This window comes from Spinacia oleracea, chromosome 3, assembly GCF_020520425.1.
Source record: "Spinacia oleracea cultivar Varoflay chromosome 3, BTI_SOV_V1, whole genome shotgun sequence".
Classification (NCBI taxonomy): Eukaryota; Viridiplantae; Streptophyta; class Magnoliopsida; order Caryophyllales; family Amaranthaceae; genus Spinacia; species Spinacia oleracea.
The window spans coordinates 34,792,292-34,864,380 of NC_079489.1; the positions used below are offsets into that span (position 1 = coordinate 34,792,292).

General features: G+C 35.9%; 5 protein-coding genes and 1 long non-coding RNA gene across 7 annotated transcripts; 3 read left to right on the plus strand and 3 right to left on the minus strand.

The window, feature by feature from the left end:
• Positions 1 to 21,797: 21,797 nt before the first annotated feature.
• Positions 21,798 to 24,821, plus strand: LOC110786313 (40S ribosomal protein S2-4-like). The gene is made up of 3 exons (XM_021990857.2): positions 21,798 to 21,821; positions 22,700 to 23,479; positions 24,499 to 24,821. Exons 1-3 carry the CDS (start codon positions 21,798 to 21,800, stop codon positions 24,658 to 24,660), a joined length of 966 nt encoding a protein of 321 aa, XP_021846549.2. The 3' UTR covers positions 24,661 to 24,821.
• A 1,712-nt stretch (positions 24,822 to 26,533) lies between these two features.
• LOC110793149 (mitogen-activated protein kinase 7-like) lies at positions 26,534 to 31,755 on the minus strand. 2 transcript variants are annotated; one of them, XM_056840113.1, is made up of 3 exons: positions 31,389 to 31,755; positions 27,705 to 28,115; positions 26,534 to 27,458 (listed from the first exon to the last, which is right to left on the minus strand). In XM_056840113.1, the coding sequence occupies exons 2-3, from the start codon at positions 28,107 to 28,109 to the stop codon at positions 26,796 to 26,798; spliced, it is 1,068 nt and encodes a 355-aa protein (XP_056696091.1). In that variant the 5' UTR covers positions 28,110 to 28,115; positions 31,389 to 31,755; the 3' UTR covers positions 26,534 to 26,795. The 2 variants fall into 2 exon arrangements, with proteins under 2 accessions (XP_056696091.1, XP_056696092.1); XM_056840114.1 differs by having other exon boundaries at positions 27,705 to 28,120.
• Positions 31,756 to 32,684: 929 nt separating this feature from the next.
• On the plus strand, positions 32,685 to 33,961 carry LOC110786287 (uncharacterized). Its single transcript, XM_056837980.1, has 2 exons — positions 32,685 to 32,774; positions 33,296 to 33,961. The coding sequence occupies exon 2, from the start codon at positions 33,315 to 33,317 to the stop codon at positions 33,699 to 33,701; it is 387 nt and encodes a 128-aa protein (XP_056693958.1). The 5' UTR covers positions 32,685 to 32,774; positions 33,296 to 33,314; the 3' UTR covers positions 33,702 to 33,961.
• A 2,034-nt stretch (positions 33,962 to 35,995) lies between these two features.
• Positions 35,996 to 36,850, plus strand: LOC110786296 (uncharacterized). The gene has a single exon (XM_021990842.1). It carries the CDS (start codon positions 35,996 to 35,998, stop codon positions 36,848 to 36,850), a length of 855 nt encoding a protein of 284 aa, XP_021846534.1.
• A 4,363-nt stretch (positions 36,851 to 41,213) lies between these two features.
• LOC110786312 (cellulose synthase A catalytic subunit 3 [UDP-forming]) lies at positions 41,214 to 48,384 on the minus strand. The gene is made up of 14 exons (XM_021990856.2): positions 47,990 to 48,384; positions 47,073 to 47,268; positions 46,767 to 46,987; positions 46,597 to 46,666; positions 46,281 to 46,473; positions 45,344 to 45,610; positions 44,894 to 45,239; positions 44,672 to 44,809; positions 43,971 to 44,096; positions 43,674 to 43,886; positions 43,322 to 43,571; positions 42,824 to 43,026; positions 42,200 to 42,550; positions 41,214 to 42,049 (listed from the first exon to the last, which is right to left on the minus strand). Exons 1-14 carry the CDS (start codon positions 48,011 to 48,013, stop codon positions 41,465 to 41,467), a joined length of 3,183 nt encoding a protein of 1,060 aa, XP_021846548.2. The 5' UTR covers positions 48,014 to 48,384; the 3' UTR covers positions 41,214 to 41,464.
• A 12,813-nt stretch (positions 48,385 to 61,197) lies between these two features.
• LOC110786311 (uncharacterized) lies at positions 61,198 to 62,008 on the minus strand. The gene is made up of 2 exons (XR_002532857.2): positions 61,711 to 62,008; positions 61,198 to 61,529 (listed from the first exon to the last, which is right to left on the minus strand). It is a non-coding gene; the product is annotated as an uncharacterized lncRNA (long non-coding RNA).
• Positions 62,009 to 72,089: the final 10,081 nt, after the last annotated feature.

Sequence of the window (72,089 nt, forward strand, 5' to 3'; positions counted from 1 at the left end):
TAGGATTTGTGGATCCAAATAAATGCTTGAAAAGGAAAGCTAGCTTATAAAATCTAAGTACAGATTTAAGCAAGCAATTGGGAATTAGAAATGTATTTTAGTGAAACTAATAAGTATTTTAGTGAAACTAATAAGTATTTTAGTTTCATAAAATGTACGTGATTCTTATAGATATATAAGAAGTTTAGTGGGAGTACGTAAAACTTAATTGGTCCTATGTGTATCACACACATATCTCTCTATTGTGAAATAACATTCAAATGCTAATGACTTAGATTTGAAATTATTCATCAATGATGGACCATGGCGAAACTTAGTACATATTGGGTTTTAAGATCTATTTTACAAAGATCTTATAATATTGTTTTGGATTAAGTAATGGCATTTACTAAATCAAACACGAAATACTCCATTGGAGATATTCGACCCATATGAATAAATCTAAGTAAAGAATGTTTGAACTATGTATAAGCATTTACTAAGTTAAACATCAAAGGATCTAAGTGAGATTCTTAACCTATATTATATGTCAAAGAATTTAGCTGGATTCAGTATCTACTAAAATTGAATGAGCTAAAGTTACATGAATAGAATTCAATTGGGAATTATTCTGCAAAAGAATTTATCATGTATGATATAATATGAGGATCGCCAAAAACGTATCGTATGACTTTAGGCATGACGAACATATACCAATCTCTATTGATCTAAGTGAAGATCAACTAGATTGAGATCAAGAATACTTATGGTACTTGAAAAGGTACATAGGAATAGTTCTTGATTCAAGGAAATAAAGATATGCTAAATATTGATGCTACACGCATAAACACTGGCAAAGGATCAAGCAAGATTCCCTTGGAGTTAACCATTGATAAGGACGAGCTATAGAGCATCGTGTTTTGAAATGGCAACATGGGTTGGAAACCATGAGTTGTTGCGTGGGAAATTAAAATATTAATTTCTATGTTCCAAAGATACAGCTGGAAAGTCTTCCACATATCCGTGAACTGCTTGGATAAGTAAATCCAAACCAAAGCATCACTAGCAACCTATACAGTTGAAGTAGAAGTACTTATTGCCTAAGAAGCAATAAAACTGAGTTGTTTACATTAAAAGTTCTTCACTGAACTTGGCTGGATCACATGTCTGCTGACTTGATGGTTCTTCATTGCAAAATGCGTAGAACCACTATTTAAGTAAGAAAGACTAGATCACATAATAAACAAACTCAAAAGATCTTATCATCCTATCTCGAAAAACATTCGATGAAAGGGATATTAAGATTAGCAAAGCATGATAACTAAACCTATGCAACAAGTGAGAAGCAACACTCACATTGTAGCACTGGAAATCAAGCATAGCTTTGAATTCCATGAAATGTTTTAAAAATGGGTTAGAGGCCCATGGTTGTAAAACATTGGGGTTGAACATTTATCATATATGAAATGTATTTTCATATTCCATTTAATCTTGGTTTAGTATTAAATGATGAGTCCCTTCAATTTGACGATATATTCAAGATAGACTGTCAGGACCAGTCCTGTGACTAAGAAATGTCTATCAAGTGAACTTGAATGTCAAAGGTTGAAAATGGTCCCTTAGTCGGAGTTTTCTATAAAATTGGACGCATAGAAAACGTTAGACGATTAGAATGCAAGATGACTAGTAGTTCTGTTTCTTGAACTATGTGGACATGGCAATGTCATAATCATTTGCATAGATACTTACTTTGGGAAGACTAGTATCGGACAAGACCTATGAAACTTTACTGTAAGAGATGAAAATCTGTCATAAGTAAATTTCATTAAAATTATTAGACACTAAATCCTCAATACCTGAGTGATTTGAGATTACTTGTTTGAGAACTGGTTGCTTTGACGTTGACCAACCGTCGCACCGTAAAAGGAGGCTATAAAGGCAACGCTCAGGTAATCACCTATCAAACGAAGTCTAATCTCAAGATCGCAAGATTGGGATTGTCCTCCCATAAATCGGGATGAGATGCTTAAAAGTTGTACAAGGCCACTCGGAGAGCTAGAAACTGTGAAATGCATGGCCGTGCTCGGCTGAATCATAGGCTATGATTATCTGTCTATTTGATCAGTTGAACTCTGAACCGAGGAACACCTCTAGACATAATAAGGATGACAACTCTTACCTTATGTTCAAGAGCAAACATCGAGCGACAAAGGAATTAGGAAATGCACACTTGTCCCTAAGGACAAGTGGGAGAATGAAGGAAATAATGCCCTTGGTCCAAGTATGCATTCTATGTTAAGTCTAATAAGTGCGGTTCAGTATTAATTAACAAGTTAATAATTCAGTGAGATCAAGTGAGCTGAATGCCTAGCTAGAGGCCGCTTCAGTTCAAGTGGAATTAATGATATTAATCCACAGCTTACTCTTGACTGAACCCGTAGGGTCACACAAATAGTACGTAAACGGATCAAGTATTTAATGGCATTAAATACTCTATCTATGGATATTCGGAATCGACGGATCTTGGTTTCAGTGGGAGCTGAGATCGTCACAGGCAAGAAATGAATACTCCGGAAACGATGATATTGCCGGAAACGAAAATATGGATCGTATCGGAAATATAAATATTATCCAAGTCGTAGATGTTGCCGGAAACGGAAACATGGTACGTATCGGAAAATATTATCGGAAATGGAAATATTGCCGGAATCGAAAATATTGCCGGAAACGGAAATATTGTCAGAATCGGAAATATTATCGGAATCGGAAAATAATTCTGGAAACGGAAATATTAAATATTTGTTCGAAACGGAAATTAATTCCGGAATCGGAAATATTAAATATTGTTCGTATCGGAAATGAATTCCGGAACCGGGAATTTAATCGGAAGCGTATCGTACGAATAAGCATCGGACGAGGCCTGTCGGACGAGGGCCCAGCAGGAAGCCAAGCCATCGCCCAGCAAGCCAAGCGCGCCACACGAACAGCCAAGGCCACGCCAGGCCCAGCGCAAGGCCAGGCCCAGCAGGCCATGGCAGCGTGCGCAGCGCGCGCAGCAATGGGCTGCGAGCATTGCTGCAGCTCGCGTGGGCTTGTAGCTCGCGTGGGCCGAGCGGCCGTGTGGGCTGTGCGCGGGCATGGCCTACACGCTTGCGGGTCATGCTCGTGTAGAGTTTGTGTTCACATACGAAACCTAAAGAGTATGCTTTACTAATTTTAAACATAAAAATGTATTTCTAGTCTAACCGGAAACATACAAATTTAATTAAAATTTAAAGCTCATATAAATTTATAATTGAATCCACAAAGTTTAATTTAATTTCAGTCGTATTTAAATTAATTCATGATTTTAATTTTAGTAAAATAATTAGAATAAATAAAATTTATTATAATTACAATATTCAAAATTAAAATCCAAAAAAATAATTTAAATTATTAATTTTAAAATTAATTAAAATTACGTAAACTGAAAATTTCAAATTAAAATTTCAAAACGATCTAATCGCAACGCAACAATCCCACGCAACGCACACCCATGGGCCACACGCACACAGCCATCGCTGGCCATGTGCGCGCAGCCCATGCGCTGCCTCGCATCGCTGCTGCTCACCATCGCAAGGCATCACGCGAGCTGGTGCTCGCTGCGCGCGCCAGCGCTCGACGCACGAGCATGCTGCCGCAGCCCATCGCTGGGCGCAGCGCTCGTCGCACGTCGCAACACGCACCCACACGCCATCGCTGGGCGCAGCGCTCGTCGCACGCACAACAAGCACTCGCACGCCATCACTGGGCGCAACGCTCGTCGCACGCACAATAGCGCTCGCACGCCATCGCTGGGCGCAGCGCTCGTCGCACGCAAGCGCTCGCACGCCATCGCTGGGCGCAGCGCTCGTCGTACGCACAACAGCGCTCGCTGCGCGCGAGCGATCGATGCTTGGCGCAGCACTCGTGGCACGCGAGCTTACGCTCGCTGCGCGCGAGGCTCCGCACGCTTGCGCGAGGCAGTGCGCGCTGTGGCGCAGCTCGCTTGCTGCCCACACGCGACTGCTCGTGCCTTGCTCTCGCCCTCGCCCATTCGCCCATTGCACACAGCCCACGACACAAGGCAGGGCTGCTGCCTTGTGCTCGTGCACCATGGCCTTGCTCATTGCATTCGTACCGCATGGGCGACGAGCTCCCTTGCTCGTCGTCACATGCCCGCACTATACAACACCCCTTAAGGGTAACACGTAGCATCCATTGCTTTGTGCGTGCAAGTTATATGAGCGAATCGCATAAAAAATTTAAAATTTATATTCAAAATTAATGACAAATTAATAAATAATATTAATTTCATAATTTTAGGGCGAAAAGTCGAAAATTTATTATTCAATTGATTTCCGATTAACATGGATTCAAGTCTAGGTCATAAAAATTTAAAATTTAACATAAATTTACAATTTTTATGGTGGTTTTTAATCATAGGTATCTAATTAAATTATAATTAATTATGAAAATCAAATTAATTCTAACTTATTCTAATTTTCAACAAATTAATCATAATTACAAATTAGATTGCATAATTAACAAGGCTAGGCATTCAAACTTGTTAAACATATACAGTAGGTCAATCAAAAATTCAAGATTTATCAACAAGAATCGCAAATATTTAATTTAACATCTTAAATTTACGAAATTTTGCATTCGAAAAACTAAAACCTCCGAAAAGTCATAGTTAGGCTTCGAATTTGAAAATTCTGGGTTCGGCCAAAAAAAACTACTTTTGTCAAAATTTTAGAATGCCTTTTACATGCGGAATTGACACAAAAATCACTCGATTTGGATGAGTAACGAAGAAACTGCCGAAAAACTGCGTACGTATAATTAAATAAACGCAATTTGCAATTAATTAACAATTACGAAAATTAATCACCCCTTTTAATTCTTGCAAATTTGTAATATTTAACCATGTTCATGCAATTTAGATTATGAAAATAATAAGAGGCTCGTGATACCACTGTTAGGTTATGATACATATGACAATTCATAAATCATGCGGAAAAACCATAAAGCCAGGAAAACATATTATTTACACATAATCATTTAGCATAGTTTAGATGCATACTCTTTGTTGCGTGCCTTCCCTAGCTGCGCCCGAACCGAACAAGAACAAGTCTTTAGGACTCCAAGTGTCGTCCCTCCGTAGATAGTCCACAGCACGTCCGGATCCGCCTTAAGATTGACCAACTAGAATCGCCCTTAAGGTACTACTTATTTTCGGCTAAATGGGCAAGAGATATGGCTGATTTTTCTGCTTAAAAATCCTAGCTTTGAATACTTGAAAAGTTATATATAAATAATGACCCTAGGCCCTTATTTATAGAGGTATGGAAAAGGAATTGGAATCCTATTAGGATACTAATTTATTTAATTAGAATCCTGCTAGGACTCTATTTAAATAAACTTTATCTAATAGGTTTAGGATTTAATCTTTTATCGAATCCCGATAGCTTTAGGATCCGCACACGAGCATCGCACGAGCACCGTACACCCGCGCAGGCCTTGCGGCCCACGCTGAGCGCACAACGCACGGCCCATGCTACTGTCCGCGCGCGCCCATGGCTTTGGCTGGGCCTGGCTTGCGCTGGGCCTGGTCGAGGCTTTGGCGTGTGTTGGTGATGCGTGTGGCTTGCTGGGCGATGGCCTGGCTTCGTGCTGGGCCTTCGTCTAGCGAGCCTCGTCCGATGCTAATTCGTACGATACGCTTTCGATTAAATTCCCGATTCCGGAATTTATTTCCGATACGAACAACATTTAATATTTCCGATTCCGGAATTAATTTCCGTTTCGAACAAATGTTTAATATTTCCGTTTCCGGAATTATTTTCCGATTCCGATAATATTTCCGATTCTGGCAATATTTCCGTTTCCGGCAATATTTCCGATTTCGGCAATATTTCCATTTCCGATAATATTTTCCGATACGTACCATGTTTCCGTTTCCGGCAACATCTACGTCTTGGATAATATTTATATTTCCGATACGATCCATATTTCCGTTTCCGGCAATATCATCGTTTTTGGAGTATTCATTTCTTGCCTGTGACGATCTCAGCTCCCACTGAAACCAAGATCCGTCGATTCCGAATATCCATAGATGGAGTATTTAATGCCATTAAATACTTGATCCGTTTACGTACTATTTGTGTGACCCTACGGGTTCAGTCAAGAGTAAGCTGTGGATTAATATCATTAATTCCCCTTGAACTGAAGCGGCCTCTAGTTAGGCATTCAGCTCACTTGATCTCACTGAATTATTAACTTGTTAATTAATACTGAACCGCATTTATTAGACTTAACATTGAATGCATACTTGGACCAAGGGCATTATTTCCTTCAGTCTCCCACTTGTCCTTAGGGACAAGTGTGCATTTCCTAATTCCTTTGTCGCTCGATGCTTGCTCTTGAACATAAGGTAAGAGTTGTCATCCTTATTATGTCCAGAGGTGTTTCTCGGTTTCAGAGTTCAACTGATCAAATAAACAGATAATCATTGCCTATGATTCATCCGAGCACGGCCATGCATTTCACAGTTTCTAGCTCTCCGAGTGGCCTTGTACAACTTTTAAGCATCTCATCCCGATTTATGGGAGGACAATCCCAATCTTGCGATCTTGAGATTAGACTTCGTTTGATAGGTGATTACCTGAGCGTTGCCTTTATAGCCTCCTTTTACGGTGCGACGGTTGGTCAACGTCAAAGCAACCAGTTCTCAAACAAGTAATCTCAAATCACTCAGGTATTGAGGATTTAGTGTCTAATAAGTTTAATGAAATTTACTTATGACAGATTTTCATCTCTTACAGTAAAGTTTCATAGGTCTTGTCCGATACTAGTCTTCCCAAAGTAAGTATCTATGCAAATGATTATGACATTGCCATGTCCACATAGTTCAAGAAACATAACTACTAGTCATCTTGCATTCTAGTCGTCTAACGTTTTCTATGCGTCCAATTTTATAGAAAACTCCGACTAGGGACCATTTTCAACCTTTGACATTCAAGTTCACTTGATAGACATTTCTTAGTCACAGGACTGGTCCTGACAGTCTATCTTGAATATATCGTCAAATTGAAGGGACTCATCATTTAATACTAAACCAAGATTAAATGGAATATGAAAAATATATTTCATATATGATAAATGTTCAACCCCAACGTTTTACAACCATGGGCCTCTGACCCATCTTTAAAACATTTCATGGAATTCAAAGTTATGCTTGATTTCCAGTGCTACAATGTGAGTGTTGCTTCTCACTTGTTGCATAGGTTTAGTTATCATGCTTTGCCAATCTTAATATCCTTTTCATCGAATGTTCTTCGAGATATGATGATAAGATCTTTTGAGTGTGTTTATTTTGTGATCTATTCCTTCTAGCTACAAGAGTAGTTCTACGCATCTTGCAATGAAGAACCATCAAGTCAGAAGACATATGATCTACCCAAGTTCAGTGAAGAACTCTTTAACATAAACAAACAACCCTGTTTTATTGCTTCTTAGGCAATAAGTACTTTTACTTCAACTGTTTAGGTTGCTAGTGATGCTTTGTTTGGATTTACTTATCCAAGCAGTTCACAGATATGTGGAAGACTTTCCAGTTGTATCTTAGAACATAGAAATTAATATTTAATTTCCCACGCAACAACTCATGGTCTCCAATCCATGTTGCCATTTCAAAACACGATGCTCTATAGCTCGTCCTTGTCAATGGTTAACTCCAAAGGGTCTTTTCTTGATCCTTTGCCAGTGTTTATGCGTGTAGCATCAATATTTAGCATATCTTTATTTCCTTGAATCAAGAACTATTCCTATGTACCTTTTCAAGTACCATAAGTGTTCTTGATCTCAATCTAGTTGATCTTCACTTAGATCAATAGAGATTGGTATATGTTCGTCATGCCTAAAGTCATACGATACGTTTTTGGCGATCCTCATATTATATTATATACATGATAAATTCTTTTGCAGAATAATTCCCAATTGAATTCTATTCATGTAACTTTAGCTCATTCAGTTACAGTAGATACTGAATCCAACTAAATTCTTTGACATATAATATAGGTGAAGAATCTCATTAGATTCTTTGATGTTTAACTTAGTAAATGCTTATACATAGTTCAAACATTCATTACTTAGATTTATTCATATGGATCGAATATCTCCAATGGAGTCTTTCGTGTTTGATTTAGTAAATGCCATTACTAAACAATATCATAAGATCTTTGTAAATAGATCTTAATACCCAGTATGTACTAAGTTTCGCCTTGGTCCATCATTGATGAATAATTTCAAACCTAAGTCATTAGCATTTGAATGTTATTTCACAATAGAGAGATATGTGTGATACACATAGGACCAAATAAGTTTTACGTACTCCCACTAAACTTCTTATATATCTATAAGAATCATGTATATTTTATGAAACTAAAATGATTATTAGCTTCACTAAAATACAGTTCCAATTCCCAATTGCTTGCTTAAATCTGTACTTAGATTTCATAAGTTAGCATTCCTTTTCAAGCATTTATTTGGATCCACAAATCCTATGACATGCCATGTACATAGTTTTCTTCCAACATTTGATTGAGGAATACGTTTTGTCATCCAATTGCCATATGTACCAATATGCAATCATTGCTTGATTTATAGACTTGTGTATTACGATTATGCATGAGGTTTCAACACAATCCATGCCATGAATTTGCTTGTAACCTTTAGCAACTAATCTAGCTTTGTGTGTGAACACAATTTCATGTTTGATGGTTTTATCCTTAAAACAAACTTGCAACCAATAGGTGTGAAACTATTCTTGCAAATCAACAAAATTTCAATTTTGTCATCAAAACATTGAGTATGTTTTATGGCCTTTAACCAATTAAACATATAGTCTATATATGGCCTCTAACCATTTTAGGGAATCTATATTTCGTCATAGCTTTCTTACAAGTCACAAACTCATTAATCTATATGATAATAGTTTGACTGCAAGTTGTAGGTTTCTTCACTATCTAATAGAAGAATCTCATAGTTCCAGTGACTTGAACTCTATGCCTACTTGGGTATAGAACATCAAACAATAGAATATCAACAGGCACTTTGAGAGTCCTTTGAATATTCTATTCTCTTTGAAGCACTTGTAAAGTCTTCTAAGAGATGTCTATTCTTTAAAGCCACTTCTAAAGTCCTTAAAGAATAAGTTTGGTTTTTCTGAAGCACTTCGAAAAGCCTCCGGAATGTCCGTTTATGTTTGTTGTTCGCCTCGAAGACTTTCGAGGTCTATTTTCTCCCACTTGTCATTTTGGAAACGAATCTCCAAAAGGACATTATTTCGAGCAAACAAACATTATGTTCTCAAAAATTCGTGGTAGAAACAATACCCTTGTGTCTCATTTGAATAAATAACAATGAAACATATATCTAGACTTGGGCCTTAGTTTGTTGAATAACAAACACTAAGCTCCCACTGAGTTTAGCAACTCTTTAGATATATATTATTGAAAAGATATTCTGAAATTACTTTTCAATAGCTTTGACGAATTTGGTTTAGTTTGGTGGTAGTTGAGCATTTTGTTTTAGAAATTATAGGAAAAGTCTTTATGATTCATCATTAATCGAATCAAGTACTAATTGACTTCGATTATTCCAACTAAGATATGCCATATCTTATGGACCTAGATTGTGAAATTACAACACACAATCATTGATGATCATATTTGGTCTCAAGTAATCATCAACATGATCTAACCTAGATCTTTATGATTTCTTGCCAAGTGGGATTTATACTTCTGAATCTTTGAACTAGCCAAACAGATTCAAACTTATATCACATTGAGTAAATAAACCTATATTCACTCAAATCTGTGTGAAATAATAAAGTCATAAAATCTTTCTTTAGCTTTGAACTCTATTGTCTAGGCGTTCTAACAATAGTTCATATCTTTTGTTACTTTCAACAAGTAAGACTAGTTGTCTTAAATTGATTTAGAAATCAATTAACTTTCAAAAGTCCATTAAAATAGAGCTTATGAATGTTAACTTGTTGATATGGTCTAAGAAACAATGCCAAAGATTAGTGGAACTCAAATCAAGGGGTTGATTTGAACCTAGTAAAGTTCTTATTTGTTAAAGAGTTGTTTGTTTTAATCAAGCATATTGACTCAACCCGTAATTGACCATTTCATTCAAATAAACAAACAAACATTGTTTTTGTTTTTCTTGAATGTGAGTCTTTCTGTGTTTGAAAACAGAAATTTAGGTATGCTGATTATGGAACAAAATAGCCATTAAGTTCCAGCCTTTGAAAGGACTTAAAACAAACTATATGACCCTACAACTAATGTAGCATTGCCATGCTTCATTTCCCACTTGTAGGCCATTAGTGTAGCCTAGCTTCCATTATTTGAGTTATTACCGAAGTAAGAACCTCAAGCGGTATATGATACCAAGGAAGTTTGATTCCTAGGTCACTTCTCTTTAAACATAAACTTATAGGTAGAAACGGAATTGTAAATTCCTGTCATCTGTTCCTTTGTTTTCCTATTTCTTGTACCCTTTCTTATAGTCTTAAGAATTGAATTCTTTTGTATTGACTTTTATACTTTGTTAGACATGTCCAATGTCACCAACAAGGTTCTTTACCATTTTAATTTATGTTGAATATTTTGTTTCAACTAGATGATCTTACCAGAAGCTTCTAAAGTTCTCTAAGCATCGATCTATTCGAATGTCTAGGGACTAGACTCATTCGAGAATTAAATGGAAAAAAGATTTTAGGTTGTTAACCATTGGTAAAGCTGAGCGTTTAAACTCAATGCTTTATGATCTTAAAACTACATTGTATTTTGAATTCACAAGCACCAATTGGTTTGCCATTCGATTTTGATATTCGAAAACAACCATAAAAGTCGCGAAAAGAAACGTACATTTTAAATTGCTCATTTTCTCTCATTTCCGTGAATCGTTCTTGGATTCACTACCAATCGAGGAAATTTACTGTTACCTTTCTAAAAGGATTTACTGCAGTGCAAGATATTTAATTATAAACAATAATTAAAACATACATTGAAGCATGCAAAGTCTAAACATTTATCATGAGTAATAACTTGAAAAGCAATCATGCAATTTAAACAAGTTATTAGCATTTTATTCGAATTTATTGTTCCGGCAGGTGTGAATAAAATGATTCCAAGACCCTAAAACCATTGAAGAATTAAGCACAGTTTGTCGACTCAATTCTAAAACATTTTAGGTAAGCAAAAGCCTTTTGCTAATAGTCTAGAAACTACTCTTGGTTGATAGGTACGTCTAAGAACTTATTAGGTAAACCTATCGATTTTGCCACGACATAAAAGGACTCCTTACTTATATCGTTGAGTTTCACCAAAACTAACATGTACTCACAATTATTTGTGTACCTTGCCCCTTTAGGACCAATAAGTAACACCTCGCTGAGCGAAAACTATTACTAGATTGATGTAAAGGATATCCAAGCAAGTGTATATTTTGGCATGGCACCTTATAACTCAATTTTTAAGTTTGGAACTTAAGGCTCTTACTATGTTGGTTAGATTTTAAGTGAACTAAAATCCTTAATCATGCAACATAATCAAGCTTTGATCTCATGCATTTTAAGACATATTTAAAAGCAATAAATAACTTAAAACATGCATAAGATATAATTGTGATCTAGTATGGCCCAACTTCATCTTGAAACTTTAACTTCAAAGTCCGTCTTGAAAATCTCCGTGGGAGGCACCATTTTCTTCAAATAGAATAAGCTATAATTAAAACTAATTACAACTATTTGATGGTACGCAGACCATATTTGAATTGAAAAAGAACTTTGGTCCTTTAGACCAATTACATTCAAATTAATGGTACGCAGACCATATTTTCTATCTTATTTGGGCCATACTAGTCACTTCATAACCTGCAAAACAGTACATATACAATATATACCATTCATCCATTCATTAACATGAATGGCCCACATAGCTGGTTAGTAAAACACATTATGCATCACATAAACATTTGCATCAATTAATCAAGGGCACCAATAATCTACAAATTATTCAGTCCTTATTAATTCTAATCAAGTTGTTTTAACCTTAAGGTTTTGTAGACCTAATCAAGAGTTTATGACTAAAAGGGGCTCCCACTTAAACCAATAAATTCATATGCTTTACTAATTTTAAACATAAAAATGTATTTCTAGTCAAACCGGAAACATACAAATTTAATTAAAATTTAAAGCTCATATAAATTTATAATTGAATCCACAAAGTTTAATTTAATTTCAGTCGTATTTAAATTAATTCATGATTTTAATTTTAGTAAAATAATTAGAATAAATAAAATTTATTATAATTACAATATTCAAAATTAAAATCCAAAAAAATAATTTAAATTATTAATTTTAAAATTAATTAAAATTACGTAAACTGAAAATTTCAAATTAAAATTTCAAAACGATCTAATCGCAACGCAACAATCCCACGCAACGCACACCCATGGGCCACACGCACACAGCCATCGCTGGCCATGTGCGCGCAGCCCATGCGCTGCCTCGCATCGCTGCTGCTCACCATCGCAAGGCATCACGCGAGCTGGTGCTCGCTGCGCGCGCCAGCGCTCGACGCACGAGCATGCTGCCGCAGCCCATCGCTGGGCGCAGCGCTCGTCGCACGTCGCAACACGCACCCGCACGGCATCGCTGGGCGCAGCGCTCGTCGCACGCACAACAAGCACTCGCACGCCATCGCTGGGCGCAGCGCTCGTCGCACGCACAATAGCGCTCGCACGCCATCGCTGGGCGCAGCGCTCGTCGCACGCACAATAGCGCTCGCACGCCATCGCTGGGCGCAGCGCTCGTCGTACGCACAACAGCGCTCGCTGCGCGCGAGCGATCGATGCTTGGCGCAGCACTCGTGGCACGCGAGCTTACGCTCGCTGCGCGCGAGGCTCCGCACGCTTGCGCGAGGCAGTGCGCGCTGTGGCGCAGCTCGCTTGCTGCCCACACGCGACTGCTCGTGCCTTGCTCTCGCCCTCGCCCATTCGCCCATTGCACACAGCCCACGACACAAGGCAGGGCTGCTGCCTTGTGCTCGTGCACCATGGCCTTGCTCATTGCATTCGTACCGCATGGGCGACGAGCTCCCTTGCTCGTCGTCACATGCCCGCACTATACAACACCCCTTAAGGGTAACACGTAGCGTCCATTGCTTTGTGCGTGCAAGTTATATGAGCGAATCGCATAAAAAATTTAAAATTTATATTCAAAATTAATGACAAATTAATAAATAATATTAATTTCATAATTTTAGGGCGAAAAGTCGAAAATTTATTATTCAATTGATTTCCGATTAACATGGATTCAAGTCTAGGTCATAAAAATTTAAAATTTAACATAAATTTACAATTTTTATGGTGGTTTTTAATCATAGGTATCTAATTAAATTATAATTAATTATGAAAATCAAATTAATTCTAAATTATTCTAATTTTCAACAAATTAATCATAATTACAAATTAGATTGCATAATTAACAAGGCTAGGCATTCAAACTTGTTAAACATATACAGTAGGTCAATCAAAAATTCAAGATTTATCAACAAGAATCGCAAATATTTAATTTAACATCTTAAATTTACGAAATTTTGCATTCGAAAAACTAAAACCTCCGAAAAGTCATAGTTAGGCTTCGAATTTGAAAATTCTGGGTTCGGCCAAAAAAAACTACTTTTGTCAAAATTTTAGAATGCCTTTTACATGCGGAATTGACACAAAAATCACTCGATTTGGATGAGTAACGAAGAAACTGCCGAAAAACTGCGTACGTATAATTAAATAAACGCAATTTGCAATTAATTAACAATTACGAAAATTAATCACCCCTTTTAATTCTTGCAAATTTGTAATATTTAACCATGTTCATGCAATTTAGATTATGAAAATAATAAGAGGCTCGTGATACCACTGTTAGGTTATGATACATATGACAATTCATAAATCATGCGGAAAAACCATAAAGCCAGGAAAACATATTATTTACACATAATCATTTAGCATAGTTTAGATGCATACTCTTTGTTGCGTGCCTTCCCTAGCTGCGCCCGAACCGAACAAGAACAAGTCTTTAGGACTCCAAGTGTCGTCCCTCCGTAGATAGTCCACAGCACGTCCGGATCCGCCTTAAGATTGACCAACTAGAATCGCCCTTAAGGTACTACTTATTTTCGGCTAAATGGGCAAGAGATATGGCTGATTTTTCTGCTTAAAAATCCTAGCTTTGAATACTTGAAAAGTTATATATAAATAATGACCCTAGGCCCTTATTTATAGAGGTATGGAAAAGGAATTGGAATCCTATTAGGATACTAATTTATTTAATTAGAATCCTGCTAGGACTCTATTTAAATAAACTTTATCTAATAGGTTTAGGATTTAATCTTTTATCGAATCCCGATAGCTTTAGGATTCACACACGAGCATCGCACGAGCACCTTACACCCGCGCAGGCCTTGCGGCCCACGCTGAGCGCACAGCGCTCGGCCCATGCTACTGTCCGCGCGCGCCCATGGCTTTGGCTGGGCCTGGCTTGCGCTGGGCCTGGTCGAGGCTTTGGCGTGTGTTGGTGATGCGTGTGGCTTGCTGGGCGATGGCCTGGCTTCGTGCTGGGCCTTCGTCTAGCGAGCCTCGTCCGATGCTAATTCGTACGATACGCTTTCGATTAAATTCCCGATTCCGGAATTTATTTCCGATACGAACAACATTCAATATTTCCGATTCCGGAATTAATTTCCGTTTCGAACAAATGTTTAATATTTCCGTTTCCGGAATTATTTTCCGATTCCGATAATATTTCCGATTCTGGCAATATTTCCGTTTCCGGCAATATTTCCGATTTCGGCAATATTTCCATTTCCGATAATATTTTCCGATACGTACCATGTTTCCGTTTCCGGCAACATCTACGTCTTGGATAATATTTATATTTCCGATACGATCCATATTTCCGTTTCCGGCAATATCATCGTTTCCGGAGTATTCATTTCTTGCCTGTGACGATCTCAGCTCCCACTGAAACCAAGATCCGTCGATTCCGAATATCCATAGATGGAGTATTTAATGCCATTAAATACTTGATCCGTTTACGTACTATTTGTGTGACCCTACGGGTTCAGTCAAGAGTAAGCTGTGGATTAATATCATTAATTCCACTTGAACTGAAGCGGCCTCTAGTTAGGCATTCAGCTCACTTGATCTCACTGAATTATTAACTTGTTAATTAATACTGAACCACATTTATTAGACTTAACATTGAATGCATACTTGGACCAAGGGCATTATTTCCTTCAGAACAACCAAACAATACTCCTTTTAACATCATATATTAGGACTTGTGATCGAACATTCAAGACTTAACTGAAATTACTCCCATTGTTCCTTCTCAACATATTCTTGAATCCACGACATACCTGTTAACATACTGGTTGTGCACTAGGCACGAATAATCCTTAATTCAATTCACCTTGACTCATAAGGTTGATGTCTAATATCATAGTACGTGAACAAATCAAGTATTTAGGTGAATATATTATTCATTAAATACTATATTTATGAACATTCCGAAACGACGGATCTCGGTTCCAGTGGGAGCTGAAATCGTCAAAAGGCAAAATATAGAATACTCCGGAAATTATGATATTGCTGGAAACGGAAATATGGATCATAACGAAAATATAAATATTATCCAAGTCGTAGATGTTGCGGGAAACAGAAACATGGTTCGTATCGGAAAATATTATCGGAAATAGAAATGTTGCCGGAATCGGAAATATTGCCGGAAACGGAAATATTACCGGAATCGAAAATATTGTCAGAAAAGGAAATTATTTCCGGAATCAGAAATATTAACGGAAACGTAAATACTTGTTCGAATCGGAAATGAATTCCGGAATCAGAAATGAATTCCGGAATCGGAAAACAAATCGGAAGCGCGACGTACGAACGATCGACGAACGAGCTTGCGAGAAGCAAGGCCCAGCGCCAAGCAAGCCCGCGCGTGGAGCATCGAGCATGAGCAGCAAGCATGGGCCGAGCAGCAGCGCCCAACGAGATGGGCCGCGTGCTGCTTGCTGCCAATGCCCAGCGCGCATGGGCCGAGCAAAGCAACAGCGCCTATTCGTGGGCTGTGTGTTGCACGACCAAGCACTCGTGGGCTGCGGGGATGCATGCTACACGGCCAAAGCCTTGGCCGGTTAGGATTTCTTGCTTGTCAAGTAATCGTGTTTTCCTAATTCTACTGAAATTAGATGTTTTAGTTAAATCTGAAATACTTAGTATTTGATTAAACGTAAAATTCTAATATTATTAATTAATTAGAATCCTTATGGATTTAGTTAATCTATTCCTAGTAGAACTCTAACTCCTCTATTTCCACCTTATAAATATGTGGTTTTTTATCACAATTTATAATGCAATTCAATAGTATTCGAATACACTAAGTTCAAGAGAGAATTTAATATTTGCCTAACATTGTTGTGAGTTTCCCGAGTGCATATAAAACCTTAGAGAATATTCTAGTTGGTTGAATCTAAGGCGGATCCGAACGTGGTGTGGACTATCTACGGAGGGGCAACATTTGGAGTCCTATACTTGTTCTTGTTCGGTTCGGGAGCAGCTAGGGAAGGCACGCATCACATTGTATGTATCCTAATTATGCTAATTGACTACGTGGCAATTAATTTGGATTCCTGGCTTTATGATTTTTCCGCATGAATTATATTGTTTATATTTTTCATAACCTAACAGTTCGTAGGTTGTGTGGACGCCATTTGGTGACACCCCCGCCGCTCAGTGTCCGAGGACTGTATGGGGCCAATATGTTATTGTGATATCGGTGAGATGTATAACCCTGATCGAGTTACCCGGCAGTTGGGGTATGAGCATCGTATTCCGCAGGATGTCATGTTATACGGCAAAGCGTATAAGCCACCAAACTTTAGGTATTATGAGGTGAATTTACATGAATTGTCGTATTTAGACAAGTGGTAGTTTGATTTCGACGTCTTTGACGCCTGTTCTGGAAGGTGTACCTTACGCTTTTGCAGAGCATTACATGGGGTGGTTCCTCTAACGGTTTCATCCATACATTACTCCTTGTTTTGGTGAAGTTCAGTGATCGCTCCTATACATGATCGAGTCTCATACCGAATATGTAAGTAAACATCTTTTATATAATTGGCTATGTGTAATAATTTTACTGCGCATGTCGTTAACATTTTACTTTAATTCATATTGTATTGTAGTGTGTTGGCCGATATGAACAAGTATTCCACGCATTATCACAAGAGAAGAATGATCTGGATCACCCGACTGCGGTATCCGCTACACGGTTAATGCAGGAGTGGAAGGTTATTTGTGATACCAAGTGATTGTCTAGAGTTGTTATATACCTTACATTTCTCAATTTAACCCGGAACTATTTATGGACTTCGTTATGTTATTTTATGGACTTTTCATGTAATTTAATTTTATGGACTTCTTATTTGATTTAATTTTAATGAACATTATATGGAGTTATTAATTTCTTTGTTTTATGAACTTAATATATGTTAGAATTAAATTAGTAAATGCTTATAAATAACACTAAAACAAATAACTAGTAATAATAATATTAATACATTAGTAAATTTGCGTTCATCTTAATCAAATTACTTAAATCAATTACAAATCATCACACTATGATCTGCCCATCCTAAAATTAAACTCATTGGAATATCGAGTCCAAGCTTCAATCCTAGTCTGATATCTTGATTCCCATTCAAGAACGCCATAATCTGACAATCCTCTCCAAATATGTGGTATTGATGGTAATGGAAAATCAGGCGTCATATCCAAAAGAATATAGTGATACCTATTTACAAACGCCAACACAATCTCCTTTTCCGGTCTATTTGCTTCATATCGGTTTTCCAACAGAAAAATGGTCATGTTATGGATTAAACTGGATACACCGCTAATATTGAAGATGACAACAAGCGCATTGAAGTATGTGGCGAGCGGCCATAAGTCTGGATCAGTAACCATCCAATGTTCCTGTCCACGCCTTCCACCTCTCCAATCTATTTGATACAAGAATTAGCTATAGTTTCTGGAAGATAAACTCGAGTGTATTGTTCAAGCTTTTTAATCTCTCAAACAATCGTTGATCGAATCTTGCCACAACGTTCTTGATCACCCAAAAACAACTCTGTTGCACATCGGAATCCATAGTTACCATCAGATGTAACATCATTGTATCCTCTAATATATTGCAACAAGAAGTCCGGTGATGATTCTTTGGAACGAGGCGGAATTAAATCAATGCTCATCTAACTTCTTGTAGCATAACAAAAATAATCAGTTCCATAGGTAAGAAAAATATAGCTTACATTAAAAAATAATATAAGAAATAAAATAACCTATACCTAATGAAGATCTTGATTATGGATTGCCCGATGACGAAGCACCTTGATCACAACTCATGCGAGGGCCTATATTACGCACATGTTCGACTAAACTCATATTCCTTGTAATTGAGTTTCTTTATCTCCGTGGTCTCCCTCTCCTATTTAAGTTGGGTTCTGGTTCCTCATGACTCGCATGCTCTGGACGTAACTCACCGTGAATGATCCTTGAAATATCTCGAATAACAACATTATCTCGAGCTAATACGCCTTCGACAAGGGATCAAAACTTCTCAGTAACTTGTGCGAACTCCTCCACAAACTCTAGAATGTCCGCCCCATCTCCTATCTCCAAGGTCCTCCAAAATCGATGGACAAGGTCAATGTATATCCCAACTCCACCTTGGGGCGCCGTAAATATGTTGCAAGCACATGGGAGTCCATGAGTCGTCACCATACCATATCCGCACCTCTCAAACACTTCGGTACTTAATTGTCGCATCCTCGTATGTTCATCCAGAATAAACTCCAAAGCATGATGGGACACACGACCAATAAGGTGTTGGTATAAATGATGCTTGAAATGAACACCATGTCGTCTTCCCCAACCCTCTAAACCATTTTTAATCTATGTAGCTTGGTTATTGATCGATGCATGCATTTTTCTAAAAACAGTATCCAAAGACCCTTGCGAAAATCCAAGCCAACTATTAACGACGGAGTGTTGACTCTCGCCCCTACAAGTCATTATGTTTCCAAAGTGAAGACCTCATTCGTCCAAGCAAGAACAAACTTTTTCCTATGGTAAGTAAACAGTGTTTTATGCACAAATCAATAACGCCCAACGGTAGCTCGTTGATGTTTCGTCTTTCATAAATGCGTAGGCGATCAGGAAATTCTGATTTGTCGGTGTCACACCAACAATCTCCAAGAAAGGATATCCATATTTGTTTGTATTGTACGTTGAATCCAAGCCAATAACAAGTGGATATGTGCATAACACCTCCACCATTGCAGGGTGAGCTAAGAAGGCACGGGTAATGACTTGGTCATTACATGAGACCCAGTTTACTTAGTCGTGCTCTCTCATTAGATGTAACATCTTCTCATCCACGTTTCTTCCTTCTAAACCTTCTCTCTAATCCTATCTTTGAAGTTGTAAATGTGCCTCATGTTGGGATGTTCATCTATTTTTTTTATTTTTTTTAATTTTTTGACGGGATCATCTAGATACTTATTCTTAATGGCCACCATAATGTTTTTTGGCTTAGCTTGTGCATCCTTCATCTCACGAATAACTTCTTTGCACCCTAACTAACACCGCTAACACCACTGTGACCGTCGGGGTACACAATCAATTCGTGGTTATGTGTGTCACGATCATTAAGAAACTCAATAACCCAATTATTTTCTTCTACTCGTTGTTGTTCACACTTAATCATAAACCGACAACCAGATGTCTTGCTCTTTGTGTTTGGCCGTTTTGCGGTCTCTGGATCCCTAGAACTGTTTTCTCTTCTTCCACTACGGCCGCATTTCAAGTACCGGTACATTTGACCATCTTTTCGCGTCTTTTTGTTCGAGCTACCTATCAAGTTAAATCCTAATCCGATAGCCACTTGCCTAGCCCAATTAGTTGCGTTTTCAAAATCATATAATATTTCATTTGTCACAAATCGCTATAGTCAACACCGTCACCACCATAATCCGGAAGTGGAACCTCCGAGTAAGGAACCTATTATAAAACACAACATTCATATTCAATATTTTGCTTAAGTTAACTTGACGCGAACTAATATAACTAACAATATTAACAATATTATTTAATTAATTAATTCTTGCACTAATACATTCAAACTAAATAAAGTACATTAAATTTATAATTTATATATCATATTCATAATTGACTTAATATGTTTGAATAAAGAAAGAAACATGTAAATTTTATAATTACAACATATTTAATAAGTTATATTTTTAGCCGTCGATAAGAACGAATATAATCTTAAACATTATTTTTCTTATTCGTGTTTAAAAGTAATTTGAACATGTCATTTACCAACATTTAATAAAAAAATATATGCTTACAAATAAAATTAATAAATTTTAAATAAATATATTATTTTATAAAACTAGGAAACTTTTCAATAAATTCACATATTTTTCACTTTTATTTTTAAACAAAAATTATGAATAAATATTTATTACAATTCTAATTTTTTTTCTGCTATTCTAATATTTTTTCACATTTCTAAAATTTTTATATGCTGAAATAATATACGAATAAAATTTAAATATAAATATTTTTGTTTGTTTTAGTACCAGTTCAGGGTCAGTGCACTGCACGGCTACTACTAAAATAATTTATTATTTAAGTAGTAACTAAATAAAATACTTGTGATATTAGGAAAACATAAAAGTAAAAATATATATGAAAAAGTATAAATTCAAAGTTGTTTACAAAAATATTCAAATAAACTCAGTTACCATGTATATATTATTAACAGTAGACTAACATTGGAAGTTCATTTATCAATATCATTTAAATTTGTTATCAGATTAAAAAGTTATAATAACACAAAAGTAAAATCATATCATAAAGGAAAAAATAATAAGGAGTTTTTTTGATTTAGCTTCCTCAATAATATATTATGCAATACACATTTATGGTAATTGAATTAATTTTTATCTTAGTTTCTTAAAAAACTTAATGTAATTAATTTATTTTAAAGTAAAAAATAAAAAAATACTTTGGCGGGATAAAATTGCACCAGGAAGTGACACGTGTCATTCAGGGTGTCTATTTAGTATAATGTAATAGTTTAGACTCGGAAATGAGATTTCAAAAGGGATATTTTTTTAAAATAAGCCCTGACGCCCAGAATTGACGGCACCCAGACATGGCGTGCCGCCCAAAAATGGCAGCCGCCACCATGGCTCAACCCCCCCCCCCCCCCCCCACTCCACAATATTGTGGCTGAGCCATGGTGGAGGTCGCCAATTCTGGGTGGCACACCATGGCTAGATGCAGCAAATTCTGGGCGGCATCAAGCTTCGGATTCTACATAAAAATAAAACAAAAAATTTCACCTCCGACGATGAGGCGTGCAACATGGCCGACGACCACGACGTTGAAGGAACGTCGTCGTCCATGATGTTTGGTTAGTGTACAGTGGAGCAGCAACAGGGGTAGTGCGTGTACGTGGGCATAACCGAAGATGTGGTGTTGGTGAAGAACCGAGGTTGAAGATGGTGGTGCAAAGAAGATGAAGAACAAAGCTTGAAGATGGTGGCGCAAAGAACTTTGAAGATGAAGAACAAAGTTGGAAGATGGTTGAACAGAGGTTGAAGATGGTGGGTTGTTAAGGGTGAATTTTGGTGAATAAGCTACCGAAAAACTCGCAGGTAAAGATGGCTGTGGGCCGGGCCGGCCCGAAGCCCGACACGAAAAAAGCCCGGCCCGACACGAGCACGTAAAAAGCCCGGCCCGACACGAAGTCATGGGCCGTGGGCCTTAATTTTTTGGAAAAAGCACGACAAGGCACGACACGACTTGACCCGGCACGACAAAGCACGCTAAATTTAGTAAAATTAGCGACGGGCCGGCCCGGCACGACACGAAAGCCCGTGGGAATGGGCCGGGCATGGGCCCTTTTTTAACTTTTTGGCCCGACACGACACGAAGCAACATGGACCTGATGTGGGCCCGACCCGGTTAGGCCCACGACCCGTGGGCTCGACCCAACGCTCGGCCCGACCCACGACCATCTTTACTCGCTGGAAAATGAAGGGTGCAAATTTTTGGTGAAAAATGAATGGGGTGGGGTAGACTTTATAAGGGTAGAAGCGTCCTTTCACATAAAATACGCGAGCGATTTTAGCGAGCGCGGACGTGGAATAGCTATTCACTTTTTTCTATCTTGGGAAACCGCTCGCTACATTTGTAATCTATAGCCCGACACACTGTTTCGACCCAAAAAAGTGCGGGTTTGTGTAGCATAAATATATATTTTTAGACCACAACTCGAACCCGATCCGAAAAATCCCATTTTAACGCACACCAAATTTATAGACTTGGACATAATTTTTTGTAAAGCCCGATCCAACCTGAAATTTGATCACCTCTATCCCAAACTCATCGCTCGTCTAGACCCACTCGACACTGTCGGACTATCCCAAACCCAACACAATCCCAAACCCAACTCAATCTCAAACCCGAAAATGAACCCTAGTTTTCAAGCCATATAAAAGCCACTCCTTTCTCCCATTTCTCTTTTAACGCCCCCTCTCACTCAAACCCTAGTCTCAGAAAACCTCACCTCAAACAAAACCCTTACCCCCAAAATATGGCAGAAAGAGGCGGAGAGCGAGGCGGATTTGGGCGCGGTTTTGGCGACCGTGGCAGAGGTGGAGACCGTGGAAGGGGCGACCGTGGTCGTGGCCGCCGTCGTGCCGGTCGCCGTGACGAGGAAGAGAAGTGGGTGCCAGTCACAAAACTCGGCCGACTCGTGAGAGATAAACGCATAACCTCCGTGGAACAGATCTATCTCCACTCTCTCCCCATCAAGGAGCACCAAATCGTCGACGAACTCCTCGGAAACCTCAAAGACGAGGTGATGAAGATCATGCCCGTTCAGAAACAAACCCGGGCCGGGCAGAGAACTCGATTTAAGGCCTTCGTTGTTGTGGGTGACGGTAATGGTCACGTCGGACTCGGCGTTAAGTGCTCCAAAGAAGTTGCCACAGCGATACGTGGTGGAATCATATTGGCTAAGTTGAGTGTGATTCCAGTTAGAAGAGGTTTCTGGGGAAACAAGATTGGGAAGCCACACACAGTTCCGTGTAAGGTAACCGGCAAATGTGGGTCCGTTACCGTTAGGATGGTGCCTGCTCCTCGTGGTGCTGGTATTGTTGCTGCTAGAGTTCCTAAGAAAGTTCTTCAATTCGCTGGTATTGAAGATGTTTTTACCTCTTCTCGTGGCTCCACCAAGACTCTTGGTAACTTTGTTAAGGTATAAATTTTTGAATTTTAATGCTTTTATCATTTACAAAGTTTTGATCTGTTTGTTTGGTAATTGGTATATATACATTTTTGATAACATATGTTAATGTTAATGGTTTGCTGATTTAGTCCATCGTGTTAGTTTTCATAACATCGAATGGGTTAGATAATGTTGCACAGTCTTGAATTAGAATTAATACTCCGTACTGTTATGTGTTTGTTTGAATTTTGATAGGAATGATGTGATAATTTATCACAGAGATGTTTTTATCGAATTAGGTTGTTTTGTCGTATGGTAACATTAGGATGTACTAATGTAGGAGAAATTTCAATGATTTAGTTTGGTTTTCTTGGTTAAGTTTTCTTTATGCATGTAATGTTGATTTGTTGAGTATTCTTGTGTGATAATTCTGCTCATGCTACACCTTTGTCTTGAGATGTGATGTGCATGGATCGATTGGTTGTTTATCCTTATAACCAGATGTTGATTTTTTTGGGTATTTGGTTCATTGGTGTTTTTTTGACAACAAGTTATCAATTGAACGCAATCCTATCAACTTGCAGTGTTTGCGGTAGTTCTTTGTGTCTCAATGTGTTATCATTTATTGTTGCTTTTTCTGCTATTGCCCTATTTTATGGTTGTATGTTCTAAAACAGCTCTGTAAACTATGTGATGATATTGGATTTGATATTCGTTTGCATTGACCTATTTTATGGGTAATCTTATGTGTTCTAAACAGAACTGTAGACTATGTAATGCTATTTGATTGATATTGATTACACAGAGCTCTATTTTTATTTTGCCTGACTTATTTTGGTATCATGTGCCAAATCTTGTTAAATTTCCATAGAGTCCATGCCTGTGTTGCTTGATACTTTGGAAAGTCCTAACTTTTGGTGTTGTGTTGTTGTTGGCTTTATGCTCTGGAATAAAGTTGGGTGAACTAGATTATTCAAGTTTGTATCTTGTTAGTGTAATGTTGTATTGTTAGCATGGTGTAAAGTGTTGCATATGCTTTGGTTTTGCAGGCAACCTTTGATTGTTTGTTGAAGACTTATTCATTCCTGACCCCTGATCTATGGAAAGAAACTCGCTTCACCAAGTCTCCATTCCAGGAGCACACAGATTTCCTCTCGAAGCCAACTGCCAAGGTGGCCATGATCGAAGATGTTGACAGGGTTGAAGCCTAAACAAACTATTTTTTAGGTCAATTGAGCTAATAGGTTTATATCTTGGTGTTTGGTTTTTGTTTTAATGTCCATTTTACTTTTAAGAGAAACCATATCATCATGCAGTTTTGTTTTTTGCTGGATTTGCTCATTTATATAAAGAGCCACTCTTTATGTTTCAAGGCCTAATAGATAATTGAGTACTACTCCATACTAGTTATTGTTTTATTCTCTTTCCTGTTGATTCAGGTCTTTGAATTCTTGCTTGGAGATATCAACATCAAACCATATAAAGCCTATTCGTTTTTGTTTTAATTTGTTATTTTAGGTGTTTGGTTTTCAGCAAGGTGTCAAACACTTTCAGCAGCGGGTTTCATGTTAAGAATTTCTAGATTTGTTCATTAACATCTTCTGTTTCCTGCTGAAGCCCAACCCATCAACTCCAATTGTCTTACAAGTCTGATGAATGTCTTACACGTTGAACTCCAGGATACTCGAAGTTGTTATGCAAAGTATTCGAGGATTTTATTTGTATTTCTGAAATGTTGCTCTAAAGTACTGAAAAGCTGCGTAGTGATACATTTTTTACAGGAACAAACAATGAAGACTTAATTATAAATAGGGAAATGGTGAGTGTTCACATGCTTAAAAGATATTGAGAACATCTTTAGCTCAACAAGCCAAGTGTTTGAAGATTTCCCTTTCTTTCTTCAAGAGAATTATTAGAACTATTGAGTTGAAGGAATTGAATCACTACAATTATGACGGGCCTTTTTCCAGTGATCTGTTTTGATCTGCTTATATTGATTATTATTAAGACCTGCACATTTCAAGATATATGCACAACAGCAGAAATACTTTATTTTTGAATTGGTAACCTCAACCATTAGTCGCCCGGTAATGGTTTTGGTTTTTGGCAGTGAAAAATACATTTCCTAATGACATTTTTGACACATTTTTCTCTATAGAAGCCACATGCCATGCACCAGATCTGGTGTTAACTTTTTAATATACAGAGTACTAAAGCTTGGTCACTGTTTCTCTGCCTATAATTACCCAATGAACAAAGAACATAAAAAGACTCAAGGTTTAAATGTTCAGCAGACCATCTTTCATTCAGAGTTTGCTCTGAATCTCTGGTAATTCCTTGATTCTTAGCCGTCTTAGTAGACACTTGACAGATTTCCTTTGTATACATCTTTCAATTCTTTGGAATTACATTTATAGGGTGAAGTGGTAATTGGCTTCCTAATATCAAATCAATGTGACAAATAAAAGCCTTGATGCTTTAAAGTTAGATGGCTTTGAGGTGAGTACATATGCAAAATTACCATCTATTTCCTTTAAAGACGGTTTTCTTTCTTCTAACTTCTAAGGGCTGTGTTTTTCTATGATATACGGCTTACTAATGATAAGGGCAATTCATGCTTCAAGGTCATAGCTAGTAGTCTGACTCACCCCTCCCATGGAATTTACCTCTGGATAATACTGTAAAATCATTGAATATGCACTCAAGAAATCATTATAAGAGTCTATGTAACTCCAATCTTCTCGTGGAAGATAGCTAATTACAGGTTTTTCCCTGAAAACTCAAGTAAGTCAAAGGGTTCAAGCTTTCCTAGAAAAGGTTGCTGATGCATCAACCTCTTGTTATTTAAGGCTGTGTTTGGTTTAATTTTGTTTTTTGAAAGGATGGATATTTTTCTTGAGCTGAAATACAGTAGTATGACTAGTGTATTAAAGGTGAAACACCTTGCAAGGGAGGCAGAGTGCCTGACTATTTTTCCGGTACCTTACCTTAAATGAAGGAAAATGAACGGAATCTAATGTCCACTGAAGCTTTTACTTCCACAGAAAATACTGGTTCTGTTCTTAATGTTCTTCAAACCAAACAAAAGCTACCATGCAAGGCCTTTTTGATTAATATGTGCTTACATATGAATCTAAGGACAGGAATAAATACAGTTTTGAATGCAGTAATCTAGCTAAAATTATTAATGTGCAATGATTAACAATACTCTGCTGCAAAGTGTTTGCATCTAATGTAACTCGTGGGAGTGAATATACATCCTTTTATCTGAAGCCACATTCTTGGTCACAGATAATTAACAAATACAGAAGCGCGCTGTTAATTAATTCAGAAAGAATTGGAAGAGTTATTTATAAAATAACATCTCACTCCAAAGCATATCTCTAAGATTTGTCTCCCCTACGTATGCATCAATATTGACATCAAGTGTCTTATGAGAAGGTGGATATTCTGTAGGGTTGTACAAATCAAACATATAAGGATGTTGAAGGGCATCAGCGATAGTAATCCTCTTCTTGGGGTTGAAAACAAGCATTCTTTGCAGCAAATCTAAGGCTAAAGAATCAGCTTCAGGAAACATAGCCTTCCAACAGACCCCTTTTGTACGAGGAAGTCCTTTGATGAAGTTGATTGCTTTTGGGTTGTCGAGGAAATCAAGATCAGATTCAGTAGGGCTTCCAAGGAAGTCAATGACACGTTTGAGTTGGTCGAGGGGATTATGACCAGGAAATAAGGGTCTTCGTAATAGTATTTCAGCAAAGATACAACCAACTGACCAAACATCAATAGATGTGTCATAACTGTTTCTGCAGATGAGTAGTTCAGGTGCACGATACCAACGTGTTACTACATACTCTGTCATAAATTCACCACCATCACCTCCACTTGTTCTTGCTAGACCAAAATCACATATTTTCATGTTGCAGTTTGCGTTAATAAGGAGGTTTGCTGGTTTCAGATCACGGTGAATGATGTTGGTCAAATGAAGATACTTGACCCCTTCCAGCAACTACACCACAAATTAAACTCCAATTAGTAACGTACACTTCATATATAAACTTTATCTATTTGAACACATAAATATAATCCAACTATTATAACAACCTAAAGTATACAACATTAACACTTAAATAAAACGTTAATAAACAAAACAGAGGAAACAGAAAAGCATATAACAACATAAACTACTTTAGAACCCTAATTGTTAATTAAAACAGATGATTAATAGAGTAGAAAGTAATAATAATATATGTACCTGAAACATAAAATACTGGCAGTGTTCAGGAGAAAGTGGCTGAGGAGACTGAATAATTTGATGAAGATCGCTATCCATAAATTCGTAAACGGCATAAACTTCCTTAAAAGTAGACTTAGAACAAGTGATCATAACATCTTTCAATTGAACAACATTATGATGACGAATGTTCCTTAGTATAATAAGTTCCCTCAGTGTCCTCAATGCATCGACTTGACTCGAAAACACGTCCGATATCTTCTTGATAGCGACCTTCTCGTTAGTATCCGTGTTGCGACAAGAACAAACAATGCCGTAACTTCCCTTACCAATACTATCAATTGGTTCGTACTTACTATCAATTTCGAACAAGCTACCTTCTACTCTGAAACTACTATTCTTCTTCTTGTTTATTCTCATCATCATCTTTCCCTAAACTCAATTTGCAGAATTAACCACGAATCAAGAACAAAAATTTATGCAAATTTAATTAAAACCCTAATACAAAGAATGAACCCTAACACAAGCTAACAGTAGTAATTTAGAAATTATATTTGTTTGCACAAACTACATTGTTTATTTATATAGCCGAATCACTTGTTTTTCACGAAGCTAGCCAAATCCTATTCATTATCGAATTCTACAAATTAAGGGTATTAATTAATTAATAATCTTACAATTTTAATCCTTTAGAATATTCTCAACTAATCTCCCAAAAAAACAAAACCTAATCCTAGTCTATCTATCTATATACATTCCCAAATATCTACAGAAAACTTTCCTAATCTTTATTTAATACTAGTCTGGTTCCCTTGGGCAACACAGATGGAGTTTTAGGCCATGTTATTTTGAGCTTTTTTAACTAAACTGAACTTAATAAAACTGAATAAAAAGTAAATAATAAGTAATAATAATTAATAAGTAATAAATACGGAGTAGAAACACAGAATAATAATTATAATAACAACAATATTATAACAATAGACAATAGTAACAACAACAATAATAATACATACAAAAGGTCTTGTGCGCACAAGGTGTACAATAAATTTATTGTACACTAAGATAACTTTAACCCCTTTTTTTTGTAACTTTAACCTAGTTTTGATTAACTTTAATATTAGTAAAAAAAATTGATAGATAAATATTTTAAAGGGTTAAATGATTAATTTTATACATTATTAGTTATTTTGAAGAAAAAAGTTTTACTAAAATGAAAAAATTTATCACTGAAAAATCGATAACTTTTACCTATATATGCTTAACTTTTAAGCATTTTGAGTTAACTTTTACTCCGGTGTACAATATTTATTGTACACCCATTGTAAATAAGAATTTGTGTAATACATAAATAATAATATTATAACCATAGAGAATAACAATGTAATAATAATAATAATAATAATAATAATAATAATAATAATAATAATAATAGTAAATATATAAAAATGAGCATTGCAATGTAATAATAGAAAATTTAAAATTATTATAATAAAATAAAATTATTAAAGAAGAAAACGAACACAACTTCGTTGTTTAGAACTGACTGGAGTCTGGAGCTGAACTAAACTGGACTGAATTGAATTGAATGGAACTGAAATTAAGTCCTAAAGAACAATGTCTTAATTATTCGATTTTTCTTATTAATCTTTCGCTTGTACCCGGTTCACAATAAATTTATTGTACATACAATAACTTTTATTCATTTTTTTTTTGTAAATTTTACGCATTAACATGTTTTTATTATATTTTATATTATGAAATAAGAAGTAACTTTTTAAGGATAAACTTTTTTGAAAGTTATATGGTTACGTTTATACATTATGATAAACTAGCTCTTAAGCCCATTTCAAGAACGGGCAATTAGTGGTGGTTATACTGTCTTTTAAAATTAAATTTTTTTGGAGGGCTAGCTTGTATTTGAGTAGGAATATATGATTTAAAAGAGGTGAGAAATTTGAAGGTTAAAAAATATACTTCATAAAATTAAATTAAATGATAAAATTAATATTAAGTGTTAAAGAAAGAGATGAAGTGGAAAAGATTGAATAATGATATCTGAATTGAAATGGTAAATCGATGTTGGATGGAGAATATGAAGTGGAAAAGGTGCTAGAGTCGTAAAATATAAGAAACAATTGGAAAAAAATGATAGATTAAAAAAGGGGATGTCACATGTCAAAAAATGATGCATGAAAAAAGGGGATGCTACATGTCATCTATAGATTTATGATTTTGCTTTTTAAATGCTAGGTATAGATGAGCAATTTTGAATAAATATTTTTTATTAAGAAAAAATAATAATTTATGACTAATAAATAAATAATTTTACATGATACCAGGTAACTTTTAAGTATCGATAACTTTATATTGACCAAAAGTCTTTTTCCATTTTTCAAAGGTTGAGGTTTGAACCCCAATCTTGCACATCGACCTTGATTAAGAGTTTGTGATAGAACATTCTCTCAATCGGGCTTCGGTCGTGTTCATCGGTATCACTTGGTGTAACAGATATCTATTTGACCTAATCAAGACGCTACTTTTAAAATTTCTAAGTGTTTGTCCAAGTAGGATTTAGCGTTAGAGGTAGTGGCTGGGTACCTTTTGTAAAGTGTTAAAAATAGTGGCGTTTCAGATAGTGGATAGCGTTTGACAAACTTATATTAAAGTTTTAAACAATATTCTAGTTTTTTTTATTATTATTTTATATTATCAACTGCTACATTACCGAACACTCATATTAGGTAAGCGGTACTTTGACAACTAGTTGTTACCCACTACTATTCACCGCTACTCTAACCGCCATCCACTACCAGGGTCGTCTTAAACACTTCGGTGGCCCTGTTCTAATCTTGTCCAAATATTGAAAATAAGCCCCTAATATTAAAAAAAAAGTGCGATAATCAAAATATTACTTTACCAACATTAGATTTTTATTCCTACAAATTTAAACAAAAGAACATAAAAAAAAAAAATTATTTAAAATTTAAGTAACATACCAATACAACTAAAGTTATTATCCATGTTTTGGACTTAAAAAGAGCTCCAATAGTAATGAATTAATACAGGAACAATCCAAATTACAACAACAAATGTAATACGAAGTAGGAAATTACAATAATAAAAATAAATCATTACTTCAATACTTCATAAACAGATAATTAAGTTTGATAAGCACAAAATTAAGAAAAAAAAATTGTAACTTACCACCATAAAAATTGTAAAGTTGTAATTAACAGAAAATTAGAACCAGAAAAATTATCTAAATCGGCGTTAAGCAGATTATTTAAACTTTTATATTAATCTTACCCACAACCCTTCAATTTGACTAGTGCTACAGCTACTGACCTAAAGTAATCATGTCCAAAAAGTAGGTTTTTTGTTTCCCTTGCTTGTCTGTAATTGATATCCTTATGCGGACTTTCAGTCACAATCAATAAAACTATCCCCAAATTATCAAAAAAAAACCCTGCAATTTGATTGTTCTTGTTAGTCAAACTGCAAGACCAAATCAATTCCACCTTCAATGTTGCGCACCACCTCTTCACAAAAACAGATCCATAAATCATACAGAGTACATGATTAATCTCCTCGTCAAAACTCAGCCTAATTACAGAGTTTCTCACTTTCCTCTCTCTTGGAATTCAAGTAATTTTTATTCAGAAATTTACAACCATAACTGATAATTGATAAATTCGAAAATACCTTAACCTCTACCGTTCTTGTTCTTCATCTTCAATAAATCCCTAAATCTCACTCCTTTCCAATTCTAAGCAAATAGAGGATCTAAATTATCAATCAAAAATTGGAATAGGCAAATTGCAATAATAAATTGGAGAAAGAAAACCCCCAATCTGAATATTTTTTCTTGATTAGAAAATGGAAGGAATGAAAATAAGATTATTGAAATTGGGAATTTGGAATAATATTGGAAAGGAGGAGTAATTTAGGGGAGATGAATGGTTGAATGGAGCGTGAATCTTGATAAAGGAAATTGGGAGTTGGAGTTGAATGACTGATTCACAGAGTCGCATACTCGCAGGAGCAGATTTTTTATTTTTTATTTTTTTAAACATGTGTATTGGGCTGCGAAAATGGGCCCTATGTTTTTCGGTGGCCCTGTGCTGTTGACCAGGATGCACAGGGCCACCACCGGGCCTGTCCACTACTCAACCAATAACCGCTACCGTTAATTTTGTCGAACAGGGCCTTCATGTGACCATATTTCCAAACATAAAATCAGAGGCTTTTACGAGTCAAATAGTGGTCGATCCTTTTAATTTCACAAGTACATTAACAATCTAATTCGAGGCACGTACTCGGTAATATATAAGCGTACATCACGTTTAGATCAGAACCGATCTATCAAGATCATTGTTCTCATTATGGATTTTCGATCTAGACATAATCTCAATAAACCAGTTATGATATGCGCATATGTGTTAAAATTTTGCTCCTCGCCTAAACAAGAGCTCATGACAAGCAAACAGAAATGTTTTCCGGCAAACCAAATAGAGCTTACAATTTTTCTTTTCACCTGAACAAAAACACATGTCAAGCAAGCAGAACAGTTCACCACTCCTGAGAGGTCACCATTCTTGCATTACTCAATAGTATCTTGCTTCAGTAACATACAAGTAATATATATGCACCATTAATTTGTACACTAGTTTCTTAGTAATATCAAAGATTACATAAATTAGAGAACAAGAACAGTCAAACATCCGATTTACTGCATCATAGGATAGGTAAAATCAATAATACACAAGGGAGCAATGTCAATAGCTAACAAACAAAAATAATAGTGGGTGAAAACTGAAAAGTTACAGAACACTGAAAAAAACAATTCAATTACTCATCTTTTAGGGGGTCACACAAATTAAATTGGGTGAACAACAAGAACATGTGACAACACTTGAAGACAAGTTGGGAAATGAAACTAACATATACAACTATTTTCTTTAATCAAGGTGTTGCACTGCACATATAAATTAGCTAGACTAACTCATTGTTTGGCAGGCATCTTATCACTAGTTTTTCCAAATGTAGAATATCCAAGGAAACCTATTTTCAAAGTAAACTAGGCGGCAGGTAGAATATATAATCCCTAACCTAACTCATCATTCCGGATGATAGAATAGAACAATTCAATACAAGATGTGAACCAATAAAGTATAGAGGGGTAGCTATGGCTACAGTTAGCCATAAAATCCGCCACTTAATTTGTCCCTCGAACGTAATGGTGGAAGTAAAATGTGTCGAAATGAAGAAGATGTCGCTTTTATGATTTATCTTTGTGAATAGTACTATCCCTGTGAAGTATTTGTACTAGTGTTGAACAGAGCAACTTGCAAGTGACATACATATGCAGATATAGTGTACTTATTAGTAGTCTTATTCAAGAATTATAATGTGGGGTACACAGAAATGAAAAACATAGAAAAACACACAATAATTACAACTAACAAAAAGAGACCCTAATCTAGCATGTAAAAGGTTAAAACTTGTATTTGGGAATCTTATTTTAGTTGATAATATTTGGTTTCGCTCTTTACTCAGAAAACAAGGCTATTTTATGATTTTATCTTACACTTTTTTCTCCACATTTTCAGAAACTATTGCCAAAATATCATGTCAAGAAGTGTGCATAGGTGGACACATCTGGTGGGAAGATGGGAGGAGAGTGGTAATGAGCTGCCACCACTAGTAGGGACGCCGCCACCACGGGTAGAGGTTGACACGGACCGGTACAATCATCGTTCGATAGAGACGTTAGTGGTGGTGCTGGCAGTGATAACTATTGTTGCGGTCATAGCCGGGATCATTGCTAGGGTGTGTGGTGGAAGACATCTTGGAGGGAGTGGGGAGCATGATATTGAAGGCTGGGTGGAAAGGAAGTGTAGGAGTTGTATTGATGGCGGCCTTCCACCACCACCACCACCACCGCCACCTGCACCGCCTGCAACAGCAGCAGCTGAAGAGTCTAAGCCAGCAGCCAGTGAGGAAGAAAACAAGTGACGGGATATATAATAAGCCAAGTACAAACAAATCAAGTAATTCTCATCATCTAAGTTTTAATTTTATTTTTGGGAATTTCAGAGCAGGAAATGTAGGGTTTATCAATGTAGAGAGAGATTTTGGAGATTATTAAAAGAATTATTCAAGTTAGTTAGGAAAAGCTGAACAATTTTTCTGTGGAATACAACTACTGAATCATGTTAATTGAATACAGGTGATTAATTTGTCCTCAGAATAAGTATTTAACCTTATTGTTAATACGATGATGTTTTGATTAGCGTAGGGTTGCCTAATTTATAACGGCGATATGCTTAATATGCGTATGTGATCATGGGAGGTGATAAATCCAAGGGAATTTTTATTTATTCCAAGGAAATCCATATTTTTTCAAAGTTGATTTCCTTGGAAGAAGTGAATTCGTCCTTGAATTTATCAATTTGCCGTCTATCGTATTTTACAAATATTGGGGACTAAAACAGGGAATAATATAAACTCAAACTTACTTTTAAAGTAGCAAGTCCAAGAGGACTTGAACCCTCAACCTCAACCTCAACCTCAACCTCAACCTCAAGCAAATTTGGTACATGTTGATAAATGCATATTATCAGGGTTCCGTACTTCCATTTCACATTTACTACATGTTCTGATGTTCATAAACACTTTCAGCTACTTAACATCTATGTACTGTGTGCCCACTTCCCCGCAAAACAGAAAAAAGATAAAAAAAAAAGTAACATCCAACTATCCAAGTAGTCATATCAGATAACGCTTCTGAGGGGTCTGCCATGAGCACTTCCTTACTGGTCGTATTTCTCAGGTCAGGTTCATTTTGCCAAGTCCTACTCGGAAGCAATAACATCAGAACTAACCCACATTAACTACATTCAAATTTCAATGGTGGTGGATCAATATGGTGAACTCATGTAAAACGCACTACATGTTGTTGGCAGTTCAGAGCAGGAATTCAACTCAATACTGTAAAAGTGTCAATACTCCAACAAAGTGCAGGCAAATTTCTGTTGAAAAATGCAAAGTGTGGAAAATATTGACCAAAATGAGGCTGCTTTAGTAAAGCTAACATGTAACACAGATCTTACTTGGATTTTATTAATGCAATTAGTATTCATTTAACATAAATCTGACCGTTGCGGGCCCGGCCTGTTCTTTCCTTTTTACAACGGAAGATGAAGCAGGAAATAGGGTAGACTGAAGGATCTTTACTCTTTAGGCTAACAGTTTTCCCGTAATGTTTGAGAATTTGTCTTCCATTTACCTTTTGCTTTTCCAACATTTTTTATTTGTGTTTGTTTTATTCAACTGATGCATCATAATGGTTCATTCGTTTATTCATCCCAAAGGGCAACGGGCGTTTATTACAGGTCGTAGATTATAATAGTGACAGTAATTAGTGTGAGCAACAGTGTATGGGATGTCTATTTTCGACGTAAATCGAGGTTGACAACTTGAACTAGCGAAACTAATCGAGGTTGACAACTTAAACTAGCGAAACTAATAATCCGAATTTGACTCTAATCCAACTTGAACTGACCTAAACGAACTAATAAAGATTACAAGACTAATATCGAATGATCTTTGTTGGTTATACTACCACACCTGCTGACACTATACCAGCAAAGCAAGCACACCACTGCAGAGCTACACTCAGCCACACTGGATCATACCCCATGTAACATAATACAGTTACATTATCAGCTAGTTTGTTAGCTAATGCCAGCTAGGATGTTTATGATTGGTTGATAGTTTTTATACTGCATGTTGATTGGTTGTGCCAGCATTGCAGCAGAGTAGTATATATTGTTGCTCTTCCCTTATTGCTTAGTTTAAGAGAGGATATTCCCTAAGCTGTATCAGCATTCTTCTCTCTCTAAATAAAAGCTTCTCAGCAGTTCCTTTAATGGCTGCTTGTGCACCAAGTAAACTGTGTTCATATTGTTAGAAGTTAGCTTGTTTTCAACATGGTATCAGAGCAGTGATTATGATCCACAATCAACAGTTTTAGCTGAATCCGGAAGTTTGTGTGCTTCTTCAAAATCTGATCTAATTTCTTTCTTGAGGTCTGTTAATCCTCTTACTGCTTAATTCTTTGTTTTCTGATAATCTGCTGGTGATTAGCTGTTTGTTGATAGCAATCTGATCCTGTGATTGATAGATTTGCTAAATTTTCTTTTCATCTGAAATTCTGCTGTGTTTTTGGATAAATTTTGCTGTGATTTCAACCACATTCTCAAAAAAATTCGATTATCAACCTTTGTTTGATTCTTCTTTAATCAAAAATGGCACAAACACCACTACCACCAAACCAGGATCCATCTAGCCCTTTCTACTTACATCCTACAGACAACACTGCAAATCAATTGGTTTCAGTAAAGTTTAAGGGTGAAGGAGAAGCATATGGAGACTGGAGAAGAAGCATGATGATTTCCATGTCTTCTAAGAATAAACTAGGGTTTGTGAATGGAACGATTTCCAAACCTGATACTGATGATGCTACATACTTAGCCTGGATGAGATGCAATGACATGATGATATCCTGGTTGCTCTTTAATCTAGACTCAACCATAGCTAAGAGTGTGATGTATTTCAATACAGCTAGAGAGATTTGGTTGGATCTAGAAGACAGATTTGGTTTTGTTAATGGACCACAATTGTTTGCTTTAGAACAACAGGCTTCTGATATTACTCAAGGAACACAAAGTATTTCAGAATTTTTCACTGAGATTAAGTCACTTTGGGACAAACTGAGTGCAGCAAACCCCTTGCCAGTTTGTACTTGTAATCTGTGCACCTGCAATTTGACACAGAAGATCTTTAAGATGCAGCAAGATCATAGACTTATGCAATTTCTCATGAAATTGAGTGAACATCTGGCCACAGCAAGGGGAAATTTACTTATGATGCAACCTCTTCCAACCATCTCTCATGCATATAGAATGCTAGCTCAAGAGGAAAGGCAAAGAGAACTCAGTATACCTACACTCCAACATCATGAGAGCCATGCTTTTGCAGCAGATAGGAGGAGGTATAATGATTATCAGAATAGAGGAAACTACAGAGGACAACAGTCATATGGTAGATCTGGATATCAGTATAACAATTCTGCAGGAACAGGAGGAAACAAGACTGCATAAAAGAGACCTAACTATTATTGTGATCACTATAAAGTGAATGGTCACAGTATAGAGAGGTGTTTTAAACTACATGCTTCCCACCAGGATTTTCAGGATCTAAAAATGATAAAAGAGTGGCAGCAGCTGCATATTCTGAAGAAGGATACACAGATGACATGTTTTCAGAATATCAACACCAGCAGAATGATAGAGAGCAATCACAACAACCAACAGGTTTTCTTACTCCTGAACAGTGCACACAACTGTTGAGCCTCCTAAACAAACAACAGATTGAAAAGCCAACAAATGCAGATGTTCATTTGGAAGAAGCAGATACTTCAGGGCATGCATTTATGGCAGGTACAACTTATTGTTTTCTTACTTGTTCACATTCTAGCTGGTTGTTGGACAATGGTGCCTCAGATCATATGTGTGCAAGCTTGAGCATGTTTGAAACTTATGAGCCAGTAAGTACTGATGAGTTCATTACCATACCTAATGGAAAAAAGGTGGTAGTGCATCATAAAGGGACAGTGACATTAAATGAACATATACAGTTAAAAGGTGTTCTACATGTACCAGATTTCCAGTACAATTTGCTATCTGTAAACAAGTTGTGTTCAGATCATCAATGCACTGTGTCATTTACTGCTTACAAATGTTATATTCAGGGCCATTTAATGAGAAAGCCACAGGTTCTTGGTAGTGTGAGATCAGGTCTATACAGTGTTGATGCAGAACAGGATGCAAGCATCAAAGTTTCAACCACTACATGTCTAACAGCTACAACTTCAAGTCAATCAGAAGCAGAATTGGGGCATTTGAGGCTAGGACATATGCCTTTCTTGAAAATGAGGCATGTTATTGATAGTTTGTCTTCTTTTACCAATAATGTAAGCATTTGTCAGATTTGTCCAGCAGCAAAGCAAGCTAGAAGTTCCTTTCCTGTAAGTTGTATCAAGACCACCAAGATGTTTGAAATGATTCATCTAGACACTTGGGGTCCTTACAAACACAAGACACATAATGGTTGTACAATGTTTCTCACCATAGTGGATGATTTTACTAGAACAACATGGACACACCTTCTGAAATCTAAAACTGATGTTGTGCCTGTGATTGATTCTTTTCTCAAAATGGTTGAAACACAATTTGCTTGTAAAGTTCTCTGTATAAGGTCTGATAATGCCTTGGAATTGTGTGAGGGTGATATGAAGAGAATAATGCTCAGTAAGGGTATTTTACATCAGACAAGTTCCAGTGGTACTCCACAGCAGAATGGAGTTGTAGAAAGAAAACATAGACACTTGCTTGAAACTGCTAGAGCTCTACATTTTCAATCAAAGCTTCCCATCAGATATTGGGGTGAGTGTATACTCTGTGCCACTTACTTGATAAACAGAATGCCACTTAAGAGTATAGGAAACTTGACTCCATATGAAAAACTTCATGGCCACAGACCCTTGTTTGATCACCTCAAAGCTTTTGGCTGTCTTTGTTATGTTTCTACTTCCAAAGTAGACAGAACAAAGTTTGATATGAGGGCTAAATCATGTGTATTTGTTGGATATTCACCTTCACAGAAGGGATACAAAGTTCTAGACCCTACTACAAACAAAATCATTGTTTCTAGGGATGTCACTTTTCATGAAACACACTTCCCTTTTCACCATACACCATCTTCTTCCACCTCTGATGATACAGCCTTCCCACATTCCATCTTTCTTCCTAAACACACTCCTCTCTTACCTGATCCTAATCTTATACTTCCTTTCCCATCTGTGTCTACACCACTAGAACCTATATTCTCTTCTACTGACACAGAATCTACACACAGTGATCCACCATCTTCTCCTTTCTCATCTCTAAACACCACTCCTCTCTCTTCACCACATTCTTCTACTCCTTCTTCTCCTTCTCTCATTAATCCTGATTTAACACAAGATCTTACTGACAATCCTCTCAGAAAGTCAACCAGAATTCCCAAACCACCTTCTTATCTTGAAGATTACCATTGTCATCAAGCTAGTCATTGGTGTAACTTGGTTTCTTATACTAGTCTGCCAGCAACCTATCATGCTCTTGTGTCATACATTGACAGTCTGGTTGAACCAAAGACTTACAAAGAAGCAGTTCTTAGCCCAGAATGGATTCAAGCTATGGAAAAAGAAATTGAGGCTTTACTCAACAATCAGACATGGGAAATGGTTGATCTACCACCAGGAAAGAGACCAATTGGTTGTAAGTGGGTATTTAAAGTTAAACTCAAAGCAGATGGCACCCTTGAGAGATGTAAAGCTAGGTTGGTTGCACAAGGGTATACACAGAAGTTTGGTATTGACTTTGAAGAGACATTTTCTCCTGTGGTCAAAATGGCAACAGTCAGATGCATCATTGCATTGGCAGCAAGCAGAAAATGGGTTATTTTTCAACTGGATGTCAAGAATGCCTTTCTTCATGGAGATTTACATGAAGAAGTTTATATGAAAGTACCAGAAGGCATTTCCAACCCTGAGAACAAAGTCTGTAAACTCAGAAAATCCCTCTATGGTTTGAAGCAGGCCTCTAGACAATGGTTTGCAAAGCTTCACACTGAGTTGCTGAAACAAGGTTTTGCTCAATCTAAAAATGACTACTCTTTGTTCATCAAGAAAACTGAGCATCACATTACCTTGGCTGCTGTTTATGTGGATGATATTCTCTTAACAGGGAATCATTTACCTACCATTGATGCATTGAAAGCTCATCTTCATGCTGTTTTTAGCATCAAGGACCTTGGTGTCATGAACTATTTTCTAGGCATTGAAGTTGGTTATTTATCTGATGGTGTTGTTCTAACTCAGAAGAAATTCACAAAATCTCTCCTTGTTGACAGTGGTTTTGATCTTCATAAGTTTGCTGCAGCCCCTCTACCTATCAACACTAAGCTTCTTTCAGATGATGGAGATCTTTATGCCAACCCTGAATTATACAGATGTCTTGTTGGTAAACTGAATTTTTTGACACACACCAGGCCTGACTTGTGTTTTGCTGTCCAACTGTTGAGTCAGTTTATGCATTCACCTAGAGTATCTCATGTTCATGCTCTCCATCATGTGCTAAGATATGTAGCTGGTTCAGAAGGTCAAGGCATCATCCTAAAAGCTACAGATTCTTTGACACTACAGGCCTTCTCTGACAGTGATTGGGCTTCCTGTCCTAACACTAGAAGGTCCATTACAGGATATATCTTACTTTTGGGCAACTCTCCTGTACCTTGGAAATCCAAGAAGCAAGGTACTGTTTCCAAGAGCTCTTCAGAGGCTGAATACAGGGCAATGGCTGCAGCTGCATCTGAAGTTACTTGGCTGGTTAGGTTGTTGGAAGAAATTGGTGTCAACTCCCTCAAACCAGTCACATTGCATTGTGACAATCAATCTGCAATTTATATTGCCAAAAATCCGGTTTTTCATGAAAGAACCAAACATATTGAGATTGATTGCCACTTCACAAGGGACAAAGTTTTGGAGGGTCTCATTTAGCTGACTTACTTGCCTACTCAGTCTCAACTGGCTGATATCTTCACTAAAGCTTTGCCATCACCCCAGTTTTATCAATTGCTTTCCAAGCTAGGTGTCTCTTCTGCACCTCCTAGCTTGAGGGGGGGTGTTGGTTATACTACCACACCTGCTGACACTATACCAGCAAAGCAAGCACACCACTGCAGAGCTACACTCAGCCACACTGGATCATACCCCATGTAACAGAATACAGTTACATTATCAGCTAGTTTGTTAGCTAATGCCAGCTAGGATGTTTATGATTGGTTGATAGTTTTTATACTGCATGCTGATTGGTTGTGCCAGCATTGCAGCAGAGTAGTATATATTGTTGCTCTTCTCTTATTGCTTAGTTTAAGAGAGGATATTCCCTAAGCTGTATCAGCATTCTTCTCTCTCTAAATAAAAGCTTCTCAGCAGTTCCTTTAATGGCTGCTTGTGCACCAAGGAAACTGTGTTCATATTGTTAGAAGTTAGCTTGTTTTCAACAATCTTTCATAGTCTAACTATCAACAGATTTTACGGATACACGGCTATACTATGATCTGACAAGAACTGACCTAATCTGAAACAAAATCCAAGTATATAACTCATCACCGGAATAGGAGCCTAACCATATCAATCGGATATGGTCTGCTTTTAAATCGAATTAACATTTACAGTAAAAAAGGATTGATCTGTAATACTTGGTATCATTTAGCTTCAAGCCTTCAATAGTCAAGGCATAAAAATCAAGGCAATGTTAGTTTTTACAACGGCCAATTCTTCTAGGCCAGTAAGGGATCGCCTTACAGATAAACAGTTTCATACAATCATCCAGTAGTCAGTACAGCATAACAGAGATCTTTAAAGTAACTGCTTATCTCAAATTTAACTCTGATAAAACAATTTAAAAAATTTAACTTAATGACCGATCCAAAATACAAGAATTTGAAAGCGCTTAAAACTTAAAAGAGGCAGCTAACTTCTTCCTAAAAATACACGTAAGTGGTTGGTAACAAAAAGGAGGGAGAAAGATATATAAAACAATTGAAGTTGGCTACAGTATATGTGCTCAAACTGTTTATACATATTATAGACGATAACTTGAGGCCAGCTAGCAATTAATTCCACATATATGAACGTCTGGACCAGTCACCCGGGTTGTAAAGGGATCAACTCTAACCCATAACAAGGAGAAGATGGATGCAAGTAGAATCGACCAAACAACAACAATAGTAGGAGTTCGATTCTGGCGACCCATGAGACCCTTTAGGAAAGGATAAAGATGGACAATCACCCAAAATGCAAAGAATAGTTTGCCAAAAAGTGGACCCCATGATTGGTAACCGCTGTTTATTGCATATGAGATTCCAGCAACCACTGCTACAAGATTTACTATCAGAATAGTGGTTGGTGGGATAAGCAGAGTTGTCCATTTGAACAAGTAGAGCTCCGTGAAATCACCATCTTCATCTGATGCTTTTGAAGTCACTGTAAAGTTGGTATCAATTCCAGCTAGAACTTTTAGCAAACCTTGGAATACTGCAAACAGATGGGCTGATATCCCTCCAATCACCCAAAATTGCTCATTCCTCCACCATTCATCTATTCCCACACCACTCCATCTCATTTCCAGGATACCGGTTGCAAAGATGGAAAGAAACAGGGATAAAAACCATACACTTGCCAAGTTACTAATCTGCATTTCCAAATTTTATCACAAATTAATAAGTGCAAGTGCAAGTGCAAGTGCAAGGACATGTTACATGTTACATGTAATATGAGAGTTGAGAGTTGAGAGTTGAGAGTTGAGAGTTGAGAGTTGAGATGATGAAAGAATCATGTTTACCTGAGGGATAATAAACTTTCCAGTAAGGAGACAGACAGCTGGCAAGGTACAATATGCAAGAAGTGGAATGGATGTAAGAGGGTAAATAGTGGTGTTGATATAAGCAAATCTCTCCAGCCATTTCAACCGTCCACCATACCCATACCATAAGGGGCAATGACGACTGAAAAGAATTTCAACAGAACCTAAAGCCCATCGAAGCACTTGATTCAAACGATCTGACAGATTGATAGGAGCAGAACCCTTAAAAGCTGCGAGCTTTGGCATGCAATAAATTGAACGCCATCCTCTGGCGTGCATCTTAAATCCCGTAAGAATATCTTCTGTAACTGAACCATAAATCCAACCAATCTGCACAAAAACCAGTACCAATTAGAAAATGCTTACAAATACTTGACCCGTTTTGTTTTTACAAAGTCAAAGTTCTTCAACTTTGAACATACGTTTTCACTATTATATAAGAAAAACAATAAAATTATCATGTGGGATCTTGTTTATTAAAGAATTTAATGGTCAAAATCTTGTTTAGGAGACCGTGAAAAGGCAAATGAGGCTTATAAGCTTATTATTCTCAATCAGAAACATGAACATAAAAGGATGAATCCAAGAAGATGACAAACATACTTCAGCTCCCCAATCGGTCTTGTCCTCGTAACCACAGCTGATAACATGAATAGCTTCTTTGAGGAGGGTGTCAGGGGTTGCAGACTGTGGAACACCGCCATTTTCCATGAGCGTCGAAGCCACAAATACTTCTGATTTACCAAACCGTTTCTCTAAGCTTATTTGTGACATTAGTAGTGACTTTTCATCGTCAAATCCAGCACCTATACACAACAAATTGTTCATAAGTTCTCTATAGGTAAAGAGGAATCAGGAAGTTAATACAATATACATCCTCCGCAGATGAATGCTCAAGTAGCAATGCTAGGAAATACACAATAGCCATTCCCGAACTCCTCACTAATAAGTAATAACACCCCAAACTCTTTACTATATACAGAGCATCACTGAAAGATAAATCATTTTTCCCCAAACAGTAATGAAGGAAGAAAAAAGTACAGATTTGGTGAATTGAGCACTCTTCGACAGGAAATAAAATGAAAGAACAAATTAGCATACCTTCAACTCCTTCCTCGATATCTTCCAGATTAAATATTGGCACAGTAGGGTCAGCATGTTTTGATTTCTTCTTGGAGTCTTTCTTGCTTGATTTCTTCCGAGATCCACCAAAGCATGATGATAGGATACCTTTCTTCTTGGGCTTTGGTTTGATAGGAGGCTCATAACCATACAAAGCAGTTCTGTTGAAGACACATCCCGTACCCACATAGACAGGTCCTTGGATACCATCTAAACCTCTCAAATTAATCTAAAAAGCAGAGGAGTAAAAACATTAGTGAAGCGGAGAAGAATATGAAGCCTAATTAAAAAAACCGTAATAGCACAAGGGCTAAGATGTAATAGGACTCACATCAAAGAAGACAGTGTTACGGTTAGCATATCGATCATTCCTATCAATTCCATCAAATCTCTGTGGAAACTGAACGTAGCAACAATATTTCCCAAGGTTTGGATCCATCATAAAACACATAGCTTCTCTTAACGCCTTGCTGTTGTTTATGTAATGATCACAATCAAGATTCAACATGAAGGGCCCATTTGTGAGAACCGCTGATACACGAACCTGCATGGTATAACCAAGAATTTTAGGCAACAAATTGCAGCACTGACAACAGGAAGTGTCCAAGTTGAGTGGGTGACAACTTACAAGAGAATTCATAGCACCAGCTTTTTTGTGATGTGTAAACCCAGGACGTTTTTCACGAGATACGTAAACCAAACGTGGAAGTTCATTACCATCAGTGTCAAGTCCTCCACTTTGGCCTAAGAAAACCTGCAAATAACACCAGTATGTATAATGATACTAAAGTAGGTTGGAGTAGGGAAAGGAAAACAAACATTTGGTTATGCAACTTGCCCAGGCCTAAACCAACTTCCAACTTAAGAAAGGTAACTAGAATTCAACCCAATCCCAAGAAGCAGGATACAACCCGAAATTCAAAACCCGCAGTAAAAGACAATATCCTTTAGCTTCTAGATTAGGTGGTAACAAGATTTTACACACTTTGACTAAAAACTTGCATAATATAAGCTTCATATAGTACACTGGTTAGGTAAGCAGAGAAGAAGTCAGACACTCGAGTTCAATTTCGACATCTTTGCGTCATTCTCCTCATCTTAATATCTTATCCAGTTGCTTCAGTGACGAGGATGAAGTTTATAAGATGTCAAAATAAGACGATAAAACCTAAACAATCATCGTAAAAAGAACTGGAAAATGCTCTCTACCTAAATCAAGTAGTTTTTTCTTTCATAGGCATAATTTTAACAAGACTAAAAAAAGAAAATGACAAGCAACGAAGAAAATACTCTTTAAAATACAGTCAATTCAAGCCAAAATGGACAAACCTGGATCATCCCTGGATGGTCTCTGGTATTGTTGCCAGGCCAAGGTGTCCCATCTTGCATTACCCATCCTTCCTCTGGGACCTTTGTTGCCTTTGCAACAAGGCCATTAATTCGGATTTTGAACTCTTCATACTCTCTCTACAGAAGAGATAAGAAAATAAAGCTCACAGACATTAAGAAACGAAATTTTAAAACCCGAAACAGGGAGAAACGATCTCTCACCTTCATAGCCCTTCGGTCTTTCACAAACGTAGTTTGAACCTTATCTTTTAGGTAGTCAATCTTCTGAGAGAAGTACCATTCTGGAGCTCGTGGCTCAATATTATATTTTTTTGTGAAAGGAACCCACTTTCTTGCAAATTCTGATGTCTCTGAAAGAGCTTCAAATGTCAGCATAGCAGCTCCATCATCAGAAACATAGCAAGAAACTTTGTCGACAGGATAGTCAACTGCAAGAATGGATAACACTGTATTGGCAGTGACAAGGGGAGGTTCCTTCAACGGATCCACAGTACTGACAAATATATCAACAGCGGCCAGCTGTGATGGTTCCCCTTCACGATCATACCTGCAAAGAATAACAAATGCACCATTAAAACTAGAACTATAACGTACAGTCTGATACTAGAGTGCATAAAGCACATATATATCTATACAAAGTCAGCTTTCTACCTGAGGGCCAGCCTGTCAAGATATGTCTCGCGATTGATGGGAAGCCATTTGGGAAACTGATCCAGAATCCATGAAAATGCAAACCATATCTCACAAATGACGGATATCAGCCACAATGCATAGGCATTAGGCACCGGATTTGTTACACGGTAGTGCAAAAAGATACCAAGAACAGCAAGTCGCAGAACAATAACCATCCTGTACGGATTAATTCTAGATGAAGGAATGGGAACCTTCCTTGATAACGGCTGCCGTGTCTCATCATTTCTGCATTTAGCAGGTGAAAGCAATAACCATGTTAGCAATTGACATCCGAGTGTCAGGCAAAAGCAACCATTTATATCTTAAATTCTTAATGCACGAGAACTATTTCCAACATTTTCTAGGCCTATATTTTGGTGCAAACATTTTCTAGAAATACCATAGCTTATACTGCGTAATTTATTGGCTGATACAATGAACTTTAAATGCTCCAGTGTCCTTTCTTTTCCAGTCAACATCAATGATAAGACCCTTCCACAGAAGAGTAAAGAACTGGTGTAACAAAAAATAATCTCCTCTCAAACTCAAAGAGAGCATTTCTAGTCTTACGCCCTCTACATAGCTCGGGAACTGGAATGATTAAGAAAAGAAATTGATTGTTCTTTTTCAAAATTCATTAGGATATTTATTGATGCTGGAATCAACCCAGCATATATAGCTTCCAGGGTAGTAATGACTAATGGCTGAAATGTTCATTAGTCATTGTGTCAATGCAAGTCTTATCCTTAAAATCAGACAGGTTATTTTTGTAGGCCGTCGGCCTCATCACTTAAAATATGGTTTAACCCATTAATAAATGAAGCAGTGTAAAATTTAAGCTGTGTCCACTAGAGATAATAAGAACACTAACAAAAGGGACAAGAATCTTCATGGATATGTGAAACAGAACACTCACAGTAAAGGATCGTCCATAGCAATTTCAGTGCTGGCATCAATATCATTGGCAAACCTTCCTTCTGAAGGCGCATGACTAACACTAGGAGGACCTGTACTCTTCTCTTGCTTCATCTTCCAACCATCAATCCTTTCTTTCCAAGCTACATTTCCAAATCCAGGCGATGCGAATTCCCTTGACACTCTAATATTAGCTGCAAAAAGATAACAACCAAAAGTTTAAACAGATTATAACAGGAAACAGTTTCTTCAGTGGTGGAATATGAGAACTGTTTCTTCATTACTTGTAGTGCAAGTTATAAGAACAATATTATTACCTCCAGTGCTGGCACCAGGGGATGGCATTGAAAAACGTCCAGGAGATGCAGCTGACAGGTCTCCAGAAACCTAAGCAGTAATATGAAAACAACAATTCATCAGCATAATAATTTAATTTGTTCACCAGAGGAGGAACACAAATATTCAGAAAATATAAGAGTCTAAATACCGTGCGTCCGGTAGCAAGCCGAGGGATATGACTAATAGGAGCCTCTTTATCATAGGTAGGGGGGCCAAGCTCACCAGATTGCCCATGATTCATATGCCATCCAAGCATTCTCTCCTGTTGCTTCTCCTTTAGGATTGAACTTCCCAAGGGCTCATTTACGTCACTGACCACATCCTCAACATCAGAATCTTCCACCTTTTCTCCATGAATTGCTGGACTACCTGTAAAGAAAGAACCAACACTCTTTAATCTCCATTCTCTAGCACATTTTCCATGTAACACATACACAAGTCACTTAAGACACACCTTTCTGCCTCTTGTATCTCGTCTTGCATTGTGGGCAAGATTGGGTTCCATCTTTCCGCTCATACTCGTAACAAGCACGACAAACAGGAAAGGAACAAACATCACATGCAACAAACGGCTCTCCATCTACAGTTGTGCCGATGTTGTCACTACAGATCTGGCAGACTTGTTCATTTGCTTGCTTTGTGGGCTTCACCTAAAACAAATTAGAAGATCCAATTCCAAAATCAACACGAGGAGCACATTGCATATAAAATCATACAGAATTATGGCTGATGAGAAAGTTATGACGGTCAAAGTCACTGAGATTTAAGAAGAACCATGATTTGCTAATCAAGTCATGAAATATGAATCACGAACAACTCATACTAATCACATAGTTTATAGCAAGAATTAAACTTGATTACATACACCCCGATATGGGATAAACATAATTTACGATACTTCAGTGGATGACAACTAGCCTAGTTGGTTAAAATCTTGGGGGTCTACCCAACAATCGGGATCAAATATAGCCTACATACTCCCCTTAGTAACTCCCTCTACAGCCTACACCAAAAATTGTTCATGATACAGCACAATTACTGGTAAACAAGCAATACAGATGCTACAATCAATCCTGCAAGCTGAACTACAAATGATTCAGACTTCAGACCCAGTTACATCATCTAACAGAATTACAGAAATAATCAACACCCATACAAATAATTAAGCTCAATTATTGGTACAATCTTCAAATTAAACTCTGAATTCTTCCCGATCAATCAAAAATCTCAAATGGGTTCATATAAATTCAATCAAAAATCCATACCACTCAGTAGCATATCAATTGATCTAAAAATGCAAAACCATAAGTTAAAACAAAAATCAATCAATGAAAAATATGAATCAAATCAACAAAAGAAAGAAATACTAACCCCACTTTGTGAATCCTCCATCATAAGCAGCAAGATCTAATAATACCCAATAAAATTCAATCTCTCCTCATTAAAATTAAAACCCCAATTAAAATTAAGATCCAGATATCAAGAAAAAATAGACAGTGTAAATTTGTGTCGGCGCTCCAATGCACCCAACTTTCTTCCCCGAGAAGAGAGAGAAATTAAAGAGGAGAGAGAAGATGGGGAAGAAGCAGAGTAGAGAGAAATGAAGGGAAGTTGAGTTTAAGACTTAAGTGAAGCCATAAATAATTATTACAAGAAATTAAAAAAAAATTGAAAAATAACACCGACAGTGAGAGAGGAAGAAGATTTTTGGATCTCACTGCAGTGCTGGCTGCTACTACTGTGAGTAGAATTTTACAAAGAAACAGCTAACAGATGAAAATTATTGTTTTGTTTGGATATTACTTGGTTTTTCAGCAAACTTTTACAGGAGTAATATTTTTGGGAATGTTCGACAGTAGGGTTTGGCGGTAGAGTTGCTAAATCCGACACGACACGATAACACCACAGAAATCGAAAATGAAAAATGTGGGTTGGTATTAAGGGTCTATGACCCGTTTAATTAAACAGGTTAACAAGACGCACATAATACGTTTAATTAAATGGGTTGAGTTAGTGTTGAGATTCTCAACACGAAAATGACACGGCCGACTTAAACCGCCTAAGAAAAAACAACTAGTAATTTATTGTATTTGATGATAAACCTTTGTAATGAAGCCAACTTTATTGAACAAACATGATAACACGACACGAAAAAATCGGGTTAGTGTCGATAATTATCGACACGATTAATTAAACGGGTCAACACGGCACAATGCGTTTATTAAATGAGTCGGGTTAGTGTTGAGGTTTTCCAACCCGTTTATATTCGACACGAACACAACCCGACACGGCACGTTTATCAGCTCTAGTTTAAGATAAATAGTATCTTTATCTTCCCCTAAAACAAAGGTAACGAGTATTTTAACGCTGCTTGTAAAATTTCGTTGCTCCCGTATTATAATAATTACCTGCTGCTCAAACACTAAAAGCTACCTAGTATCGTCAAGGGGGCTTTATTTTTTAAGCTTTAATTTGGGTAATTTACTGGTACGCACATTAGAAAAGGGAAAGCGACGACCTGACAGGGAGAAGTAAGAGTTGTCAAATCGAATATCAACCTATCAGGTTCGAAGTTTCGGACCATGTTAGGCTAGTATGTTTGTTGTGTCCCTCTAAATTACATAATCTCTCCGTTCTTGAAGGTTAGTCTCATTTTCTTATTGAGTTGTACTTTTTTATTAGTATCTTTTAGAATCTTTTTTTATTTGTTCAACATTTATCCCCCTTATACCTTTATAAATATCCAAAATTAGGGCTGTGCAAAAAATCTGAAAAACCGAAACCGAATCCGACAACCGAAAAAATCGAACGAAAAAGCGGGTAACCGAACCGAAATAATAGGGTTAGGGTCAGTCTTTTTGAATTTTTAAAAAACCGAACCGAACATGCGGGTAACCGACCCGAAAAGCGGGTAACCGAACCGCCCGAAATTACAATTTTTTTTACTTTTACCCATTTTTCCAGTAATACTTTTTAACAATATTTAATTTTTCTATTTTCTCCGAAATTTTCCTCTCAATTTTTCACTTCCCTCATTTTTCCAGTAATACTGTTGTTTTTGCTGTTTTGCTAATGTTGTGATTGATGTTGGATTTTGCTCGATCTATTACGGTTGGATGATGTATTATTGTTGTTTGCTAGTGGTGTATGATTTTTTCTTCCATTTTTTTAGTCAGACTATTTTAGTAGATATTTAGATTTTTGTACTTACTTTATTTGCAATTTTATAGAAAATATTTCATATTAATTTGAACTATTACCCGACCGAACCAACCGAAAAAAACCCGAAACCCGAAAAAAGCGGGTACCGGTAGTTATGGATACGGTTTAGGGTCGACATTCTTGTAACCCGAAACTAACGGTTACCCGAAATAAATTCATAACGGGTAATCGAACCCGATTTTGCACACCCCTATCCAAAATGACTCACTTGTTTACTCTCAAGTACATTTTTATCTCCATTAAACCCCTTGATTATTTCTCTCTCACACCCAAATGGGTTAGATTCTATTGGAAAGTATTCTATGCATGCGATGCGTACGTGGATTTTAGAATGCATGTAAATCAACATTAATTAATCAATATTTTAGGTTTATTAAATATAAAGGTAACTTTTAAATATTTTGAGTGAACTTTTTATTCCGGCGTAGAATATTTATTATACACTACTTATAAATAAGAATTTGTGCAATTTATATGGTGATATGTAATTTTCTTGTATTTATGTAAAAGAATAATGAGTATTTTTTTGGGATTCAGATGATCGAGGGTTACAATCCAAAGAAAGAAAATAACAAAAAATATAATGAGTTTTTATAGTCTAGAATATCTTTTAATTTCGGAAATCTTGCAACTTTTAAGTAGTAAAAAAAATATGGGGGTAAGTATTTAAAAAAATTAACAGGTAATATCTTCTACTCCTTATTTGTAGTAAAAATCTTCAATTCAAATAAATTGCAAAAGTTAATCACATTCCATATTTTTAAAAATTGGAAAGCATAACCAACTATATTGAATTGCCGAAATTAAGCAATTTTTTTTTTCTGAACGGAATCTTTTTACGTTCTTTGAAAGTATTTTTTAAAATTTAAAAACCGGAATATTTATTTATTTTAATTTCATAATTAGAAAAATAAAAATCAAATACAATAAAAAAATATTTAAGGGTTACTTTCGTCTTTTCATTATAATTTTATTGAGTGTTTCAAACAAAAACAATGGAGGAATATAGCTCTTCAAGGAACATTAATGGTGATTTTGAAAAACAAAAATCATGATATTGTACTCTGTGTTTTTAAAACTTAATCACTCTATAGTAAATTTTTAAACGCATAAACTCAAGGTTGCGTGACTTGCGTCAAAATTTCTATAAGTTTTTGTTTTTTTTTTACCTTTTGCTGGTTTAAGTAAGCTTTTAATATGATAATTTATAGTTTATACAACATTTGATATTAAGTAATGTGAATTAATATGATAATATTGTTATTTTATAATGGTTTCATGGTGCGTATGTGGGTGATGATTAATGAGTGAAGAGGATGAAGTTGATTAATTAAAGAAGATGAGCGGTGCAATGAAGTATCAGTAACTGTCTTGCCAATTTTATTTTATTTTAACCAATAATCGTAAATGAAGGCATTTAGTATTTATATGGTAAGTCTTTCTGTTTTTTTAAAGAATTGATTTTTCAATTAGCAAGGGTATAACGGACTATTCCTAGGGAGACACCAAAAGCGTGATTACGAAAATAACCCTCCCATCTTGGCTTATATAATAGAGATTCATGTGACAATTTTGCTTTTGTTGAATTATCTTAGATTCAAAAAGGGACTGACATTCAAAAACGGAGGGAGTATCATTTTAAGCTTGGCCGAGTGGTTTGTAGTTTGGACGAGGCATTGTAGTTCTTGTTAGATTTCTTTTAAGGAAAGTTCATAATTTATCCTCTTGTTAAATATAAAAATACTTCATTGGTATTTTATGAAACGGTGTACTTTGACCACAAAAAATTTAAAGATGTTGAATTAATTTTATTAAAATAAGTTACAAGTGGGGTAGGTGGGTAATAAACAATTATAATAAAAGATAACAAGGGTTTTAAATTATTCAAAGAATTTACTCCCTCCGTTCCATAATGATGTTCCAATTTATATTTTCACGTTTGTCAACACACATTTTGTATTAATTACATCTCTAATTATACATTAGCAAAAACAATATAAAATTTTGATATTATTAAAATATATATACTTATTGAGACAAATCAAACAAGATCTCACATGAATATGTTTTTTTCTTATGTATTGTAAATACTCCATAATTTAGAAGATTCTCTTCATTTCTGAAAATTGTCAAAATTCTAAATTGAAACATCGTTATGAAACAACGGGGGTAAAAGTTAAGGAAGAAATAACAAAAGAGGTGAGAGTTGAGACAATGAGAGGAAAGAAATATGCTCTCTCCAACTTTTTATTTATTATTTATTTATTTATTTTATCGTTACACTTTGCTTTTCGAGGTCTCCAATGCACACGTTTGATCATCAATATATCCAATTACATATATATGAATATTTTTTTTAATAAAAAATTGATATTATATTGATAGGAATCCAATAATATCTCAAACATATTATTTTATATTTGTAATAACGGCGATTTTCGGTCAAAGTTTATAATGTTTGACCATAAAAATTAAAGTGTAACCATAAAAGAAGGAGGAAGTATTATTAAAATGTAAAAACATATCAAAAATAAAAGTCCTTAACTAAATAAAATCACCGCTTTAAGAAAGTGCATCATTTAATAAAAACGGCCGCTTTAGAAAACCATTTAATAAAATACAGAGGGTATTATGCTGCATTTTTTTTATCAGATTTTGATAAATTTATTTGCAATAATATACTTCCTCCATTACTTTTACTTGCAACACTTTTAATTTCACACTTTTCAAATTGAACTAATTAGTATCTTTAATTATCAATAACTAAATATTATAAAAAGTTAATATTCGAAAAATGTACATTAATACGAATCTAACAAGATCTCCCATGAATATGCTTTCCCTTAAGTATAAATCATCAAAGACACGCAAAGGTGTAAAAATTAAAGTGTTGCAACTAAAAAGAAACGAATGAAGTAGGTCGTAATGATTAAATTTACAATTACAAATATCAATGTGTTCACAAATTCTTAATTACACATGGTGAACAATAAACATTGTAAGACAAATGTAAAATTACCCTAAAATACTTAAAAGTTACCCTAATGTAAGTAAAAACTATTTATTATTAATAAAGTTATTTTTTCTTTTAAATAAAAAGGAAAATTTGCTAATTACTACCTAGGTGTTTAGTGACTTTGCGAATTACTACCTAACTTGTTAAAAGTTGTCAATTACCACCTAGGTGTTTAGTTATTGTTATTAATTGCTACATTAGCCCATATTCCGGCCAGTTAGTACTCCCTCCGTTCCTAAATACGTGTCATGTTTCTAAAAATAGTGTTCCCTTATAAGTGTCATTTTTCTATTTTTGAACACCCACTTTTCTCACTTTTCCATACACTTTTCTCACTTTTTCATAAATCATGATTATTTTTTCTTACACATTCTACATTTTTCTCACTTTTCAATCCTTACATCCACTTTTATTTGTACTTTTTTTTGTACTTTATCAATAAACAATTATCTACTTTATCATTTCTCCAAAAAAACACTCCCAATAATTGTTTTTCTTACACACTTTTCATTTTTCTTAACACCCGCACATTCATCTAAGTAGGAAAAATATTTAAATAAACTTTTTTTTAAAAATATATTCCAAAACTAATTAAATCAGAAAATTCGAAAATACCCAAGAAAACCTTTTTTTAATATTTTTTTGGGTTTTTTTTGGGTATTTTCTGATTGTCGATGAAATTTTAATCTTTATTTAAATTTAAATTTAATTAATTAAATAATTAAAGTATAACGATTAATTATGATATGATTAGTGACTAACTGGCCGGAATATGGGTTGACGTAGCCATTGACAACAATGACTAACCAACTAGGTAATAAGTACTCCCTCCGTATTTTGTTAAAGGATACACTTTCCATAAAAGGCCGTATTTTATTAAAGAATTCATTTTCCTTATTTGGCATGTCATGGTCCCCACTTCTAATTATATTAATATGTCATGGGGAATACTATACGCAGCCTGATTTTACTTGGCGCAACCCTTTTTACTTTCATTTTTTTCATTTAAAAAAAAAAAAACTCTACCCTCACTTTTATTATTTTCTCTCAACCTTTTTGATATTATTTTAGTTCAAATAAATTTGATTGTTTTTAGTTTCATGTATATCTAATCAAATTAGAATAAATATTTAGATTGCAATGAACAATATTTTTGACTTGGAATTGAAGTAATTTTCTTTTTTTTGAGTCTTTTCATACAACTTGTATGAAATTAACACTTCTGTTTTGTACAAATTGAACAAAATATAGTTAACTATTTCGTATAGATTGAACAGAATATAAATAATCATTTCGTACAGATTGAACATAGCGGAACTAAGTATTTGTATAAATTTAACAAAATATAATTCCGTTCAAAATTGAACATAACAGAAATAAGTTCTATCATCACTACTAATGTATAACAAACAAACATTACATGACCAGTCGACATATCTTTCATTATAGACAATAGAAAGAACTAGTATCATCATTTTGTTCAATTTGTACGGAACACTTAGTTATGTTATGTTCAATCTGTATGAAATAGTTAATTATATTTTGTTCAATCTGTAAGAAATAGTTAATTATATTCTGTTCAATCTGTACAAAATACACGTATTTATTTCATACCAATTGCATGAAATGCTCAAAAAAATAGGAAAAAAACGAAAATTACCTCATTTCCAAGGTCTTCCAAGTCAAAAACATCGTCCATTGCAATCAAAATATGTATTCTAATTTGATTAGGTATACGTGACACTAATAAAAAAATTAAATGGATTTGAACCAAAATAATATCAAAAAAGGTTGAGAGAAAATAGTAAAAGTGAGGGTTATGATTTTTCTATAAAGAAAAAAATGAAAGTAAAAAGGGTTGCGTCAAGTAAAACCAGGCTACCTTTAGCAACCGTGACAATAAATAATACACCCACTAATCCACTTTCATCTTACTAGAATTTAAGCATGTGCGATGCACGAATCAATAAAGTAAATTTGTAGAGGGAATACATGATTTGTTAATTTTTTATGGGGTAAAAGTATTAACAACATGATTTCCCGTCATAACAATTACGACGTGATTCTGTTGTAAACCCGTCGTGAAAGAGGGTCGTTATAATTGGCTAGCTCATCGCACATATCATGTCGGTAATTAGATACCCTGTCGTAAAATATTTCACTTAAAAGACGGCCCGTCAAAATAGTCCTTCATTAATGAGATTTTTTTTTTTGTAGTAATGTAGTTGAATTATATATATAGAGCATGGTAGTTGACTCCTAGTAAAATTTATCACTTATTATCTTTTACTAAATAATTATTTATTTATTTGGACTCCTAGCAAAATTTATCTCTTATTATCTTTTTACTAGTAGCCGACTCCTATCAAATTTACTAAGTATTGATTTATCTATTAATCTCTTATTTATCTATTTGGACTTCTAGAAAATTTTATCTCTTATTATCTTTTTACCAGCACTTAATTCACTCCTATTAAATTTACTAAGGGCTTATTTATCTATTAATCTCTTGTTATCTTTTATCGGGTCTTTATTTATCTATTTTCATTTTAATAAATCTGAAATAATATTAGTTATATATATATATATATATATATATATATATATATATATATATATATATATATATATATATATATATATATATATATATATATATATATATATATATATATATATATATATATATATATATATATGACGTGGAAATCCTACGTGGCGATCCGAATACTCTCCAAAAAAACTCCCCTTTATATATATATATATATTGGATTTTAATAAATTCAACCCACTCTCCTAAAATTACGTGTCGGTTAAAAGGTATCATTTGATAAAATACGGAGGGAGTAATTGACAATTTTCCTAATAAAAGTTCCTCCAAAATCACTCAGTATGTAAAAAGGTATTCAACCTTTTAAAGAGTATATCCATTAAAAGTTAATAATATAAAAAGTTAATCAAAATATATTAAACGGTTACTAAAAAATGGGTAAAAGCTAGTTTAATGTAGAATAAATTTATTGTACATTTGATGCATACAAAACCTATTATAATACATGTTGTTTGTTAATCAAGGAGATTAACTCGAAAAGCCTCGTATTTTATGATTACTAGATTAGGTCCCGTGCGCGTACGGATATTTGAAAATTATTATTTGGTCATATTTTTTATAAAATATTTAATTGAATACTTATCCCTTAAAGTTAATGCGTAACTAATATTTCTTGAACATGCTTTTTTTTAACTATCCAACTAGTGTGTGGCCCGGGCGTTGCCTCTAGTTTTGAATTTTATTCGGATTTATTTGTTGTAAATATGTGACCACAAAAAATGGTGTCGTCATAGAATTACAGGGGTGACACAAGATAGATGCTGATTAACAACCTTTCAAGTGGAAACCCCACATCCGAAAATCGAAACAAAGTCGGATCCTTTATTCGTCATTAGTTAATTAATTACTATGGACATTATTAGTGCATCGTCCACCAAATGGAACTTTTATACTCATTGGTGGTCCTTATCATATTTTCTTCTCACATGCAAATAGAAAATGTGAGAGAGTGTACGGTGAACCCGAGTGCATGTATATTGTTCTATAATTACTCAACCACCGACAATGTTTCTCCTCTTACTCCTGGCTTTTTTTGTTTTTGAGGCTTAATCTAGGAAAATAATAATTGTATAATTATAAATGAAGTAATCATTCCCTTTTTTTGCATTCACTTTTGTTCAATTTTTTTATTTATTGTAAAAAGAACATATATGTTTATATAGAAAATATAACATAAGTTGTAGTTGGTTAAGATGGTAGGAAGTGTAACTTTTAACAAAGAGGTTTGGTGTTCGATCCTTACTACATGTTTTTTGGTTGTCAATGACATGTCATGATGTTGATTAGTACGTGACACGTATACGTTCTTCAAAACGCCTTTTAATATATTAGTATAGATATGAAAATTTCTCCCTACTACGTATTATGTATTTTATATGTTGAATACTCCCTCCGTCCCTTAATACTCGCACCGCTTTCCTTTTCGGGTCGTCCCTTAATACTTGCACCGTTTCTATAAATGAAAATTTATACTAATATTATATTATTTCTACACTTACTTACTAACCTCACCTACACCCCTATTCCTTACAAAAAATCATTTAAAAATTCACACCCCCACTCATCACTCCCCACCTCTTACACATTTCCCACTAACTATATTAAAAAAATACCCCACTATCAACTAACACCCATTAAATTAATAAGTCAATTCAAATGTCTTAAACTCCGCACCGGTCAAACCGGTGCGAGTATTAAGGGATGGAGGGAGTATATATTTTGACCAAAATATTTTATATGCTCAATATATTAATTTGACCAACATATTGAGTAATTTTTTTTTTCTACAACTAGTAGCTGGCTGCGCGCAACCAAGTTTGGCACCAATGGTGTTCTAGCACCCTAATATTTTAAATTGTTTTGAAATTGGATCCATTTCGAATTTTTGGGTATCCGATCCGAAAATTTCGGATATTCCAAACTTTTGGATTGGTTCCGGATCACATTTTTTCGATCCTTGAAATTTCGGATCAGATCAAATCCTATTTTCAAAAATTAAACACCCCTAATATGTAGTATATGTTCTACGTTTTATTACCCTGGATAAATTAGGATACAATAATGATAGAAGGCTATCCTAATTTCAATGTATTTTTCCTTTAAAAAAAAAAAAGAGTTGACAAGTTGGATACTCGATACTATACACAATACATGTTCTACATTTTATTTGAATAAAAAATGACATGCAAATATATATGAGAACTTTTATCTTGTTCCCAACTACATTTATAGTTAGGTATACTCAACAACCATTTTTTTTCTTTTTGATCGGTTATACAAAATCGTAAATAAACAAAACCGATAAAGTTTGGTACATGTACCCAGCTCTAAATACACTTCGTACTTCGGAGCAAGATTAATACTAAGGAGTATGAGTTGAGTGAGTACCTAAAATATATGCATTGAAGGGTTTAGATTAAAGTGGCAATAAGACTATTGCCCTTAATAAAGATAGTTGACAAATTACTTAAAAAAGAAATTAGGATAATTAGTTAAAATGAATAATTGGTACATAGAGTTACTATTCATAAGGAATAGTAACAAATCTCCCACTTTTTAAAGTGTAGAGATTGATATTGTCTTTGACCAAAATATTACCAAAATTGTCTAATACTGTAATATTCTATAATCGGATAAAAAAAATATCCGTTTATACAAAAGAGAAAGAAAATAAAATAATAAATAAAGTAAATCTTTTTAGGAAATGATTTTTTGGCGGGAAAAATTTACAGCAGGAAATAACATGTGTCATTCCTGGTATTTATTTTAGTATAGTACTCCGTACTAGATTAGATCCCGTGCACGTACGGATTTTTATCATTTTTTTCACAAAATATTTAACTGAATATCTCCGAAACTACTGCATAGTTATAACATTTTTAACATACTCGTTAACATTTATTCATCTAATATGCATATTTAAAATGCTAATATGGTACTTTGACAAAACTATTGAGTGATATACTTTCCATTATTAATATAGCGATTTGACTAAAATATTACCAATTTAGAATAATTATTATTACGTCGTATCTATTATTGCCACAATTTATAAGCTAAATTTTATTTCCATACATAAATAGTTTATAAAAAAAGGTAGAGAATAAAAATAAAATAAAACAGATACACTTGTTTGGGAAAGTAATTTTTGACGGAAAAAAATCACACCAGGAATTAACACGTGTCATTCCTAGTGTCTTTTTTATTATATAGTAATAGATAATTGATAATTGATAGATAGATGATAAATCTTAGATTCTTGGTATGAATCGTGAACGCGTCGGTGTATATACGGAGTTGTTGGCTGGTTGCTGAAATAGTAATGGGTAATAAACTAGATAATGGGAGTTTGGGCATCACTTTCAGTGAGGATACATCATACGGAGTACACTACGTCAATACGTCCTTTTGGGTTTTTTAACTGGCAATTCATCTCTTATCCATAAAAATTACGGAGTAAACAAGTAGCGATCATCTCTTGTGTATTTGTGTGAGTTGACGAGTTGTGTCACTGCTCACTTGTGTAGTTGTGTGCATGTGCTTAACTGGCAATTTCCACAAACTTTTCATGTTTCGCTATTTTAACTTTTTAATTGCCTTTTACTATTAAGAAAAGAAAAAAGTGATGTTTGGAGTAGCCGGTTTTGTGGGTGTGCGAGGTAAGCAATGGAACATGACCTCCAAAATATTTAGAATATAATATAAATAGTTTACTAAATGTAAACAAAACCAAAGTTGGAGTAGTGGTTAAGGCTTTATTGTTTAATATTGCACTGGACCCCGTAATCATAAAGCCATTGTAGCCCCGACACGCCGAGTCACTAAACATGACTATGACTCTGTGAGCCATGTCGGGTTGTGTTTCGTGTAGTGCCCATGTCAAACCAGCTTGTTTTGTGTTGGTTATGTCGTGGCCAGAAATTTTAAAAGGGCGGCCCAAGCATGACCATGTGCCCTCTTGTCATGTCGTGTTGTACCTTCTTGTATAGCATATCTTCACTCATTTAACGTGTGTTGTCGTGCGTTTTTCAAAATAATGCAGCTCGATCCCAACTCTCCAGTCTCTCAGACTTCCCTCCGTACAATACCAGTAGGGTGGTGTTTTGGTAGACAGATAAGAATCAAACATGACTAAACTTCCACAGAAAAATATACCACAGAAAACTCAAGCATCAAAACAAGAACACCATTACGAAAAAAAATGGGCAATATTAGAAGAGCATGAGGTATTTATACAAAGATCCAAACACAAAAGCATTCAACTAGTTGAGGGAACAGAAAGTCAAAGTGAAGAAACCAAAATCCATGTCCTTGAATAGAGGAGAGAAAGAAAGATGTAAACTAGTTGCATAAATGCCCTTAGCCAGACTGAACATGAAGATCGTTTTTCATCTGTTGTTGACAAATTCTTCTCCTCATCTAGCACTATTCCACTTACTCAGAGAGAATCACAACCTTGAGTGATTGGACATTCATTAACAATCTGCTAAAATAGAATACAACTCCATAATCCGTATACATACATGGAGAAATCTCATCACATTAAATCTCAAAGAGAAGGCCTGAAGATATAAACTAATGCGTCTAACTTGTCAAAGGCCACCCTGCTGGTATTGTGCGGAGGGAAGTCCCAGAGGCTGGAGGGTAGACACTAAAACATGCAGCTTTATCCCTTATCTACAATTGGAAGAGTACTGCACAACACATTCCTACCAACAATAAAATAATTTTCATACAACCTTGGATTTCTTTATAACACTGCACAACATATTCAAGTACAAGTGTAACATAAACCATAATTGATTTTTGAACAAAGTCCTAGAATCTCCTTATAATATGGCATATAGAGTAGAACAAGACAATTACATGGTATGCAACTATGCAAGGTATCAAATCTTAATACTTTTGTATAACCTTTGATAAAGAAATACGTAATCTCTTCACTACAACACACAGGGATAACCATGTAATTATCTTGACAAGTTACCTGATTATTACCACAACAGCCTCATTTTCTAGTTTGTGTGATGAGATGGAGTCACGCAGGATACTTGGTTCAGACCTAATTCTTGCATCGCCCCCTCCCCATGAAGTTTATTTTCAATCTCATGTTAAAGATGGGATCTTATCAAGAGTTCTAGGTTACTAAAATGATACAACGTTATTCACCAACACATTCTCATGCTATAGCAAGGTATCACATGCCGCAAACTATTGAGAGAATGAATAACAACATCCTTATATTTGTAGTATGATTTTGACTAACATACTAACATACATTACTTCAATATTTCAACCAACCAACCAACCAAGATAATTGAAAGTTGAAACCTGTTAGGTTGTTCATATAAGCCAAGCGGCCAACTGCAAGTTCTAATAAGATCCATCAATGTAGATTCTAACAAGAGTAACAACACCTAATCTAATACCTTTCTCATGTACTACCTTTTAACATTAGTCTTGTCTAATGAAACTTGCATCTAATATGGTACTTCTAAGAAATACATTCCAACATTATAATTTCCAAGTATGAAATGTATCATAAACCTTCCAATATTTGTGTAAACTAAAATAGTAATCACAGATTTGCACAGCCTACTCAAATTGGCAATGGTAGCATAACAACAAAGGAGGCACTATCATTTGGACCTACTAAAATATCAATTATCTCTCACTTTAGTAACAAATGTATTTCTAAATTTACTTGGCTAAAATAGGAAAGCATCATCAAATAAAATCACATCAAAAAGCCTTCAAAATATCATCATCAGATTAGCATTTTATACACAATTACAAATAATAACACTCTGAACAAAATCAAACCAGCAAGATCCGTCATTTAGGATAAATCTTGTAGAAAAATCGACACATTTTGTAAATCCCTAAATTAACAGTTGAACACAATAAATAATATCACAATTCAATGAACACAAAATTGAAAGCAAACCCAGAAAAAATCTCAGTCGCATTTCACTATTTCAATAATCAATCGAACACTGCACCAGATAAATTGACCGAATTTGCAGCTTCAACAGTAACTGCAACCATTAGAATCAGCTCAACTGCTCAAGGAAGAAGAACAATTGAAATCAGCAGCCTAAAAAATGAAGGTATTAAATTCATAAGTAAAATCAGAAAATGAATCTCACAAAATTTGGAGAGAGAAAAAGAAAACTAGGGTTTTGGTTCATTAGCTTGAGTGAGGTAAACTAGGTACTGTAGCAGCTGATTATAGTTTCTTACATCACATGAGATACGTTTCATCAGCTACTATCATCCTTATGGTATCGGAGGAGAATCACAACCCTGACAAATTAAATATCTTATTCCATCAACTTCTTCGTCTTCCGCTTGCCGGCCGCCGTATCAACAACTCCTTTGACACATATTCTGAATTGAGGAGTAGAAAAAGTTTACTTATTTGGATGCTGGTGAAAGAGACGCCATGAACGATTAATTTGTCAGAGTTGTAACTCTCCCTCGATAACACATGAAAGCGATAGTAGCCCCTAAAATCAGGGTGCTCATGCTTTTTTTGGTGAGAGAAAGAAACTTAAGATACTATTGTTGATGAACCTTATTGGACTTATATATATCATCCATTTTTTCTCACATATATTATATTTAGGCAAATTTGTTAAAAAGGACCTTTTATAACCCAAATTTTGCGAGAAAGGACCTTATATAATTTTTTTGTGAAATAACACCTTAATGTAAATTTTTTTGCGAGAAAGGACCTTATATAATTTATTTTTTGTGAAATCACACGTTAATGTAATTTTTTTTTGCGAAAGACAACCAAAAGTAAATTTCCGGCATTGACTGAGCTTTTCCGGCCATTGACTTGCACGTGAGAAGCACGTGTGGCATTATTTTGCTTATCACACCCAATTTTCCTCCAAAATTCTAAGCTTTAAAACCTAAAGTTGAAAAAAAAAACCGAAATAAAATCAAGTTTGAAAATTCAAGAGTCGGGAAAATCATTGTCTTTAGCTAACGTAAGCCACACGTGCTGCTCACGTGCAAGTTAATGGCCGGAAAAGCTCAGTCAATGCTATAAACTTTCCTTAGGTCCTTTCTCGCAAAAAAATTACTTTAAGGTGTGTTTTCACAAAAAAAATTATATAAGGTCCTTTCTTGCAAAATTTGAGTTATAAAAGGTCCTTTTTGACAAATTTGCCTTATATTTATAATAAGTAAGACCAATAGACCATTTATACTTTTGACCTTTGTCTTAGTCATCCACTGATTTAGTGATTTCTTAGGTTCACTGCTCTTTTTTCATCATCTAAAATGAACATCATTGTCAAGCTAAGACCAATATTCTCCTCCACCCATCTCAAAATATAGTGTTTATTTTTAATTTTAGTGTCCCTAAATATTGTGTCTGCTTTTACAATTTTCTATTTAATCAATTAATTTTTTCCCAACATACCCTTATCAAACAACTGAAATACCCAAATTGTCCTACTTTTACTTACAAAATATGATTCCATAATTAATATTTGTACTATAGAAAATAGTGTGATTCAATAATAAATGTTTGTACCATGAAAATGTGGTCTCATAATTTATTGTCTTTTGTCTTTTTGTTAAAAAATAAAATAAAATAAGTACTTACAACATTAATTGTTAATTATGTTATTTTTCAAATTCTTTAATATACGTGAAAAATGTCAAACAGACAATATATTATGGGATGGAGAAAGTATTTTCTATTTTTGTATTGTTTTATTTATTTATACTTATTGGAGGAATTGATTTCGTTTTTTTTATACACTTTGTCCCATTTTAGTGTTTAGTGTTTACCATTACTATTTTTTGGCTTTTAATGGTCTTGCTTGTGACGTGTGCACACAATGAATAAAGATGGTATATACTCCCTCTGTCCCATATTTATAGTTCCGTTTGACAAAAAATACGGGTTTTAAGAAAATAGAATATAGTACATAGAAAAGTGGAATAAAGTACAAATGATGATTGAGTTGCATGGAAACGTGGAATAAAGTACATTTAAAAGATAATACTATAGTACATATGAAAGTGGAATATAGTACATTGATGGGGTTTTCAATATACTCCCTCCGTCTCTTTTTGTTTTTTACGTTTGTTATTTTTCACGCGTTTTAACAATTAATTAATTTGCATCGAGATTCCTCAATTTTTTTATTGAAACAAGATAAATTACGTTTATTTATAATGTTTTCACTTTTATCAAAATTCTGATATTGAGAAATGAGAAAAATTTAATGTCCAAATGGAAAAGTGTGAGAGATTAAATAACCCAATGAATTTAATTGGTTAAAATAATAATTGGACACAAATTTTGATAGAATACTAAGTCATTTATGTGATAATATAAAAGGAAATGTAAAAAATATTTTGAAATACCCAAAAAGGAAAACGTAAAGAACAAAAAGAGACGGAGTATTTTTTAATTAATATAGTACATGAGAAAATGGAGACATTAATAGACAAAATTAGAAACAAGACTATAATTTTAAGACGCCCGATTTGAAAAATCGGACTATAAAAGGGAGTATAAGAATAAGGCGCACTAGTATTATAAAAAGAAAGTTGGATCAACAATGGTAGAGGAGAACATCTATTAACAATGCAGCTATCTCTAGTAAAAGTGTAGCACCGACCCTTCACGTTTTTCTACTCACATACTCTGTACAAGAGCATGTGGCCAATGACTTTGTTTATGTGAAAGGTACACTTTTTTTTTTTGGTGCGTGTAAGAAATTTTAATTGTTAAGTGAGATTATCGAATATCTATATTTCTAATTAGGAATGACAATGGATCGTAGATTCGTAGGTGGACTGGATGAAGCTTCATCCGCTGACGCTCCATTTGTTATCTCACCTATTCATCACCCAATTTATCCTCTACCCACATCTGACCTATCCGTTATTCATGGACAAATCAAAGGAATAGGGTGATTTTACGGGTGAAATTAAACATATGTTTGACTTTATTTATCATATTAATATAAACTAATATTTGCAAATAAATTGGACAATAAATTAAAATTTTAATACATCTACATTATATAAAAAAAAGAAGCATAGACCGCTATTGTCATATACATACAAATTCAAAAATAATGATTAAGTTTATCTAAGATAATAGGGTATTTGTTTTGTTAGAATAATGCCTTGAATCGGTCGAACCTCTTACTGCAACGTCCCAGCACGGGGATCTGTTGTTCTGGACTAGGGTTATCTGTTTTGGGCCTATTTTATGGGCTTTTCCGCATCCGTTTCAAAAGTACTATATAAACTCTCCAAGTCATAAACTAGTTGTATTCTGTAATCTGTACTACTCAAGATCAATAAAACTTTCCTAACCTTTGCATGTGGACGTAGCTAACACTTTGTTAGTGAACCACGTTAAATCTCTGCGTTCTTTATTTACGTTATTTAATCTTTCTTTGCTTCTATTATAACAAATTGGCATCAGAGCCGGATCTGTTCAAGGGTTTGAAATTTCGTTGAGGAAGATGTCTGGTATTAACGTGAAGATCGAGAAACTTACCGGGAGTAATAGTTTCAGTTTATGGCGGATCAAGATGCGAGCCTTGTTGAAACAACAAGGGTTGTGGGCGCCGCTTGCTAGGAAGCCGGCAGGTAAAATCACTTATGAGATGGCCGTTCTGGAGGATAAAGCACACTTGACGATTACGTTGTGTCTTGCTGACGATATCATCACCGCGATTGCGGAGGAGGAAATCGCGCAAGGTCTGTGGGTTAAGCTCGAGGGTCTGTAAATGAAAAAGTCCTTAACCAATAAGTTGCTTCTGAAGCAACGTCTGTTCAATCTGCGAATGCAGGAAGGTATGCCTCTCCGAGATCACTTAGATCAATAGACACAATTTTATTAGAATTAGGTAATATTGATGTTAAAGTTGAAGATGAGGATGTTGCTTTGATTCTGTTAGTTTCTTTACCATTATCGTATGAAAATTTCGTGCAATCGTTTATTTTTGGTAGAGATACTATTTTTCTAGAGGAGGTTAGATTGTCCCTCCATATTAGAGAGCTGCGCCATAAGGCGACTGGTACAGATGCAGATAATCAAGCTGCTGGGTTAATAGCCAGTAGGAGTTATGGACATAGAAATTCGGGGAAAAAGAAATTCAAGAAACCAGTTTCTAAGGGTCCTAAACCTAATGGTGTCCGTAATTACTGTAAGGAGAAGGGACACTGCAAATCTGATTGTCTCAAGAAGAAGAGGTAACAAGATAAATAGTCAGGTACTGCTGCTGTAGCTGATACCAATTCTGAAGAGGATATTGCTCTAGTTTTTGATGAGCACACACATCACAATGATGTGTGGATCCTTGATTCTGGAGCTTCTTACCATATATGTCCACGCAAGGAGTGGTTTACAACCTACGAGCAAGTAGACGGTGACAATATTTCTATGGCTAATAGTTCTGTTTGTAAGGCGGTTGGAGTAGGCTCGATTAAAATTCAGACACATGATGGTAAATTATGCACATTGGATGATTTTAGGCATGTTCCACTAATGATAAAGAATCTGATTCTTTGAGTATGTTAGACAACAAGGGTTTCAGTTTTCAAGGTGAAGGTGGAGTTTTACATGTTTGCAAGGGTTGGAATGTGGTTCTAAAAGGTGTAAAACGTGGAACCTTGTATTTTCTTCAAGGATCTACGTTATCACGTTCTGTTGCTGTTGCATCCTCGGAGATTGATAAGGAAAACACGACCCAGTTATGGCATATGAGGCTTGGTCACGTGAGTGCAAGAGGGATGCAAATTTTGTCAAAAGAAGATCTTCTTTGTGGTCACAAGGTCACTGATCTTGAATTATGTGATCTTTTGTATTTTCGGGAAGCTACATCGCAACAAGTTTCCTAAAGCTATACACAGAACAAAAGGCACACTTGATTACATCCATTCTGATTGTTGGGGTCCTTCCCGGGTGGAGTCTTTAGGGGGTCACAGATTTTTTTTGTCATTGATTGATGATTTCTTAAGGATGACTTAGGTGTTCAATATGAAGAATAAAAGTGAAGCCTTTAAGAATTTCAGGCAGTGAAAGGCATTAGTGGAGAATCAAACAGGGAAGAAAATCAAAAGTCCGCGAACTGATAATGGCCTGGGATTTTGCTAGTCTGAGTTCGATAAGTTCTGCAAGAATGAAGGGATTGCAAGGCATCATACAGTCAAGGATACACCACAACAAAACGGTGTAGCATAACGTATGAATCAGACACTTCTGGTGAGATAGGTGCATGCTCTGTAGTGTTGGACTAACTAGAAGATTCAGGGCAGAAGCGGCTAGTACAACATGTTATCTGATAAATCGTGGACCTCACACAAGTATACATCTCAAGACTCCTATTTAGGTATGTTCTTGTAAGCCTGCTAATTACTCTAGTTTAAGAGCTTTTGGTTGTACTGTTTATTATCATGTAAATGAGGGTAAATTAGAGCCACGAGCTAAAAGGGGAGTATCTGTAGGTTATGGGGATGGGGTTAAAGGGTATAGAATCTGGTCCCCATCTGAAAAGAGGGTTATACTAAGTAGAAATGTAGTCTTTGATGAAAATTATATGTTTAACCCTACTATTAAGTCTGTTGTTGTGTCCGAAAGTGGTAGTGTTGAGAACAGGTGGAGCAGCAAGTCACTCTAGATGAGAGTGAACCACAACATGAAGGTGAACAAGACAACTGTTAGGTTATGATACATATGACAAAACATATATCATGCGGAAAACCTTAATGTCAGGAAACATATTATTTACACATAATCATTTAGCATAATTTAGGTGCATACACTTTGTAGCATGCCTTCCCTAGCTGCGCCCGAACCGAACAAGAACAAGTCTTTAGGACTCCAAGTGTCGTCCCTCCGTAGATAGTCCACAGCACGTCCGGATCCGCCTTAAGATTGACCAACTAGAATCGCCCTTAAGGTACTATAATTTTCGGCTAATTATGGGCAAGAATATGACAGATTTTTCTGCTCAAAAATCACTGTTTTATTGTATGAATACTTGTTGAAAAACTCGTGTATAAATTTATGACCCTAGGCATATATTTATAGAACCTTGGAAAGGATTTCGAATCCTGTTAGAATACTAATCAATTAATTAGAATGCTATTAGAACTTTAAATAATTAATTTAATCTTTTAGGATTAGGATTTAATCAATGCACGAATTTCGATAGCTTTAGGATTCGTATAGTACGTACACACGCACCGCATGACCACCGCATGCCCATGCGCAAGCCTTGAGGCCCACGCTGAGCGCACGACGCACATGCCCACTGCCCGCATCCCATTTGTGCGCGCGCGCCAGCCTTGGCTGGGCCTGGTCTTCGCTGGGCCTGGTCGAGGCATTGGCGTGTTGTTGGATGCGTGTGGCTTGCTGGGCGACGGCCTGGCTTCGTGCTGGGCATTCGTCTAGCAAGCCTCGTCCGATGCTAATTCGTACTATACGCTTTCCGATTAAATTCCCGATTCCGGAATTCATTTCCGACACGAATAATATTTAGTATTTCCGATTCCGGAATTAATTTCCGTTTCGAACAAATATTTAATATTTCCGTTTCCGGAATTATTTTTCCGATTCCGATAATATTTCCGATTCTGACAATATTTCCGTTTCTGGCAATATTTCCGATTCCGATAATATTTCCATTTCCGATAATATTTTCCGATACGTACCATGTTTCCGTTTCTGGCAATATCTACGACTTGGATAATATTTACATTTCCGATACGATCCATATTTCCGTTTCCGGCAATATCATCGTTTCCGGAGTATTCATTTACTTGCCTTTGACGATCTCAGCTCCCACTGAAACCAAGATCCGTCAATTCCGAATATCCATAGATGGAGTACTTAATGCCATTAAATACTTGACCTGTTTACGTACTATTTGTGTGACCCTACGGGTTCAGTCAAGAGTAAGCTGTGGATTAATATCATTAATTCCACTTGAACTGAAGCGGCCTCTAGCTAGGCATTCAGCTCACTTGATCTCACTGAATTATTAACTTGTTAATTAATACTGAACCGCATTTATTAGACTTAACATTAAATGCATACTTGGACCAAGGGCATTATTTCCTTCAACAACAACCACAGTCAGAATCAGAACCATCAGGTTCTTCATTACCAGTAGCGAATCAACAGTGTTTGGCTCTTGATCTTTCAAAGAGAGCTAATTATGTGATGCCTCCCAAGAGATATGGTTTTGAAGATATGGTGGCCTATGCACTGTAGGTTGCTGAAGAGGTGGATCCTGACTCTGATGAGTCATCCACCTATAAAGAAGCAGTTACATATACCGAGTTTTGAAGGAAATAATGCCCTTGGTCCAAGTATGCATTTAATGTTAAGTATAATAAATGCGGTTCAGTATTAATTGACAAGTTAATAAATTCAGTGAGATCAAGTGAGCTGAATGCCTAGCTAGAGTCCGCTTCAGTTCAAGTGGAATTAATGATATTAATCCACAGCTTACTCTTGACTGAACCCGTAGGGTCACACAAATAGTACGTAAACGGATCAAGTATTTAATGGAATTAAATACTCCATCTATGGATATTCGTAATCGACGGATCTTGGTTTCAGTGGGAGCTGAGATCGTCAAAGGCAAGCAAATGAATACTCCAGAAACGATGATATTGCCGGAAACGGAAATATGGATCGTATCGGAAATATAAATATTATCCAAGTCGTTGATGTTGACGGAAACGGAAACATGGTACGTATCGGAAAATATTATCGGAAATGGAAATATTGCCGGAATCAGAAATATTACCGGAAACGGAAATATTTTCAGAATCGGAAATATTATCGTAATCGGAAAATAATTCCGGAAACGGAAATATTAAATATTTGTTCGAAACGGAAACTAATTCCGGAGTCGAAAATATTAAATATTATTCGTATCGGAAATGAATTCCGGAATCGGGAATTTAATCGGAAGCGCGTCGTACAAATTAGCATCGGACGAGACTTGCTAGACGAAGGCCCAGCACGAAGCCAGGCTTACGCCCAGCAAGCCAAGCGCCCAAACACACGCTGCCAAACCGCGCCAGGCCCAACGCAAGGCCAGGCCCAACAAGGCATGGCGCGCGCGCGCGGGCTGATGCTCGTGGGCTGCGAGCAGCGCCAGCTTGTGTGGGACGTAAGGCCTGCGCGGGTTTGTGCGATGCTCTTGCTCGTGCAATGCTTGTGTTTCAATACAAATCCTAAAGCTAATGGAATTTGTTTTATGATTAAATCCTAATCCTAATAAAGATAGAATTTGTTTAATAGAGTTTTAATAAGATTCTAATTAAATAAATTAGTATCCTAATAGGATTCCAAGTCCTTTTCCATAACTCTATAAATAGGTGCCTAGGGTCACATATTTACATCGAGGATTGATGTATTCAAAGGTAAGATTTTGGAACAAAATCAGCTAAACACTTGTAGCCTATTAGCCGAAAATTCCTAGTACCTTAAGGGCGATTCTAGTTGGTCAAGCTTAAGGCGGATCCGGGCGTGCTGTGGACTATCTACGGAGGGACGACACTTGGAGTCCTAAATACTTGTTCTTGTTCGGTTCGGGCGCAGCTAGGGAGGGCACGCTACAAAGTGTATGCATCTGAATTATGCTAAATGATTATGTGTAAATAATATGTTTCCTGGCTTTATGGTTTTTCCGCATGATTTATGTTTATTCATATGTATCATAACCTAACAAGTCTACCCAATGGCTTGCTACAATGGGAGATGAGATGGAGTCACTTCATAAGAATAAGAAATTGGGAATGAACCAAGCGACCTCGAGACAGAAAGATTGTCATTTGTAAATGGGTCTACAATAAAAAGGAAGGAGAAACATCCGTTGAGGGTATTAAGTATAAAGCTTGAGTAGTAGCTAGAGGGTTCACTCAGAGAGAGGGAATAGACTACAATGAGATTTTTTCACCAGTGGTTAGACACACTTCCATCAGGGTGCTACTGCAATAGTTGCACATCAAGAACTGGAGCTTGAACATCTAGATATAAAAACAACTTTTTTGCATGGAGAGCTGGAAGAGGAGATATACATGACTCAGACAGATGGTTTTCAGGTTCCTGGTAAGGAAGACTATGTTTGCAAGTGGAAGAAGTCCTTATATGGACTAAAGTAGTCTCCGAGGCAGTGGTATGAGAGATTTGAAAGCTATATGATAGACATTAGCTACACCACGAGTCCGTATGATTGTTGTTTTACTACATCAATACATCAAATGCTTCCTTGATTTATCTGGTCCTATATGTAGATGATACGTTGTTAGCCGCAAAGAATAAGTCTGATGTTCAGAAGTTGAAGGATCTCCTTAATGCTGAATTTGAGATGAAAGATTTGGGTGCGGCTCGAAAAATTCTGGGAATGGAGATTTATAGGGTTAGAAGCAAGAAGAAGCTCTTCTTATCACAGAAGCGATACATTCAGAAGATTTTGTCAAGATTTTGCATGTCTACAGCAAATCCCATAGATACTCCTAGTGCTGCAAATGCACATGTATCAGTTGTTTTTGCACCTAAGTCTTCTAAGGAGAAGGAGTACATGTTTTGAGTTCTATATGCTAGTGCAGTAGGAAGCTTGATGTATGCAATGGTCTGCACTAGACCTGATTTTGCAGAGTCTGTTGGTGTTGTTAGTAGGTTTATGGGTGAACCTGGAAAGGAGCATTGGCAAGCTGTGAAGATGATTTTCCGGTACCTAAAAGGTACATCTAATATTGGTCTCATTAATGGAGGTGATACAGAGTATTTGGTGACAGGGTTTTCAGACTCTGATTATGCTGGAGATGTTAACAGTAGAAGATCTATGACTGGTTATGCTTACACTCTTGGTGGTTCAATTGTCAGTTGGAAAGCTACTTTGCAACCTACGGTGACTTTGTCTACTGCAGAAGCAGAGTACATGGCATTGACAGAAGCAAAAAAAGAGGGAATCTGGTTGAAAGGATTGGTCAGTGATTTGGGTCTACATCATGATCAGGCTATAGTGTACCGTGACATTCTCAGTGCAATCTGTTTATCTAAGGATCAAGTTCATCATGAGAGGACTAAGCACATCGATGTAAGGTATCATTTTCTTAGAAGTGAGAAGAGAATTAAGGTGAAAAACTGATGATAACCCAACCGATATGTAGCACGGCTGCATCGAGCCATTTCCAGAGACTAAGGTCGGCAGCCTTGGAAGCTTTGTAGGTGGCGAGTTCAGTAGCATCGGTGGGGGGTTGGGGGGGGGGGTGATGTGCTCGAGGACATTGTGTACCCTCGCCTGTGCTTTAAAGAGCGTGGCCCAGTCATGACCAATCAACAAAAGCAAGATCCCCCCTTTAACCCTAACAAACAAAAAAACCCATTTTATATCTTTTTTCATTATTCATCAATACCCTAGTGAATGAAACCAATCAAAACATCAAAAGTATGTGAGAGAGAAAAACGAAGATGCATACATTTCCTAGTGCGAGCAGCGGGCTAAGCACAGGCAAAGCAGCGGCTCTTCTGAAGATGGAAACTGCAGCGGCCACATCGCACACACACCTGTTGTTCCTTCTCTTACCAAAACTCTCTGTTCCTTTCCCCTACT

What these genes read in the sequence shown, in the direction of transcription:
- LOC110786313 (XM_021990857.2), top strand. Translation starts at nt 21,798, where the DNA reads ATGGTTGAACAGAGGTTGAAGATG. An exon ending in TTGAACAGAGGTTGAAGATG is followed by an intron (nt 21,822 to 22,699) that starts GTGGGTTGTTAA and finishes AATGAACCCTAG; the next exon opens with TTTTCAAGCCATATAAAAGC. An exon ending in CTCTTGGTAACTTTGTTAAG is followed by an intron (nt 23,480 to 24,498) that starts GTATAAATTTTT and finishes TTGGTTTTGCAG; the next exon opens with GCAACCTTTGATTGTTTGTT.
- LOC110793149 (XM_056840113.1), bottom strand. Translation starts at nt 28,109, where the DNA reads ATGATGATGAGAATAAACAAGAAGAAGAATAGTAGTTTCAGAGTAGAA. An exon ending in GCCAGTATTTTATGTTTCAG is followed by an intron (nt 27,459 to 27,704) that starts GTACATATATTA and finishes TTTGTGGTGTAG; the next exon opens with TTGCTGGAAGGGGTCAAGTA.
- LOC110786287 (XM_056837980.1), top strand. Translation starts at nt 33,315, where the DNA reads ATGTCAAGAAGTGTGCATAGGTGGACACATCTGGTGGGAAGATGGGAG.
- LOC110786296 (XM_021990842.1), top strand. Translation starts at nt 35,996, where the DNA reads ATGGCACAAACACCACTACCACCAAACCAGGATCCATCTAGCCCTTTC.
- LOC110786312 (XM_021990856.2), bottom strand. Translation starts at nt 48,013, where the DNA reads ATGATGGAGGATTCACAAAGTGGG. An exon ending in TGGAGGATTCACAAAGTGGG is followed by an intron (nt 47,269 to 47,989) that starts GTTAGTATTTCT and finishes AATTTGTTTTAG; the next exon opens with GTGAAGCCCACAAAGCAAGC. An exon ending in AAGACCGAAGGGCTATGAAG is followed by an intron (nt 44,810 to 44,893) that starts GTGAGAGATCGT and finishes TCTCTTCTGTAG; the next exon opens with AGAGAGTATGAAGAGTTCAA.